Source organism: Henckelia pumila, chromosome 3, assembly GCF_033568475.1.
Source record: "Henckelia pumila isolate YLH828 chromosome 3, ASM3356847v2, whole genome shotgun sequence".
NCBI lineage: Eukaryota > Viridiplantae > Streptophyta > Magnoliopsida > Lamiales > Gesneriaceae > Henckelia > Henckelia pumila.
The window spans coordinates 13,797,029-13,869,117 of NC_133122.1; the positions used below are offsets into that span (position 1 = coordinate 13,797,029).

At 38.6% G+C, this 72,089-nt stretch overlaps 2 protein-coding genes and 1 long non-coding RNA gene across 3 annotated transcripts in view; all 3 read left to right on the plus strand.

Annotated features, from left to right (window-relative positions):
* Nucleotides 1-1,066, plus strand: part of LOC140888107 (uncharacterized) — a 2,553-nt gene extending 1,487 nt beyond the window's left edge. The window contains exon 1 of the mRNA XM_073295788.1: nt 1-1,066. This exon is cut by the window's left edge and continues 1,487 nt beyond it. Coding sequence (XP_073151889.1) covers nt 1-1,066 — 1,066 coding nt within the window.
* A 40,607-nt stretch (nt 1,067-41,673) lies between these two features.
* LOC140888108 (uncharacterized) lies at nt 41,674-42,915 on the plus strand. Its single transcript, XM_073295790.1, has 2 exons — nt 41,674-42,259; nt 42,356-42,915. The coding sequence occupies exons 1-2, from the start codon at nt 41,674-41,676 to the stop codon at nt 42,913-42,915; spliced, it is 1,146 nt and encodes a 381-aa protein (XP_073151891.1).
* Nucleotides 42,916-54,647: 11,732 nt separating this feature from the next.
* On the plus strand, nt 54,648-55,197 carry LOC140886318 (uncharacterized). Its single transcript, XR_012151518.1, has 3 exons — nt 54,648-54,821; nt 54,912-55,039; nt 55,147-55,197. It is a non-coding gene; the product is annotated as an uncharacterized lncRNA (long non-coding RNA).
* The last annotated feature ends 16,892 nt before the right edge of the window (nt 55,198-72,089 follow it).

Consider the following 72,089-nt stretch of genomic DNA (forward strand, 5'->3'; position numbering starts at 1 on the left):
CTTTATTATAGTAGACGCTCCGTTTGCCTATAATGCCATACTGGGTAGACCTGCCATGACCACTTTCATGGCTGTCGCATCAGCTCTGCATCAGAAAATAAAGTTCCCAGTTGGTAATGAGGTCGGTGAAGTACAAGGTGATCAAGTTATTGCTCGCAAATGCTATGTGGAGGAGGTCAGAATAGAGCAAAAGGTGACCAGGACTGATAGAGTTGACAGACCTGGACTTTCTAGCATGGAAAAGGTCAACCTGATAGAAGACACATCTGTCACCGCTGAAGAAGAAATTGAGGAAATCATGATCTCCCCTCAATCGGGGAGGGTAAAAATTGCTCGCACCCTTGAAGCACAGTTGAAACAACCACTACTGGAATGCTTGAAAGAAAATAAAGATGTCTTTTCATGGTCAGTTTCAGACTTGGTAGGGGTGTGTCGGGAGGTCGCAGAGCATAAACTCAATATAACAAGGGATTATCGCCCTGTTATTCAAAAGAAACGCCACTTCGGTCCCGAAAAAGATGCGGTAATAAAGGAGCAAGTGGACGAGTTACTCACGGATGGACACATTGAGGAAATATATTTCCCGACCTGGTTGTCTAATATAGTCCTGGTTCCAAAGTCTACGGGAAAATGGCGTATGTGTGTAGATTTTCGAGATTTAAATAAAGCATGCCCTAAAGATTGCTACCCCCTACCTAGAATCGATCAGCTTGTTGATTCAATTGCAGGGCATGAATTACTCAGCTTTTTGGATGCTTACCAGGGATATCACCAAATTCCCTTAGCAAAAGAGGACAAAAACAAGGTGAGTTCTGTCACATCAACAAGAACTTATTGCTATGTGGTCATGCCGTTTGGGCTCAAAAATTCTGGGGCTACATACCTAAGGTTGATGGACAGAGTATTCGAGCAGCAAATTGGAAAAAATATCGAGGTCTATGTAGATGATATCCTGGTCAAGACCCGAACTGCGGACCAGTTCATTACCGACCTAACTCAAACTTTTCAGACTTTGAAGCACTATCAGCTTAAACTAAACCCCAGCAAGTGTACTTTCCGAGTTTGAGCTGGAAAGTTTCTTGGTTACATGGTTACAAGAAGGGGAATCGAAGCTAATCCCGAAAAGGTCCAAGCCATCATTTCTATGAGCTCCCCCAAGAATATACAGGAAGTACAGAGATTAACAGGAAGAATTACAGCACTGGTCCGGTTTATAAGCCGATCAGCAGATAAAAGCCTCCCTTTCTTCAAGGCACTACGAAAGACGAAAAATTTTCAATGGAATGAGGAAGTTGAGAAAGCCTTCCAGGACTTGAAGGCTTACTTAAAGCAATTGGCTGTGCTAAATAAGCCTACCCAAGGGGAAGTATTGTTCTTATATTTGGCGGTCACACCACGAGCAGCCAGTTCGGTCCTGGTCAGGAGGGACGGAACAAATCATCAGCCTGTTTATTTTGTGAGTCATGCCTTGAAGGGAGCCGAACTCAATTACTTAACCCAGGAAAATCTTGCCTTAGCTTTAGTCATCACTGCAAGAAAATTGCGTCCTTACTTTTTGTCACATCCCATCACTGTGCTCACCAACAACTTTCTGAGAAAAATTGCAACCAATCCAGATGCATCGGGGAGACTTATCAGATGGATTACAGAGTTGAGTGAGTATGACGTCAAATTTGAGCCTCGAACAGCCATAAAAGCTCAGGCCCTAGCTGATTTCTTGGCAGAGATAGTTCAACTAGAACAAGAAGAGCTATGGAAGATTTTTGTAGATGGGTCATCATGTCAGTCCGGGAGCGGAGCTGGAATTGTGATCATCTCACCTTGGGGTGAAGAAACTAATATTTCAATCAGATTAGACTTCAAAGCCTCAAACAATTAAGCAGAATATGAGGCATTATTACTTGGACTCAAAGCAGCACGAAACTTGGGTATCTCCCGAGCTATTCTGTATTCCGATTCCCAATTAACAATCCAACAGAGTAAAGGGAAATTTGAATGCAAAGATGGGAAGATGCTGAGGTATGTCAAAGCACTAGACAAAGCCAAAGAAGGTTTCACCGAGTTGAATTTGGAGCTCATCCCCCGAACTAAAAATATTAAAGCAGACCACTTAGCCCGCCTAGCCAGTGCCCTCAGCAACCGACCTGATCCCATTGTTCCAGGTCGGGAACTTGTTTCTCAGCTGGAAACTCTCGATGATATTATAGCCCAGGTACCAGAAGGAGATTGGAGATATGATATATATCAGTATCTGACCAAGAAAGAATTACCAAGCGATAATAAGAAAGCTAAGGAGGTAAAAAGAAGGGTTCTTCGCTTCGTCATGATCGATCAGATCCTGTTCAAACGATATTTCTCTCAGCCTTTGTTAAAATGTTTGGGTCCTGACAAGGCTAATTATGTACTACGATAAATTCATGAAGGGTCTTGTGGCAGACACCTGGGCAGTCTTGCCCTAGCTCGAAAAGCACTCCTGGCGGGATTCTTCTGGCCTACTATGCGGAAAGACTCATCAGATCTGGTTAATTCATGTTATAATTGCCAAAGGCATGCTAACCTATAGTGGAGACCTACAGAATACATGAAGGCAGTGGTGGCCGCTTTTCCTTTTGATCAGTGGGGAATGGACATTGTAGGACCATTCCCTGTTAGCACGGGGTAGAGAAAATTTTTGTTGGTCGCGGTCGACTATTTTTCTAAATGGGTGGAGGTCGAGCCCCTAGCTAAAATTACAGAAAACGAAGTGCTCAATTTTCTATGGAAAAATATAGTGTGCCGCTTCGAAATCCCTTGCAGGTTGGCATCAAATAATGGGAGACAGTTTTGTGGAGCCAAAGTTCGAGCATGGTGCCAGGAGATGAAGATCGAACAGGTTTTCACCTCTGTAGCATACCCGCAAGGGAATGGACAAGTTGAAGTTACCAACAGAACGATAGTCCAAGCTCTTAAGACACGACTGGATGCAGCCAAAGGCAAGTGGGCAGACAAACTCCCTTCCGTATTGTGGTCTTACCGAACTACAACTCGATCCGGTACGGGTGAAACTCCTTTCAGCATGGTGTATGGGACTGAAGCTGTTCTCCCAGAAGAAATTGGACAAGAGAGTGCTAGGATAATGGTATATGGGGTAAACAATCAAGAACTGCGAGCAATGGATTTGGACTTACTTGAAGAGCACAGGTCCCGAGCTAAAATTAGGCTCGTAGCCTATCACAAGCGAATGACCCAGGCCTACAACAAAAGAGTATACCCTAAGGTTTTCCAGGAGGGAGACCTGGTTATGCGAAAGATACAACATCCAGGGGAAAGAGGAAAGCTAGAGTCCAAGTATGAAGGCCTATTCAAAGTGGTAGGAAAAGCTGGAATAGCTGCATATTACTTAGAAGAAGCCCAAGGCAAAAAAGGTAAAAGGCCATGGAATACTCAGCACTTGAAAAAAATACTATCCCTAGTAGCTCAGCTCAGGTCTCGCCATATTATTTATATCTTACTAAGCTGGTTCTTAACCAGCCAAGTCTTTTTGCATTATTTATGTTTTGTACTAGTCAGTCCTGTTTTGTTTACATCAAGGGCCAGTCCTGTTTTAGGGTCAATTTTGTTTTTGAATGTCTCAGTCTGTTTTATGGAACACCCTGTGATTTTTGGTAACATTCCACTCAAAGTCCAACTCAGTGGCCCACATCAGTGGAACTCAAAACCCAGGCAGGTCTGGCACTCAAAGTTCACCTCAGTGGCCCACATCAGTGGAAATCAAAGCCTAGACAAGTCTGGAACTCAAAGTCCACCTCAATGGCCCACATCAGTGGAATTCAAAGCCTAGGCAGGTCTGACACCTAAAGTCCACCTCAGTGGCCCACATCAGTGAAATTCAAAGCCCAGGCAGGTCTAGCACTCAAAGTCTACATCAGTGGAATTCAAAGCCCAAGCAGGTATGGCACCTAAAGTCCACCTCAGTGGCCCACATCAGTGGAATTCAAAGCCCAGGCAGGTCTGGTACTCAAAGTCCACCTCAGTGGCCCACATCAGTGGAATTCAAAGCTCAGGCAGGTCTGGCACCTAAAGTCCACCTCAGTGGCCCACATCAGTGGAACTCAAAGCCCAGGCAGGTCTGGCACGCAAAGTCCACCTCAATGGCCCACATCAGTGGAATTCAAAGCCCAGGCAGGTCTGGCACCTAAAGTCCACCTCAGTGGCCCACATCAGTGGAATTCAAAGCCCAAGCAGGTCTGGCATGCAAAGTCCACCTCAGTGGCCCACATCAGTGGAAGTCAAAGCTCAGACAGGTCTGGCACTCAAAGTCCACCTCAGTGGCCCACATCAGTGGAACTCAAAGGCCAGGCAGGTCTGGCACTCAAAGTCCAGCTCAATGGCCCACACCAGTGGAATTCAAAGCCTAGACAGGTCTGGCACCTAAAGTCCACCTCAGTGGCCCACATCAGTGAAACTCAAAGCCCAGGCAGGTCGGCACGCAAAGTCCACCTCAGTGGCCCACATCGGTGGAATTCAAAGCCCAGATAGGTCTGGCACCTAAATTCCACCTCAGTGGCCCATATCAGTGGAATTCAAAGCCCAGTCAGGTCTGGCACTCAAAGTCCACCTCAGTGACCCACATCAGTGGAATTCAAAGCCCAGGCAGGTGTGGCACCTAAAGTCCACCTCAGTGGCCCACATCAGTGGAACTCAAAGCCCAAACAGTTCTGGCACGCAAAGTCCACCTCAGTGGCCCACATCAGTGGAATTCAAAGCCCAGGCAGGTCTGGCATCTAAAGTCCACCTCAGTGGCCCACATCAGTGGAATTCAAAGCCCAGGCAGGTCTGACACCTAAAGTCCACCTCAGTGGCCAACATCATTGGAATTCAAAGCCCAAGCAGGTCTGGCACGCAAAGTCCACCTCAGTGGCCCACATCAGTGGAATTCAAAGCTCAGGCAGGTCTGACACTCAAAGTCCACCTCAGTGGCCCACATCAGTGGAACTCAAAGCCCAGGAAGGTTTGACACTCAAAGTCCACCTCAGGGTCCCACATCAGTGGAACTCAAAACCCAGGCAGGTCTGGCACTCAAATTCACTAATAGGCAGGACTGATGTCAAAAAACCCACATTTTGGTTTGTAGTTAAAAATCCAAGTATGATTCGATCTCGAGGATTGCAATAGAGCTTAAAGAGCTTATAAAATGTGCTGGTTTCATTCAACCAGTCCAGGAACATGTAGCTCGGGCTTTAATGATATACAATGCATTTATTGTTCATTCATCAGTCCGGGTACATGTAGGTCGGTCTCTCAAATATTCAAATTGGCTTGATTCAATCAGTCCGGGTACATGTAGGTTGGGCTCTAAAATATTTCAATTGGCTTGATTCAATCAGTCCGGGTACATGTAGGTCGGGCTCTCAAATATTTAAATTTTCTTCATTCAATCAGTCCGGTTACATGTAGGTCGGGCTCTCAAATATTTAAATTTGCTTGATTCAATCAGTCCGGGTACATGTAGGTCGGGCTCTCAAATATTTAAATTGGCTTGATTCAATCAGTCCGGGTACATATAGGTCGGGCTCTCAAATATTGAAATTGGCTTGATTCAATCTGTCCGGGTACTTATAGGTCGGACCCTCAAATATTTAAATTGTCTTGATTCAATCAGTCCGGGTACATATAGGTCGGGCTCTCAAATATTTAAATTGGCTTGATTCAATCAGTCCGGGTACATATATAGGTCGGACCCTCAAATATTTAAATTGGCTTGATTCGGTCAATCCGGGTATATGAAGCTCGGGCTTTAATAAGTTGTCTTGACTAGCATTCAGCTAGTCCTGGTCGGTTACACTTGATAAATTTTGGTCAGACGACTTTAGCATACATAATAGTAAAAGCAAGTTAGAATACAAGTATCATTGGGGAAACCCGAATTGAACAAAAATATTCATTCATGAAAAACAGTAGTAATGTATCAGCCCGACCTGAAATCAATGACCACGCAAGGTCTGTAATACGAATCATTTTTTTTTGTTCATAAAGCAGAAATAAAGAAAAATCAAGGCGCGGAGGAATCTTGTGGCTTGGAGTTTGGGTCGGGATCTGTTGTTTTTTCTGCCTCGGCCTCCTCCGAATCTTCATCGGGCATGTCATCAAGAGCCTTAGTGCAGTCCAGGAAAAGGGCAGGGTGTTCGGTCTCTGAATACCCATTAGCCCTGAACTGGGCTAAGCACCCCTTAAAGCCCTCATCAAAAAAGGTAGCCGCCGTTGGCAAAATATGCGGAGTTCAGGAACTCCTTTTTCCCGACCTCCTTCGCAGCCTCAAGTTCTTGGGTCAGGGCCCGTACTCGGTTCTCTAGTTCAATCTTATCCACCTCCGGCTCGGCAGTCTTTTTGTGGGCAGCCTCAAGAGCATCTCGCCCGGACACAATCTCCACCCTCATCTCGGTCACCTCCTCGTCATGCTCCTTCTTCATCTCACGAGATTTCCGTGTGAGGTCAGAAATCCGAGCTACGAAGGCTTCCTGGTTCATGGTGTGTTCTTCCCGGTCTTTAAAATCTCGGCTGGTGATCTCCCCTCCCCAAGCTAGAGCCTGTGAAAATATAAAGGGTAAATGACAACTCGTTAAATGCCAGCTTGGTATACAAGGTAAGATTGAAAAATTGCAACATACCTGCAGGAATGCCAGAGCAAAGTTCTGTTCAGCCTCCAAGTTTGGCACCGCTTGTAGGATTTTTAAGTCAGATCGGGAAATCAAGTTCTGCATTATGACCAGGCAGCCTTGGGGGTCGGGCTTTGAGAAAAAAGACATATCTGGAACCCTAGGCTGATCAGGCATTCCTTGAGGCTCAGCATCAGTTAGGGATTCGAACTCCACTACGGGTTCCTTGCCACGAGATCGGGATGAGGAAACAGTGGGCGGCTACTGAACCTCGAGAAGACCAGTGCTGTGCTGGTCCTTGGCTTTGGAGTTTTTCTTTTTGGATGGCTTGGCAGGAGGGGGATCAGGATGAGCACCGGCCTTACCTTCTATTTTCTTCCTCTTCAGATTCTTTAAAGCAGCTTGGAAATTAGCAGGCATGGCTGCAGATCTGATCCTGTCTTCTAAATCAAACAATAAGCGATAAATAAAATGCACAGTTTTAAGTTAATCTAGATAAGGGTAGCACGGGTACAGGTGTACTACCTACATCCCCTTCGATCTCTACTCCCTTCCCACTGAAGCCGTAATGACAGAGCAGATCATCCTCAATCAGGCTTTCAATGTTAAAGGTTTTCGCGGACATTGTGTTGATAAAGTTGGTGAAATCATGAGTGGGTAGAGCTGGGGGTTCAGGGGTTGTGAAATTCATAGCCCAATTGGACCGACATTCCCAGGGCTGGTTGGGTTTAACAAAAAAATATCTGTTTGTCCAACCCTTGTGAGAGGTAGGCTTGCCCTTCAAAAAGAAGTATTGGGGTCGCATGGAAATATAAAAACGACCCGGGAAGATTTTCTTAATTTGTAGAAAATAGGTAAATTTTCCTAAGTCTAATGGAATTCTAAAAAAATAGAACAGGACAGCTAGGGATAAGATCGAACTAAAGGAGTTCGGGGACAACTTACTCGGACAGACGCAGAAATATTGGCAGAGTTGTGACACACAGCTCGGGAGGGGAAATCTCAAGCCCATTTTTATCTGATCTAGGCTAAAACTTAGAAAGTCAAGGGGAGGTTTATGAGCTCGGTCCTTCCGACCTGGGATTAGGAGGTCATAACCCTCAGACATGCCCGATCTCTCCCTAATGAGGTAACTCAGGTCTGGGCTTAAATGGGAGGCCAATACCTCAAACCATTGTTTGCCCTTAGCAGATAATCGGGCTTCGTCCGACCTAAGTCTGTGCAATCGCTTCAATTTTTCCTCTCGAGTTTTCGATAAATCCATATCTGAACTTGGATTTTCAGAGTAGGAATGCTCGTGGTTGCCCAGAGGAGAGTTAGGTGCATGAACAAATTCTTCTATCTCTCTAACGGAAGTCTCATCCGGAGATGACATATTAACTAGCCTAAGGAAAGAAATGTAAGACTTACAAATGGAGAGGCTGCAGTGGTATGGCTTGGGAACGACACAAGCAGGACGGGAATAGGCAGTTCGGGTCGGGTGAGCTCTCAAAATTTTGACAGCGTAACAGTACAAGAGGGAAAGGTAAAAAACGAAATTTTTTACTGACCTATTTATAGAGGTGGTGAATTGATCTAGACCGTTGACTGTTACCTCGATCTACGGATCGGGACGGGACAATTCAGAGCCATTTAGCTTTGGGAGGTGAATCGTCCGAGGACATCTAGGTCGTCCATTAAAAACACATCACGCGGATCCTGATCTGGACCGTCTAAAAGAAACACATCGCATGAATTCAATTTTGAGCTGTTCAAATGAAGCATGGGTAGTTCGGGGTCCGAAATGCATTTTTGGTCTAAATTCATTCTTCTTTTAGACCAGTTAGGGAGGTACTATTGATACCCCGGAAAATTATTTTAACCCGGACCCGTTCATTATGGATTTAAGAGGGTTGGCCCAATTATGGGATTATTATTATATATAAGGTCCAGCCCAGTTTTCTACCTGTTAGGGCGTGTCAAGACCTGGGCTGCTATTAATGGGCCGACCTGAGCTGGGGCCCAATGGGCTTGGTATGTTTTCTAGTTCAAGTGGAACTCGAATACATTGAACATAAGCTTGACCATTGCACAGATATGAATGAGATAGGGATAAACTCAAGGGCGGACCAATGAATGAAGAGTCCTACTCCAGGACATGTTATAATTTGACTAGGTAACTTACTCTATTTTTCCTATAAATACAGGTACTGTTATGGTTGTGTTCATTCATTACTCACTATTCATTATTCATCACACATTCACTCTCACTTTTACATTCACGCACTCATATCTCTTAGTTTTCGCATTAGTCATACCCTCTGCCTTCAAGACACTGACTTAGGCATCGGAGGGGTCACGCCGAAAACACCTTCGGTGCCCCTTGACGTAATTGTTGCCTGTGCAGAACTTGGTGGTATCCGACCTGACCTGCTCTACAAGGGAATTGGATGATCCATTCTACCAGACCGAACCCGAGATAAAAAATCGACATTATCAAAATTCGAACACACCTGAAAACGAGCTAGAAAGAGACTAATTAAAACAAAAAAAAAATACAATGAAATGGAATCTCTGAATTCGATTAGAAAAAACCTGCTATAAAGCAGCAAATCTGGAGCAAAAAAAAGGGAAAAAAATGAGGCCATTTAATCCCATGACTCCATTTGAAAATTCGAAAACTATCGTTTAATGTATTTTATACACCTGCACAATAGTCTCTCTGTGCCCCATACCATCAGCTATAATTTTCTCCCTCAAATTTGAGAAGTTAAGACCTGCTTTAAAGTATAAAATCTGGACAAAAAAGAGAGATAAGAAAAACCAAGGTCATTAAGTCCCATGACTCCATCTGAAAATAATAAAACAACTGTTTTATGTATTTTACACATTTGCACAACAGTCTCTCCGAGCCCCATACCATCACCTACAATTCTCCTCCCCAAATTCGAGTTGAAAAGACTTGTTATAAAACAACAAATCTGAAGAAAAAAGATGGAAAAAAAACTAAGGTCATTTAGTTCTATGACTCCATCTGAAAATAAAAAAATAGTTGTTTCAAATATTTTACACACCTGCACAATAGTCTCCACCCCCACGCCACCCCGACACTAAAGTGACAAGATTCACTCAAGTCCTATACAATTTTAGCAATTCTATGTGCAATCTAAATGGATTTGGTTGATTTTATATTTTGAAATAATCGATTTTCAATTATGAAATCATCATCCATTTCTTTCATTTTTCTTTTAATCACTGTATCATTGTGATATATAGATCGGCTGTGCTTGCATATAATCTTTCTTCATCCTGCATTATATTTATAAAAATTCCAGAAGAATGGTAAAAAAATGTTACAGCATAGTAATCCAACCTTCTAGGCACAAATGTGTTATGAGTCAAAAAATGAGAGTTTTTTTCGTAACCGATAATTCATTGGAATTATGAAGGATTGCCTTCTTTTTAATCATTTTCTTTAAACTCAAAATTCATTATTTTATACATGTTAAATTGACAAGAGCCACTCAAGTCCTATACAATTTTTAGTAATTTTATGTGCAACCTAATTGGATTTGGTTGCTTTCTATTTTGAAATCATCGATTTTCTATTATGAAATCATTATCCATTTCTTTCATTTCTCTTTTTATCACTGTATTATTGTGATCTATAGATCGATGGTGTTTGCCTATAATCTTTCTTCTTCCTGCAATATATTAATATAAATTCTAGAAAAATGGCAAAAAACTGTTAGATAATAGGAATCCAACCTTCTAGGCACAAATGTGTTATGATACAAAAAATGAGAAATTTTTTTTATTAACCAATAATTCATTGGGATTATGAAGGATTGTTTTCTTTTTAATTATTTTCTTTTTTCTCAAAATTCATTATTTTATTCATGTTAAAGTGACAAGTGCCACTCAAGTCCTATAAAATTTTTAGCAATTTTATGTGCAATCTAAATGGATTTGGTTGATTTTCTATTTTGAAATCATCGATTTTTTATTATTAAATCATCATCCATTTCTTTCATTTTTCTTTTAATCATTGTATAATTGTGATCCATAGATCGGCGGTGCTTGCCTATAATCTTTCTTCTTCCAGCATTATATTTATATAAATTCCAGAAAAATGGATAAAAAAATATTATAGAATAGGAATCCAACCTTCTAGGCATAAATGTGTTACGAGGTAAAAAATGAGGAAATTTTTTTTGTAACCAATAATTCATTAGAATTATGGAGGATTACCTTCTTTTTAATCGTTTTCTTTTTTCTCAAAATTCATTATTTTATACATGTTAAAAAAAATACACAATTAAGGAAATAAAATTGTTGAATGAAAATAACAGTGCAACAAGAAAATGTTTGATTGGATAGTTGTAACATTGTTTTTAAGGAAGAAGAAGAATCAAATTTGGTAGAGACAAAATCACATTTGACCAGAGCTCCATTTAGCTAGTCAAATCAGGCCTTTGGGTGCTTGTTTCAGACCCTAAAGAGATTTTTTAAGGTCGCATACTAATTGTGGACTAGTTGTGGATGGTTCGGTGGTTTGGTTATAAAAGTTTCATGTCCTCTTTCTTTTCTCAGTTATTTTTTTAAGATAAAAAGATGATTTACCTATCCATTTTATTAATTATTAGTTGGCAGAAATTTGATAATGAAATAAGTAACTAAGGCATGCTTAGTACAAGGGAATGAGCTAGGTGAGAATGGAATGAGCATTCTCATCTCATTCCCTATACCCATAATTGGTTTGGCATTGGAATGGGAATGCTCATTCCCATTGGAATGACTATTCACATGAACATGGGAATAGTCATTCCATCCATTTTTGGATGGAATTGTCATTTCCACCTCCCATTTTCATGTTTATATGCAATCTTTTCATATTTAAATTATTTAAACTAATATTTACTTATATAATTATAACAATATATTATAATATATATAAAATAATTATGTTATTATTTTATTATTATATTAATAATAATATTTTTGTAATATTATTTATTAGTATTATGATTTATTTATTATTATTATTCATGGAAGTTTTAATAAAAAAATATTATTATTTATTTATTACAAAAATATTATTATTATTTAATATTATTTTAAAAATAATAATTAATATTATTTATCTATTATAAAATTTTAAAATAATATTATAATTGTATCTTATTATTATAATAAAATAATTATTATTATTATAATAAAATAATTATTATTATTAAAAAATAAAAATTTAAATTAGTTAAACTATATAATGATAATTTTATAATAATTGATACATCTTCAATATTAATAATAATAAAAAAAAGCTTATGGATTATTATTTTGATATATGTAGTTAAAATATGATTTTTTTATTAAAAATTATTTCATTCCATTATTTTTTCATTTTAATAGTACCAATCGTTGGAATGGAATAAAACAACCGTTCCATTCCCAATCTCATTTCATTTCAAAATCGATTTCATTCCTACTTTATTCCTTTCCAATGTACCAATCATGCCCTTAGTGCATTCTGTGCAATACGTATGATTTGGCTGGAGAAGGGTTACAACATATTGACTGTGGTTGGTTGGTACCATTTAAATGATCTCTTGGGTTATTGATACTTTATGAACTCGGTATTTCATACCAAAGGGGAAAAAATCATTTAGATTTTTTTTTTGCTGTTTAGTTCCAAAAATATGGTCTTGAACTTTACATCATCATTATCTTTCTATATGTTTTGTTTTCATTTTTTATTCACAATATTAATAAGATCTTGCAAAGTTTGAATGCTCTTATCTCAAGAATGACAACAACTCTTTCAATTGACAGATCAATGAGTCCAATTTTAAGTTCTTGAATGTAAAATAAAATAAAAATTCTGAGAAGAACAAAACTATTTGGGACTAGTGATTTGATTCATTTGACAGAAAACGAAAGGGGTACATTCTTGCCAGTTCATAAACACATGTAAGCAAAGGCCAGAAATGGTCCCACACACGTGGCAGATAATATCAATTCTCTTGGAAGTATTTTGTCAATTCAGTTAGCTCATAGTCATAGACTAAAAACTCACACTATACTTTCAAATTAAAGATAGGAAAGACGCTTAAAAATAATAGATAAATATGTGCAAAATATCGCGAGCCGACCATCGAATAATCAAAAAATAAATAATCGTTGGGTGAATAAAAATACAAATATCATATTCATCTAACCGCTGCGAACCAGAAACTGAAAAAACAGAAGAGTGCGAGCATATATCATGCATGTTTTTATCAGAGATATCTGGGCAACAAACAAAAAAATGAGTTTGAAACATACCAGAAGAGGAGGGAACAAATTTGAACTTCAAGCGAAACAGAAATCACGTTTCTTTCCCTGCTCAAATCATTTATGGTTGGAGACAACGTTTTTTTAAAACAATGTGATGATCAATGAACATCTTCTAAATTCTATAATGAAATTCAAACACACCTGAAAACTAGATATAAAGATATTGTTGAAAATGAAAACAAAAAATACAATGAAACTGAATCTCTGAATTGTATGATGAAACGTTAGCCTACCTGAAGACGATATGGTGCCATGGGAGGAAGAGGAGGAGACTGTCGAAAACAAAAAAATGTGAATACATAAAGCATCAATGAAACCGAATTTACGATATGATGAACGTGAGGACGATTCCAAGTGATTGAATTGCTTCTTCTAAAAGCGTTTGTTGTTGGAGTCTGCTTGAAAAATGTGAGATTAACGAAACAAAGAAGAGAAAACATATGACAGGGATAGTTCTGTAAATTGGTTCATAATCATTTCTACTGTTCATATTGGGATGCCTAATCTTTGGGGGTAGGGCAGGACTCGCTTTCCTTGTTGAACAGTATGTTTTTGTAATATCATGATTCTCGAACCTTGAAAAAATATGAGACAAACAAAAGTTGAAGAGACAATCCTTACCTAATCACCACTGTCAACTTTTGAGGCAATGATGGGTTCGAATGATGCAATGCTTGGTTCGAATGATGGGATTAAATGATTAGTAAATAAATGATATAAAATGATTGATAAGGAAATGTAATGTATGGTGATAAAATAATATCATGTTTTGTCGGATTTTTGTGGGTGGGATAAATTTAAATATTTCCACTTTATACCATAATTACCCTTTTAACTATTGGAATATTTCTTTAAATATATTGTGCATATCTCTCGTATATTTTTGTATATTTGTTTTCCTTTATCTTGATCTCTTTAATTTGTATATAAATATACATTGTATCATTATTTCATAGATATATGAAATTATATTCTCTCCTTACATTTCTACATGGTATCTAGAGCTCAAGGCTTACGTCCCTAACTATACCCTAGACCTAGGAGACGCCGCCCACCTCCCAAAATTTTTTTCGGCCACTTCTATGGCTGCCACTACCACCACGACCTCCGCTCCCACCACTCCGATCTCCTTCAATGTTGCTGCTCATGCGCCATTGAAGCTGACTTCATCCAATTATCTCTCTTGGCGTCTCCAATTCGTGACCCTCCTCATCGGTCATGATCTGCTTGGTTTTATTGATGGCTTTCATCCATGTCCAGATTGGCTCCATATTGTCGCCGCTGCTCAGGTTTATAATCCTGCCTATCCCTCCTGGATACGTCAGGATCAACTCATTCTGAATATCATTATTGGATCTCTTTCTCCATATCTGATCCCATTTATTGTCACTGCTCGCACATCTAGCGATGTCTGAAACATTCTTTCTCTCATCTATGGCAAACCCTCCCGTGGTCGCATCACCCAACTCAAAACACAACTTTTCAATCCGGTGAAATCTATCACTAAGTTTATGCAGTTTATGAAATCAAAGGCTGATGAACTGGAACTCAAGAATGCTCCACCTGACATTGAAGATATCACCATCAAAGTACGTCATAGACTTAATGATGATTACAAGGAACTTGCTCATGTCATCCAAACTTGGGACACTGCAATCTCATTTGAGAAACTCCATGAAAAGCTCCTCAATCATGAGGCTCATCTCGTTGCTCGAAGGGTGATATGTCGACATTTTCCTATGTTTACTTGGATTAAATTGTGAGGATTAAGTGCGTTTTGATTGATTAAATTTATTTTATATTTTCTAATCATTGTATGTGATTTTATGAAGGTAAAAAGAATAAATGGAGCAAAGGATGGAAGAAAAGGGCAAAACAAGGAAGATTTTGGAGTAGGAGAAGAGCCGCAAAAATGAATTACGGAGCAGCAATGGTCAAAAGTTAATTTTTAATGTTAGAGAATCCAAATCCGATCTCTATTGTTCACATTAAAGTTCAAGATGTTTTAAAGCTGCTGTCCAAATTTTGGCTCGATCCGACGGTTAAAACTCCAGATATAAATTTTTTAAAAACGCTGCGTGCTAGACAAAAACTTGCTCGCTCGATCGATCCATAATGTTTTACCGATCGAGCGAGATCTGGGCTAGAAAATTATTTTTTTTGGACAGAAAGTTTCTCGCTCGATCCGCAACATTTTACCGATTGAGCGAGGCATCGCACAAACTCGGAAATAGAAATTTTTGGGAATTAAAATCCTTGACTTTTTGGGCTTTATTTCGTGGGCTTTTCAAGCCATTTAAATAGAAGATAAAACATCAGATGAGGGAATCTTTGGACGGCAAAAGACGTGAGAAGACATTTGGCGGCTAGGTTTTATCTTCCTTGTTCTTAGATTCAATCTCTTCTTCAATTTTTCTAAGTTTTAATCATTGGTAGAGGAAGACAAACCCTTTGAAGTTTATTCATCTTGTGAGATTCAGATTTTCATTGTTTGATTTTTATTTGAATATCAAAAGTTGTTTTGGAATTATTTCATGCTTGTATGTGAGATTATTGGCTTGATCACCCTTTGATTTTATCATACAATCTAAAGCTAAATTAGATATCAAATTCGTAATTGTTTGATCCCTCTAATTTGTGAAGCAACTGCAATTAATAATTTTCCGCTTGTGAATTTTTTAATTCTTAGGAACAACAATTGACTAGATTAAATGCAACCGTTTGTGCTTGTGTTGTTTAGATTCGTCAGTTTTACTAGTTTGAATGCTATCGTGGATTTAAATCTAATAGCTTGTATTAGGTTAATTCAATGGTAAGGGTTAACTTAGAATGCTTGTGTCTAGTTAACTAAGATTAAGGTGAAACAGGAATTTAATTTTCAATGATGAATATTTGATAGAATTAATTATTTCTAGGTAATCGATGATCGAATGAATAATGTCAAGGGTGTAGTTGACCGATACCAAGGCTTGTTTTCATTGATTTTTTTGTTATAATTTAATCTTTCATGATAGTTGATAGAATTTCATTAAATATTTCTTTTAAATATTTAGTAGTTAATTTCCAAATCTCAAACCCCCCCTTTATTTTATTTTAGAACGCATTAGATTTCACTTTTCTCGTGGGAAAGATCCCTACTCGCACTACTGCATATTTTGTTATTTGATTTGAGTTGGGTAATTTGGACGTGACACGACTTAGCGCTACCAAGGGGGTTCTCAATTAACTCTTCCGAAAACCGACCATCCCACCCACCGATCTGCTGCCACCAGCCTCCGCCTGCCGCCCACATCTGCCATTAGCAATCCCCCTCCTCCTGTCTGCCATGGCAACTCGTGGTACTCACGGCCACAGTTCCAGCCGTACCACCAGGCATAGGGCCAGCATCCCTCGCACCCATATCTGGGACGTTGCCAGCTTTGTACCCGCCAGTATCACTCTACTCGGCGCAGTCCAAAATTCCAGTTCATGCCTGCCCAAAATATTGTGCTACCCCGCAAGACAGCCCCGTGCCGCCTCTAGACCACTTGCTTTGTCGGCCGCTGTCTACTCCGCCGCCTCGCCCGCTTCATCTGACTGGATCCTAGACTCTGGCGCCACTCATCATGTGACTTCTGATCTCTCCAATATCTCTCTGCACACCCTGTTGGAACACGGTCTTTCTTCGGATCGAAAAAGAAAGTGATACCCGTTGCAGCGAAAGTTTTAAAATTTTATATGGAACAATTCCATATCATGGGTATCAAATTCCTACGATTAAAATTGATAACATAAAATTTAAACAATGTAAATTTTACCTTAAAATCTCGAAGCGAGATTATGGACACCAACAGATTAATCTGCTCTTGTTGTATATCCCAAGAACTGATTAACGAACTTTTCTTCAATCAGGTCCACGAACAGAAGTTTAATCCCTCTGATATACTGCACTAGAAAGTCTATCAGAAGTTTCTACGAAGAGAAATAACAGATTTGATCTGCTAATTCAGACTGCAAATTCGAAATTTGCAGACTGAAATTCTCGAACATAGTAGAGGAGGGGGCGGCCGAATTCTCTAGAGAGAGAGCTCTAGGGTTTCGAATTTTTTATGCCTTGATTGTGTCAATTTTTGTACTGCAATAACTTATTTATAATGTGGGCTGCTAACAGCTTAGGGCCCATTAGTCATAAGTTCAAGCCTGACAAGCAAAGCCCGCATGTTCAGAAATTAATATAAAATTCATCGTGACTCAGATTGATAAACCAATTTCACCAATGTGCACAGAAACCATTTCTGCATCTTTTAAAGTCAAGACAAATTTTCTGAATCCGAATTCAGTGGTTTCCAAAAATGTCCATCAATATGTCATTTTAGGAAATCTTACTCCCTCTACTTTTAAATAAGAAGTCCTACTTCTTTATCCACTAAATTTAACTCTTTAAATTTAATTATCTCAACGGGGATTAGAAATCCATTACTTGTGTGACCCTCAATGGTTCAGGGATACAGCTAGCTGTGGGCTCACAACTCCTTGTGACTCAGAACAAAAATTTCCGACTTGCCCATCGAATCATGGAAAGAGCGTCTAGCAACATCGCCCCATGATTTCCTAGGTATCACTGATAGTGCCTGCAAGAACCAGTAGATTTTGGTTAGCGTACAGTACGGTCCCTTCATCCATATATCCCAATCGAATCAACAACCATTGGTACAATGAGAGTCATTCGAGATTCGATAACTATGCAATGCATCTCGAAGATCAAATAGTGACATCGCATGTGCTACTAAGAAACCATTTCTTAAAGCACATCATGTACTCTGTCCAGAGATTTGTCACACTAATATCTCCTCAAATCGCATAGGATATCCACGCTCGCAAGCATGTGGTGAATCCTTGACAACAAAGCATCGAATCCTATATGTGTCGTAACTGTACCCAATCCCGACACCTGATGACCCCAATAGAGTCGGTAAACGAGTCAAAGTACAGTACTAGCTTATAGAGTCTCCATGATGTTTCAAGTAGTAAGGACTAATGGTGTACAACCAAAACCGCGGACTATATCTACTCGATAAGTGATAACCACTTGGAAAGTCCGAATATGGTAGTTGGATCATTCATCATATGAATATCCATTTGCATGCTTCGAACATCTCTATGTTCCATACCAATGAAACATGGTACTCGGCATCGCAAATGCTAGTCTCAATCTCGAGCGATCCTTATCCTTATTTGTGGACGGCTCAATTGACTAGGAACTGTTTAGAATATATAGTGAACATAAGATGTGTTTCATGACAGTGATCTCTCTATATTCACTATCTCATCTTACTTTAGTATATTCAAGGTCTTTATCAAAATAGCAATAGTATATCATTATATAATAATAAGATAAAGTGAACGCCATTTAAAGAATGTATATTATATTAAACAAAGATTGTTTACAAAAAGAGACTCTCAAAGCCCTTAGCCACAAGTTGGCTAACGGGGCATCAACTCTTTCAATCTCCCACTTGCCCTAAAGCCAACTAGTCATACTACGTAGTCCCATTGCTTCGCGATGTTTGTCAAATAATGGTCCTGGCAAGGGCTTAGTAAGTGGATCAGCGATATTGTCTGCAGAGGCCACTCTCTCGACAGTGATGTCTCCTCTTTCCATGATCTCCCGGATGATGTGGTATTTCCTGAGTACGTGTTTGGATCTTTGATGAGAACTTGGTTCCTTTGCCTGAGCAACGGCACTCGTGTTGTCACAGTACACCGGGACTGGACCAACAGCTTCAGGAATAACGCCCAACTCTTGGACGAAATTCCTCATCCAAACGGCCTCTTTAGCAGCATCTGATGCCGCAATGTATTCTGCCTCAGTGGTGAAATCCGCTGTGGTGTCCTGCTTGGAACTCTTCCAAGAGACAGCACCGCCATTGAGCATGAACACAAATCCAGAGGTTGACTTCGAGTCATCCACGTCACTTTGGAAGCTAGAGTCGGTATAGCCTTCCAATTTCAGTTCTCTTCCTCCATAAACCATGAATACATTCTTAGTTCTTCTCAAGTACTTAAGAATATCCTTCACGGCTTTCCAATGCATTTGACCGGGATTGGCTTGATATCTGCTCGTGACACTCAGAGCAAATGCCACATCCGGTCTGGCAGATATCATCCCATACATTATACTCCCTATGGCTGACGAATATGGTATGTGTGTCATTTTTTATATCTCTTCGTCAGTCTTGGGACACATAGACTTGGATAGAGAGACTCCATGACACATAGATAGATGTCCTCTCTTGGACTCATCCATTGAAAACCTTTTCAATATAGTGTCGATGTAGGTAGCTTCAGTAAGTCCTATCATTCTCTTAGATCTATCTCTATAGATCTGTATCCCTAGAATATAGGACGCCTCACCCAAATCCTTCATCGAGAATCTACCTGACAACCATATCTTTGTTGACTGCAACATCCCTACATCATTCCCAATGAGTAAGATGTCATCAACATATAGTACTAAGAATGTCACAGCATCCTTAACTACTTTATTGTACACGCACGGTTCCTCCGGGTTCTTGATGAAACCAAAGTTCTTTATTGTTTCATCAAATTTCTGGTTCCAACTTCTTGATGCCTGTTTGAGACCATAGATGGATCTCTGATGCTTACATACCTTATGCTTACTTCTCATGGATGTGAATCCCTCGGGCTGCATCATATAGATTTCTTCCTTAATGTTTCCATTAAGAAATGCAGTCTACACATTCATTTGTCATATCTCGTAGTCATACCAAGCTGCTATGGCAATAACGATTCTTATGGACTTGAACATTGCGACTGGTGAAAAGGTTTCATCATAGTCAACTCCTTGTCTTTGAGTATAACCTTTTGCAACCAATCGTTCCTTGTAGGTCAGTACCTTACCATCAGGCCCAAGCTTTCTCTTGTAGATCCATTTACACCCTATTGGAACTATTCCATCGGGAGGATCTACTAAAGACCAAACTTGGTTTGCATGCATCGAGTCTATTTCCGACTGCATAGCTTCAAGCAATAAGTTCGAATCAGCATCAAAAATTGCTTCCTTGAAGTTTCTCGGATCACATCCAATTTCGGGTTCACTTTGATCCCCTTCAAGAAGAAAACCATATCTAATAGGAGGCCTAGAAGTCCTCTCGGATCTTCTAGTAATAGGCGTGTCTTATGATGATTCTTGAGGTACATGATCGTTATTTTGTATCTCGGGTTATTCTCGAATTTCTTCGAGTTCCATCATCTTTCCTTTCTTATCCAATAAGAACTCCTTCTCCAAGAAGGTGGCATTCCTTGAAACAAACACTTTTGTTTCAGTAGGATGATAGAAATAATATCCGATTGAATTCTTCGGATACCCTACAAAATAACATAAGGTGGATTGATTATCCAACTTATCTCCCACTGTCTTCTTCACGTAAGCAGGACATCCCCAAATCCTCAAGTACGAATACTTAGGAGCTTTTCCATTCCATAACTCGTATGGTGTTTTGTCCACTGCTTTAGTGTGGACATTGTTCAACAACAATACCGCCGTTTCAAGAGCATAGCCCCAAAATGAAGGTGGGAGCTCAGTGAAGCTCATCATAGATCGAACCATGTCCAACAAGGTTCGATTGCGACGCTCCGAAACACCATTCAGCTGAGGTGTCATAGGAGGAGTCCACTGAGAGAGAATCCCATTCTCTTTTAGATAATCCAAGAACTCGGTACTTAAGTATTCTCCACCTCGATCTGATCGAAGTGCTTTAATACTCTTACCTAGTTTATTTTCTACTTCAGCCTTGAATTCTTTGAACTTTTCAAATGATTCAGACTTATATTTCATCAAATATAAGTACCCATACCTAGAATAATCATCAGTAAAGATAATGAAGTATGTGTGACCAAATTTTGTACTAATACTAAATGGTCCGCAAACATCTGTATGGATCAAATCCAATAGATTTTGACTACGCTCAGGTTTTCCTTTGAAAGGAGATTTAGTCATTTTTTCTTTCAGGCAGGACTCACAAGTAGGTAGAGAGTTAATATCAGACATATCAAACATGCCCTCTCCCACTAGCTTGTTCATCCTCCTTGAGGAAACATGACCTAGACTAGCATGCCAAAGGTTTGCCAGGTTTTGATTATCAATTTTCCTTTTATTTTTTGTTACCGGTTTATCAACATAATTAATTGGAACGTCTTTTAATTTTAAGTTATATAGATCGTTTTCAAGTTGTCCACATCCAATTAAACATTCATTCTTGTAAATATTGCAAATCACATTCACAAAATTGCAAGAAAAACCATCTCTATCAAGCATAGAAATAGAAATAATGTTTTTAACCAAATCTGGCACATATAAAACATCTCTCAAAAATAACTTAAAATCATTCTGCAAAATTAAACAAATGTCTCCCACAGCTTTGGCTTCAACTCGAGAACCATTTCCGAGCCTCAGCTGTGTCTCACTCATCCTAAGCTTGCGACTTCTTGTCATCACCTGCAAATCATTGCAAATGTGAGATCCACATCCGGTTTCCAATACCCAAGAAGTAGTATTAAGTGAAACATTTATTTCATTATAAAACATACCCTTCGCAGTTCGCAACTGCTCGAGATATTCCTTGCAGTTACGTTTCCAATGATCGGGTTTCTTGCAGTGATGGCAAACATCCTTGGATTTTTCCACGTTTGAAGCCTTTGTCTTGTTCTTCTTCTCGGGTCCGGTTTTCTTGGATGGGGCAGAACGTTTCTTACCCTTTGTACTTGGCCCCTTCTTAGCAGAAGAAGAGGAGCCCACCAAGAGAACCGGTTTATCCTTCTTTAAAGTGGCTTTATAAGTTACAAGCATATTGACCATCTTTTCAAGGGAGGCCTCTATCTTGTTCATATTGAAATTCACCACAAAACCGTCAAACGATGAAGGAAGAGAGAGAAGTAAAAGTCCACATTGAGTTCATGCTCCAATACCAATTCAAGAATTACCAAATTCTGAATGAGCCAAATCACGCGTACCCCATGATCACGGACCGAAGTCCCTTCACGCATGCGATACGTCATTAACTCTTTTACAGTAGCGAACCTTTCAGCTATCGATTGAGCCCCAAAAAGTTCCTTGAGTTGTACGTTGTCAGCAGCATTCACGGTATCCTCAAATCGCCTCTGGAGTTCATCAGACATCGAAACTTGCATATAGCATTTGGCCTTGATATCATGGTCCCACCATTTATCAAGTTTGGCCAACTCTTCCGGACTTATATCAGCTGGTGCTTCCTTCGGAGGAGATTTTTCTAACACGTAGAACATTTTCTCCGAGGTCAAGACAATCTTCAACTTACGGAACCATTCCGTATAGTTTGCGCCAGTCAGTTTGTTTTGTTCGAGAATAGAGAATAGTGGATTACGCGAATTCATCTTAATGAAATACTGAAAAGAAACAGACAATAATCAGTGATTGTTTAATTAATTTACTAAGACATAAATAAGGCGAGTTTAATTTTATGAATTACACTCCCACTATTTTGACGATTCCACCACCCTCTAGTGAAAACGAGAAAATTATTTTCTTTAGTGGGAACATGGAGCCCAATTGACAAAACATGGTCCCGAATAATATCAGCCAACCATGCTCTTCAAAAGGTAGAGCCCAATTGTTTCCAAAACAATCCCCATGTTATTTACCTCATGTCCAGTAAGGGCCCAATAATATGACGCCGTTTATTGTGACATGTCAAGATGATCCATCAATATTAAGTTGTGATGGACGGTCGCCATGTGGATCCCCAATAATATGAGCCAATCTCATGGGAGTTCCACCCAACTTACAACATGTGTCGATCCAATGTACAGCTTTCCGACGAACGAGCCCCCCCAATAATATGAGTCGGACCATGCCCGCGGGTAGCTTCTCATACATTGATCGTTGATGGAAGGTAGGAACATTTAAACAATATTTAAATTCCCTTTTGTTAATCTTGATATCAATTTTAAATAAAATTTAAAATGAGGGATTTTAATTTTGAAAAGGTTTGTCTCATCATTCAAAATTTTGTATGCTTGCGGGATTCATACAATTTAGTCTAAACATGCATACAACAATAATATCATATATTATATTTTAGGATGATCGATTCCATTACTAATCGACCCGTGGTTGCCAATCACGAGTCTAAGTCCAATCCTAGGTGATATGCAAGTATGCAATGCAATCCTATTACATTGTGTTTCTATTTTACATTTCTTTGGTCTTTATTGTCTGCTGGGCCACCTTTGTCTTCAAATCTTTATCTCCCACTGAGTCTTATAAATTTACAATAAATTTTGATGACAAGTGGGGGATACATATTTTAAGGGTGGGAACGGGCCATAAACCAGACCCACTTATATTACATATGACAATTCATATTGGGCCATAAACCAGACCCATTAATAAAACACAACAACAATAATAAAACCAAATGTAAACAACCTAACATACACCTATAATATTGGTCATGGCAATCGATCATCCTTATCCAATAATTTTAATTCCAAATTAATTCATTGGATAACATGCAATGACAATAAAATTTAAATAGATAAAATCATATTTCATACATAAAATCTTATTTTATATATAAAATCATTTTTTATCTAGTTTATCCATAAAATCATATTTTACATATAAAATCCAATTTTATACATAAAATCATATTTTATTATCAATTGTACCAAAATTAATAATTAAAGATTTAATTTATTGGATTAAATTTATAAATTTCCAAAATTCAAAATTTATCCTAAAATTAATTTTCTTAAAAATTTTGGGCTCAAACAATTTTGACCCATTGCCTCGTGGACCAACTGAAATAATTTTTAATCGGACCAAAAACTGGGCCCGATAACAATTAACGGGCTGAAATTCAAAATTTCAAAAAAAATAAAATTTTAATTTTTCTGGGCTGCCCGGGACGATCCCGGGCAGTCCCCGACAATCGGGCCGGCGGCCCAGCTGTGCGCAGGGCAGCGGGCAGCCCCCCGGAAACTTAAATTTTTTATTTATTTTTTTTCGTTTTATTTTTCTGAAAAATCGAGGCTTGTACAATTGAACAATATTTTAATCGTAAAATCCGAGAACAACCTGGCTCTGATACCACTGTTGGAACACGATCGTTCTCCGGATCGAAAAAGAAATTGATACCCGTTGCAGCGAAGTTTTAAAATTTTATATGGAACAATTCCATATCATGGGTATCAAATTCCTACGATTAAAATTGATAACATAAAATTTAAACAATGTAAATTTTACCTTAAAATCTCGAAGCGAGATTATGGACACCAACAGATTAATCTGCTCTTGTTGTATATCCCAGGAACTGATGAACGAACTTTTCTTCAATCAGGTCCACGAACAGAAGTTTAATCCCTCTGATAGACTGCACTAGAAAGTCTATCAGAAGTTTCTACGAAGAGAAATAACAGATTTGATCTGCTAATTCAGACTGCAAATTAGAAATTTGCTGACTGAAATTCTCGAACACAGTAGAGGAGGGGGGGCCGAATTCTCTAGAGAGAGAGCTCTAGGGTTTCGAATTTTTTATGCCTTGATTGTGTCAATTTCTGTACTGCAATAACTTATTTATAATGTGGGCTGCTAACAGCTTAGGGCCCATTAGTCATAAGTTCAAGCCTGACAAGCAAAGCCCGCATGTTCAGAAATTAATATAAAATTCATCATGACTCAGATTGATAAACCAATTTCACCAATGTGCACAAAAACCATTTCTGCATCTTTTAAAGTCAAGACAAATTTTCTGAATCCGAATTCAGTGGTTTCCAAAAATGTCCATCAATATGTCATTTTAGGAAATCTTACTCCCTCTACTTTTAAATAAGAAGTCCTACTTCTTTATCCACTAAATTTAACTCTTTAAATTTATTTATCTCAACGGGAATTAGAAATCCATTACTTATGTGACCCTCAATGGTTCAGGGATACAGCTAGCCGTGGGCTCACAACTCCTTGTGACTCGGAACAACAATTTTTGACTTGCCCATTGAATCATGGTAAGAGCGTCTAGCAACATCGCCTCATGATTTCCTAGGTATCACTGATAGTTCCTGCAAGAACCAGTAGATTTTGGTTAGCGTACAGTACGGTCCCTTCATCTATATATCCCGATCGAATCAACAACCATTGGTACAACGAGAGTCGTTCGAGATTCGATAACTATGCAATGCATCTCGAAGATCAAATAGTGACATCGCATGTGCTACTAAAAAACCATTTCTTAAAGCACATCATGTACTCTGGCCAGAGATTTGTCACACTAATATCTCCTCAGATCGCATAGGATATCCACGCTCGCAAGAATGTGGTGAATCCTTGACAACAAAGCATCGACTCCTATATGTGTTGTAACTGCACACAATCCCAACACCTGATGACCCCAATAGAGTCGGTAAACGAGTCAAAGTACAGTACTAGCATATAGAGTCTCCATGATGTTTCAAGTAGTAATGACTAATGGTGTACAACCAAAACCACGGACTATATCCACTCGATAAGTGATAACCACTTGGAAAGTCCGAATAGGGTAGTTCGATCATTCATCATATGAATATCCATTTGCATGCTTTGAACATCTCTATGTTCCATACCAATGAAACATGGTACTCGGCATCGCAAATGCTAGTCTCAATCTCGAGCGATCCTTATCCTTATTTGTGGACGGCTCAATTGACTAGGAACTGTTTAGAATATATAGTGAACATAAGATGTGTTTTATGACAGTGATCTCTCTATATTCACTATCTCATCTTACTTTAGTATATTCAAGGTCTTTATCAAAATAGCAATAGTATATCATTATATAATAATAAGATAAAGTGAACGCCATTTAAAGAACGTATATTATATTAAACAAAGATTGTTTACAAAAAGAGACTCTCAAAGCCCTTAGCCACAAGTTGGCTAACGGGGCATCAACTCTTTCACACCCCGTATGTTGGCTTTGATGGTTTTGTTGTTGGTGATGGCATTGGACTTCCCATCACTCACACAGGTTGTTTCTTACCATCCTCTAGCTCACCTACCCTGTTATTCCCACATGCTATCTGTGTTCCTTCAATTAATAAAAACCTCTTTTCTGTCACACAAATTTGTAAAACTAATGATGTCATTGTTGTTTTCTCCTATTCTGCTTTTTAGGTGAAGGATCCTCGCACGGGGGCTATTATCCATCAGGGCCCACTTAATAGCGGCGTCTACTCATGGTCTGCATCTCAGCCTTCTCCACCACTGGCTCTCTCTGCTTCTGTCAAGTCTCTCCCTATCTTGCATAGTCGTTTGGGTCTTCATCCGTCTACTTGAGTCTTACGTTATTTAGTAGTGTCTAAGTCATTGTCATGTCCTTCTTCAGTTTGTAATTTTTATTGTAATTCGTGTCTATGCAATAAAAGTCACATGCTTCCTTTTCATGATTCTTCGCTCACTTCGCAATTTTCTCTTGATTTAATATTCTCTGATGTCTGGACTTCTGCTGTACTCTCATGTGATGCATATAAATACTACGTTATATTTGTTGGTCACTATAGGAAATATATCTGGTTGTATCCCCTAAATCGTAAATCGGATGTCTTATCTGTCTTCCAATGCTTCAAGTCTCTTGTCGAGAAATGGTTTATTCGCCCCACCCTCACCCTGTATACTGACAATGGTGGGGGCATTTATTGCTCTCAAAGGGTTTCTTAGTTTGCATGGAATTCCTCACCTCACCATACCCACCCCCACACCCTTGAACATAATGGCTACTCTGAATATCGTCACATCAGATTATCGAAGCCGGTCTTGCCCTTCTCTAGCATGCGTCTATCTCTACCCGTTTCTGGCCCTTTGCCTTTGCCACTGCAACTTATCTGATCAATCTTCTACCCAAACACAATCTTTTGTATAAATCATCCTTCGAGTATCTATTCACCACCGCGCCGAATCTCTCCAAACTCAACATTTTTGGCTGCCTCTATTATCCTTGGCTCCGTCCCTACTCTCCTCACAAGCTTACACACTGGTCCTCCCCTTGTGTCTTCTTTGGCTACTGCCTTACACAGAGTGCATATCTCTACTATGATCTTTCTTCTGGTAAGTATTTGTTTCTCGTCATTTTGTTTTTGTTGAGTCTTAGTTTCCTTTTGCCAGTGGTGGTTCTTGTGTTGGCCTATGCCACGATGCGCTCTCTGGTTCTCCTATGGAGGACTCCTATGTTGTTGATCCTTCACCTATCTGCTCGTCTGGCCCATTCCCAGCCCCGGACGTCCAGCCCAACCCCAAGCCTCCAACCACTCAACCAACCCAAATTGTTGAACCACCCCCTCTCACTCCCCTCGCCCCTGATCCCAACACTCATCAAATGGTGACCCACTCCAAAAATAATATCTTCCAACCTAATCCCCGCTTCAGTCTCACTGCTATCACTGACACTGTCCTGTCTTATCCTACATCGCATACCCTTGCACTCAAGGATCCTCGTTGGCGTGCAACCATTTCTGATGAATTTGATGCATATTTTAGTGATGGTACATGGGATCTTGTACTGTCTAATATGTCTCAGAATGTTTTTGGTTGCAAATAGGTATTTCTGCTGAAGCAAAAGCCTGATGTCTTGTTGATCGCTACAAAGCCCATCTAGTTGTCAAGGGGTTTCATCAATGTCTGGGTCTTGACTTCACTGACACCTTTATTCATGTGGCAAAACACCCACCACTGTACGTATTCTCATGTCTCTTGTTGTCTCAAATGATTGGTCTCTTACGTCAGATGGATGTGAACAATACTTTTCTCCAGAGCCAGTTGGATGACTGTGTTTATATGGTTCAGCCACTTGGCTTTTTTTAACTCTGATTTTTCATCTCATGTCTGCAAGTTAAACAAAGCAATCTATGGTCTTAAGCAGGCACCCCGGGCATGGTACACGGCACCCCATCATTTTTTACTCAATATTGGTTTCACTGCCTCCCTGGCTGATACATACTTATTTATTTTCCGCTTTGACGGTGTCATCATGTATCTGTTTTTCTATGTCAATGATTTAATCCTCATAGGAAATTATGGTGGTGCTCTTCAGGGATTCATCAAATAGTTGGGTGCTCGATTCTCTATCAAGGATCTGGGTTCCTTAACTTACTTTTTGGGTGTTGAGGTTGTTTCTTATTCAGGAGGCCTTTGTCTTTCTCAGCAGAATTATCTTTTTGATATTCCCACCAAGACCAACATGGTTGACTCGAAACCTTTTTCCGCGCCCCTTGCCACCCTCGCCCCTTTGCAGCTCTCGGATGGCTCGTCCCCTACCGATTCTACTTTGTATCGCCAGACGATTGGTAGTCTGCAGTATCTCTCATTACTCTCCCAAAAATTTCCTTTCCTGTTAATAAACTGTCTCAGTTCATGCACGCTCCCTCATCTATCCACTGGGGATGGCCAAGCGTCTCTAGCGCTACCTTAATGGCACTCGCTCATAGAGTCTAATGCTTCGACGTCACAACTCGCCCTCTTTACACGCCTTTTGTAATGCTAACTGGGCTGGTGATATTGATGATCGAACCTCTACTGGTGCTTATATTATTTTCCTGTGTCCCAATCCCATTTCCTGGAGCTCCCGAAAGCAGGGCTCTGTTGCTCGCTCATCCACTGAGGCTGAATATCATGCTATTGCCTCCCCTGCTGCGTAACTTCAATGGATTCGTTCTCTTCTTGATGAATTTGGTGTCACTACTACCACTTCTCCTGCTTCTTCTACTGCGACAATGTTGGGGCCACTTATCCTAGTGTCAATCTAGAGTTTTCACTCTCGCATGAAGCACATTGCGCTGGATTATCATTTTGTTCGTGAACTGATTCAAATTCATAAAATTCGTGTATCTCATGTCTCCTCCTCTAACCAGCTAGCTGCTGCATTGACGAAGTCCATTCCCAGTACAAGTCTTCGTCTGTTGTGCTCCAAGATTGATGTATCTCCGAACCCACCATCTTGAGGGAGCCTATTGGAATATATTTTTAAATATATTGAGCATATCTCTTGTATATTTTTGTATATTTGTTTTTTTTATCTTGATCTCTTTAGGTTGTATATAAATATACATTGTGTCATTATTTCATAGATATATGAAATTATATTGTCTTCATACGTTAATTTCTACACTAAATCCTAGAATTACAAATCTTACCAACCTTTATTTTTCCCTTCTATATTCCTAGGACAAGGGATATTTATGAAAAAAAAAAATGAAAGGAGAAGGATTGTTAATACTAGGGGGATAGGTGGGTTTATTTTTCCTCCTCTAAACACACTTAATCATGCATATAGCATATTAACTGGGTTTTTTAAAAAATTACCGAACAAGAGTTAAACACCAAAAGTAACATGCAATCCTTCGTACCAAACAATCCATGAAAGGGATAAAAAGCATTTTATGGAATGAACGAGTTTCTGCCAAACAATCCATGAAAGGGATAAAAAGCATTTTATGGAATGAACGAGTTTCTGCAATATTATTATCTGGATGACTTGGGATATTTGATTCCACTCGACAAGTCTAAAATATTTTGTTATGCTTGATGTTTGGGAAAGTCATGGATATACATCCAAGTACCTCACTCATATCTACTGACAAGCCCTCCAAGATTTCTTACTTTGTGAGTATCTTGCTTCTTCGGTAATTATTTCAGCAAATGCGGGCATGCAACATTTATTCATAAGTTCAAACAATTAATTAAGTATGGAGATAATGTATTTCCAATGATCATAATGTTTGATGGGGAAAAACTCAAAACATGTTGTCGTGTAGAGATATAGAAGACTTTCTTCCAACTTACAATATTATATTATTGTATTGGATCATTTTAAATTAATGCAACGTCAATTTCAATATTATATGCAAAACATTTGATTGAATTAATATTCATCCACTCTGGACAATAATATAATATTGTAAGTTGGAAGAAAGTCTTCTATATCATGAGTACGTCAGCTAAAAAAATTCTCAAATTTTGTCATACTCCCTTCATGCATTAATGGATTCAATGAGGCCATCGAATTATTGGCAGAGATTCAAGCCATGATTAAAGCAAAGAGGGCCGTTCCTTGTAGGAGTCAAAAGAGTCCTTTGACTCAGTCCCAATAAATTTGGGGGCCCATAAATTTAAAAAAAAAATTAGTAGTATAAGGTTAATTATAGTATAGCCCACTCTCACAAAAAAAAAACTATAGTATAGCCCAATCAAAATTCATTGCCCAGCCTTTTTCCAACTATAAACGGAAGTTTACAGAAAACAATTAGATTTCAATTCAACATTACGGCATCACATTTGGTTTCTTTCGAAGGTTTTTTTCTCAATTCTCGTGTGCTGTATATTTTCCTAAATATTTGTTTATTTGATTATTTCATAACTAGATTGAGACATTGAGAATATTTTTTAATGGAGAAATGTATAAAAATGATTTGAATGAAACATTTGAATTATTGTACTTAAACTGTTTGATAAAATGTTCGAATTAGTTTTTTTGGTAACAATGATATATTGTTGATCAAAGAGATAATAATTGAAAATTGTGAATTTGATATCTAACACATAGTCAATCAGAAGAGGCAATTGGGAAGAATTGACATTAAATTGTTTTTTCTTTTTTTCTTGGTAGTACACGTAAGATGAAAGGAATTTGAGGAATAGTTGCAGGTTTTGTGAGTTCAACTTTTGATTAATTTTCTAATCACATAAATGATGGTTAGGACACAGTAAAATCTATCCCTTGAAAAAAGTTATTGGTAACTATATCCATTTATAAGCTGGGAATGATGGAGGTATTATCTGTGTGCTGTTTGCACTGACTAAGTTTATGTTTTTGTTTTTATGCTGACCCATCTGATTAAAAGCATTTGAATAACGATGTTATCTCCATTCATTAGAAGCACTAAGGTGTACTTATAATGCTATAATTTCATGATAATGCATGAGTTCCAATCAAGGCAGTTCCTTTTACAGATTTATATATGGTGTTTCGTGTTTGCAAGTTGTTTCATTGATCAATAAATTTGTATGCACTTAAATACTTAATCAGTGACAATAGGAAATCTGATCTGAATTGGAAATTATGATTTATTTATTATAAATTTTCAATGAAGAAGAGGAGTATATAATTTCTTTGTGTGGTTTATTTATTAAAATTTTCATTTAATTGTTAAATTCTAAGGTTTACCATGCCTCCTGGGTCTCAAAAAAGAAAAAGAAAGCAAAATGTTGAAGAACTAATTCGAAGTCAAGCTGGAGATATCAATAAGTACTTTGTTTCAAACAAAAAAACGCTTGTGGAGGTTGAAAACATGGTTGATAATTCAATTAGTAGATAACAAGATAATGAATTGGATGATAATGAGATTGATACTGAAGAATTCCTTGCATCTGTTAATGTCGATGAATTGAATGATAATGAAAAAGATGATGAGTATGTTCAACATGAGAACTTTAATGATCAAGATACTTGCTATGATGATCCGGGGAAGTGGGACAACATTGATCAGAAAGTTAGAGATTTTTTAGTAGAAAGAGGTCCAAAAAGAGATGTTCGTAATGTATTTCCCAAGGATAGTGCTAACAGACATTTCAATGCGTCACATTATAAGAGAATTCTGCCAAACGGGGAGGAAAGTGATAGAAGATGGCTATTATATTCATTTTCTAATCACAAGTTTTTTTGTTTTTGTTGCAAATTATTCAAGAAACAGGTAACAGTGGCTGGATATGGTCAGTTAGCTAATGAAGGATATAATGATTGGCACAATTTGAGTCGTTGTCTTGCAAATCATGAAGCGAGTAATGAGCATATGGAGTGTATGATGAATTGGCTTGAATTGGAAAGAAGGTTGAGAACAAATAAAGTGATTGATGCAGGCGTTCAAGTACAACTTAATAAAGAAAGAGAACATTGGAAACAAGTGTTACAGAGGATAATCGCAGTTGTTCAACTATCAGCGAAGAATAATTTAGCATTTCGAGGAAGTTGTGAAAAGCTTTATGCTGAAAACAATGGTTTATTCCTACAGGTAATTGAAATGATCGCAGTGTTTGATCCAGTAATGAAAGAGCACCTCTGGAGGATTAAAGACCATGAGACTTACACTACATATCTCGGTTGCAAAATTCAGAATGAGTTGATACAGATGTTGGCAAGTGAGGTAAGAAAAACAATACTTGCAAAGGTTAGAAGAGCAAAATATTTTTCAATCATATTAGATTGTACTCCTGATGTTAGTCATAAGGAGCAAATGTCCATTGTCATACGATGTTTAGATGATTCAGAAAGTTCCACAAAAGTAGAAGAATATTGGGTGCAATTTTTAGAGGTTGATGATACTTCGGGACTTGGGCTTTTTATGCATATTAAAAATGCTTTAGTCAATCTTGATCTTGACATTAATGATTGTTACGCCTTAAACGCATATAAATCTCGATTGTGAGATTAATGTTTTTAATGCATTAACAAGGCCATTTTCTCTATGTTTTGATGATTAACAAAACTAGGTTAAAATGTTACTAATGTTTACAATGAGCTTATTACAGAGTTAAAATTTTCAAGTTGAATTAAGGCTCAATTGCGAACAAGTTTATTCAAGATCAGAAACAAATTTCGAAGACTTATACTGCTACGAGTTCGGAAGCTCCGATTGGAGTTCGGAACCTCCGATTGGAGTTCGGAACCTCCGATCATGATCAGAAGGATCTTCGGAAGCTAAGGGACGATCGGACGTTCCGATATAGGTTCGGAAGCTCCGATCAATTTTCAAGGAATTTTATATTGTTCGGAAGCAGAACGAAAGCTACGAAGTGACGATATCGGAAGCACCGATCATAGATCGGAAGTTCCGATCTGCAACGGCGGCCTGATAATCTTGTGCGGAAGACTTTTGCCCGACAACATATTTAATGCGCCGATCGGAAGCTCCGAAGTGGGATCGGAAGTTCCGATCCTGTACAAACCGCGTGACTCAGAATTCAAATTTCGGAAGCTCCGATGCTGGGAACGGAAGTTCCGATCGATGCCGAATTTTCAGCTATAAATAGAGGCATTCCGAGACCATTTCAAGCATCCCAACATCTTCAAGTCTCTCAATCCTCTTAAGCATTATTTGAGCTATTTGTTGAGCAATTTGTAGCCCCTTTGAGCTTTCAAAATATATTCATATATCGAGTTGTATCCGGGGTTGTGAAAATCGTTGGTGTAAACACTTGAGTTTGAAGCCAAGTGTTGTGTGATTATTGAGGCTATCCTTGGAGCCCTTAAGGCCAAGTGTTGAGTTGTATCGGCGCGGTGATCGTGTTGAGTTGTACGGCTATCCTTGGAGCCATCAAGGCCAAGAGTTGAAGTGCTAGTGGATCCTTGGTTAATCGATCTTAACCAAAAAGGGGAGACGTAGACGATTTATCGTCAAACATCCATAAACATCTCTTATCCCTTTTTACTGCTTTATTTACATTACGCATTTATTTACTGCACTTATATTTAATTGCTTTAAGTCTTCCGCTTGCGTATTTGCATAATCGCTTTAAATTGCTAAAGTTGCCAATAGAACCTAAATCCCCCCCATTAGGTTCTAACAAGTGGTATCAGAGCCACCTTTTTACAAAATATTTTCAAAAAGGTTCTTATGGCAAATCTAGCGAGCGACTATGCTCAAGGGCAATCAACAAATCGTCTTCCTCTTTTCAATGGCATAAACTACGGATATTGGAAAAATTGAATGTCCCTATATATCCAATCCGTAGACTATGACCTTTGGAAGGTTACTGTGAAAGGTTCCTACATACTTATTAAAGAGGTTGAGAGTGTCAAAATTCCTAAAGGAATGGACGACTTTTCTAAGGAGGACATGAAACTTATATCTCAAAATACTAAAGCCATGAATATTCTTCATTGTTACTTAGATATGAACGAGTACAAACGGATCTCAATGTGCTCATCCGCTAAAGAGATATGGGACAAGTTGGAAATATGCCATGAAGGGACTAATCAAGTCAAAGAGACGAAGATCGATCTACTCCAACTCAAATACGAAACATTTGAGATGGAAGCCAATGAGGATATTGACACAATGTTCCGAAGGCTTACTCAAATTATCAATGAGCTAGCCCAATTTGGGGAACAATATCCAACCAAGCAAGTGTGGAGGAGAGCTCTACGCGCTTTACCCAAGGAGTGGGATGCCAAGAGGACGGCTATCATAGAATCCAACAAAGGCGACACCGCTTCCTATGACCTTGATCAACTCCATGGGACTCTAAAAACCCATGAGTTAGAATTGTCTATAAGAAAGGAAATAAAGAAAGAATATATCAAGGTAAAGGGGATTGCTCTATCTATCCAATCCAAAGAAGAAGATGAAGATGATGATATGGCACTCTTTGCAAGAAAATTCAAAAGATTTATGTGAGGAAACAACTTCAAAAAGAAGACCGAAAAAGAAGTAACATGCTATAACTGTCAAGAACAAGGCCACTATTCAAATGAGTGTTCTCTCAAGAAGAAAGTTGACAAGGGAAAGAAGAAAGCACTCATATCCACTTGGAGTGATAGCGACGATGACGAGGAGAAAGCTAACATCTGCCTCATGGCTAAAAGTGATAACATCGTCTCCGATGGCGATGACGAGGTACCTTCCTATGACGAACTACTACATGCATATAAACATATGTTTGATATGGCTAAATCTCTTAGAAAGAAAATTAGAAAGCTCAAACATGAATTAGAAACTAAGGAGCATGAAAACCTAAGATTAAAAGATGACATAGCTCACTTAGAAAAATCTTTTGATAAGTTCAATGTTAGCAGTAATAATTTCAATAATTTACTTAGCATGCAGAAATGAAGTTTTGATAAGGGCGGAATAGGGTATGGTAAGAAATCAATTGACTTTACTAGCCTAATTGCTAAGGCAAAAATGAGATTACCCCCTACATTCTCTTATTGTTGTAAAATAGGTCATGTTAGACATAAATGTAGATATTTAAGATTTCAACATGATCAAAAGAGCTATATGAAATGGAGTCCTAAGAGTACTTAACAACTCATTAGTCGGCATTATGAGATCATGATCCAAGAGAGTTCATCATAGACCGGTTTAAACTGCCTTGACTTGCGACTGGTCTTCCTGATGAACGCTGCTCTGTCCAAGGAAATAGGTTTTTAAAGAGGCCATAACCCTACCTACTACTGGGAGCACTCTTGGAAAGTGGCGATGATGTCGCTTTGAGAGACTGAACTCTTAGAAATCTATTTTGTATTTCTCTTTTCTAACACTGTGGACCCAAAAGAACTAAAGGGTACCAAAATCAATTCTTGCATGGAAATAGGAAAACTGTTCTCCCTAGCATATGGTATCTAAACAGTGGATGCTCTAGACATATGACCGGGAACAAGGAGCTACTCCAATCGGTCAAACCAAAGGAGAAAGGAACTGTCACCTTTGGAGACAACAGCAAAGGAGTTATCGAAGGAATAGGCTCAATAGATATATCTGAATCCTGTTTGATTGATGATGTACTCCTAGTGAAAGGGCTTAAGAATAACTTACTAAGCATAAGTCAATTGTGCAATAGAGATTATGAAGTCAAATTCACTCCCCAACACTGCACTATATCACTCACGACTAACAAATCCATAAATTTCAAAGGATATAGAAGTGAAAATGTATACAAGGTTTCTTTAAACAATTTATCTTTATCAAATATTAAAAGCCTTGTATCCTTGAATGTTGATGACAACATTCTTTGGCATAGACGACTAGATCATGTTGGTCCTAGTACCATAAAAAAACTTTTTAAACTTTATTTAGTTGTTGGTATGCCAAAACTCAATTTAAATTTAGATTCTGTTTGTGATCCGTGTCAACTTGGCAAACATACAAGAGAATCTTTTAAAAGAAAAAATTTTGTATCTACTTCTATGCCCCTTGAACTTCTTTACCTAGATCTATGTGGTCCCTCGAAGAACGCTAGCCTAGGAGGGAAGCTTTATGCATTTGTCATTGTAGATGATTTCTCACGTTACACGTGGACATTGTTTTTAGCCCACAAAAATAATGCCTTTGATTATTTTAAAACTTTTGTCAAACGTGTTGAGAATGAGAAAAATATTTCAATAAAACAGATTCATAGTGACCACGGAACTGAATTTCAAAATGAGAGTTTTACAATTTTTTGTGAAGAGAAAGGCATCGGTTACAATTTTTCTTGTATAAGGACTCCTCAACAAAACGGGGTCGTTGAGAGGAAAAATAGGACACTTGTGGAGATTGCGAGGACCATGATATGTGAGCATTCTCTACCAAAATATTTTTGGGCTGAAGAAATGAACACTGCTTGTTACATCATTAATCGTGTATCAATAAGGCCAATTCTCAAGAAAACTCCATATGAATTATGGAGAGGGAGAAAGCCTAACATTTCATACTTTCGGGCTTTCGGTTCCAAATGCTATATACATAATAACGGTAAGGACAACTTTGGAAAATTTGATGCCAAATCCGACAAATGTATTTTTCTTGGGTATTCCACAATAAGTAAGGCTTTTAGAGTTTTTAATAAATGTACTTTACTTGTTGAAGAATCTATGCATGTTGTATTTGATGAATCTATGTCAATAGTCTCTCGCACTAACAATGATGATGTAGAATTACTCGAAGAAGAGATGACTTCATCAAGTCTAAATGATTTAGATGTTTCTGTTGAGGAAATACCACTTCCAAAGGATTGGACGTTTCACAAAGATCATCCTATAGATCTTATCATTGGAAGTCCTTCGAATGGAGTAACTACTCGTTCTTCTCTTAATAATATTTGCAATCATCTTGCTTTTGTTTCACATGTTGAACCTAAGTGCATTGATGATGCTTTATTAGATGATTCTTGGATTATTGCTATGCAAGATGAATTGAATGAGTTTAAGCGCAATGAAGTTTGGAATCTTGTTCCTAGGCCGCATGATAGATCTATTATTGGTACTAAATGGGTCTTAAGGAATAAACTTGACGAGCATGGTACTATCACTAGAAATAAAGCTAGGCTTGTAGCTAAAGGACATAGTCAAGAAGAAGGCATTGATTATGATGAGACTTATGCTCCTGTTGCTAGACTAGAATCTATTCGCATGATACTTGCATTTTCTTGCTCTAGAAATTTTAAATTATTTCAAATGGATGTTAAGAGTGCTTTTCTGAATGGTGAATTAAAAGAAGAAGTTTATATTGAACAACCTGATGGCTTTGTTGATGCTTTACTGCCTGATCATGTGTATAGATTAAACAAAGCTTTGTATGGATTGAAACAAGCTCCTAGAGCTTGGTATGATAAACTGTCTACTTTCTTGCTTTCAAATGGTTTTTCAAGAGGAAAGATCGACATTACTTTATTCACCAAGAATGTCAAAAATGATCTTTTGATTGTGCAAATTTATGTTGATGATATAATATTTGGTTCTACTGACGAATCTCTTTGTCAAGATTTCTCCAAGCTTATGCAGGAACATTTTGAGATGAGCATGATGGGGGAACTTAACTATTTACTTGGATTGCAAGTCAAACAGTGCAAGGATGGGTTCTTTGTGAACCAAAGCAAATACATCAAGGAGATTCTAAAGAAGTTTGGGATGGAGAACACAAAATCATCATCCACACCGATGAGCATAGCAATCAGACTCGACAAGGATGAAAATGGTAAATCTGTAGATCAATCTTTCTTTCGTAGTATGATTGGCTCCTTACTTTATGCTACTGCTAGTAGACCGGACATTATGTTTAGTGTTTGCTTGTGTGCACGATTTCAATCATATCCAAAGGAATCACATTTGTTCGCCTTAAAACGCATTTTCAAATATCTTTCAAATACTCCAAATCTCGGCTTGTGGTATTCGAAAAATTCTTTCTTTGATTTAAAAGCTTACTGTGATGCCGACTTTGATGGATATAAGGTGGACAGGAAAAGAACTAGTGGAACCTGTTTCTTTTTAGGAAACTGTTTAGTTTCTTGGTTTTCCAAAAAGCAAAATTGTGTTGCGTTGTCAACGACCGAAGCCGAATATATGGCTGCTGGTAGTTGTTGTGCGCAAATTCTTTGGATGAAGCATCAATTGCTTGACTATGGTGTATCTTTTTCAAAAATCCCTATTTTCTGTGACAACACTAGCGCCATATGTCTTACAAAGAATCCAATTCAACATTCGCGCACCAAACATATTGACATTCGTCATTATTTTATTCGTGACCACATCGAACAAAATAAATTTGAACTTCAATATGTTGAAACGACAAATCAAATTGCCGATATTTTTACAAAACCACTAGATGAAAATACTTTTATTCGTTTGCGTGGTGAACTTGGCATGATTGAGTTGTAATCGCTTGTAGACATAAGTTAAATTTAATGTCATATTAAGGGAGAGCTTAATATTAAAATTTGAGCAAATTAATGTTGGATAATATAAATTAATTGTATTTATTCAATATTATAAAGCTCACATTTTTATATGGTTTATCTGTTTAAGAATTAATTTGCAAAATTTAAAATTAAAGAGTCAAAAATCGCAATTTTACCTCAGGTGGATCGGAACCACCGATTTCGGATCGGAAACACCGATTAAGAATCGGAACCTCTGATCCCTATCCCGCCATTTCCTATTCTGCGCGGTAATTTTTCCCTCCAAGACATAGATCGGAACCTCCGATCCACATCTTACCCGACTTTTTGGATTATTTTCACCGCCTTAAATTTAATTACCGCCTCAGGATCGGAACGTCCGAAGAACGTTCGGAGCTTCTGATCAACACGTGGCTTGATTTAAGTCGACCGCACGATCGGAACGTTCGATCGCAGATCGGAGCTTCCGATCGATTCTGTCCCTATAAATATCAGATCGCTCATTCCGATTTTTCACACCTAGAAATCATATTCTTTTCTCCCTTTAATCCGATCCAAACCTCTCTAAATGGCATCCAAACGCCGTCGTGATTTAGCCACTACAAGACAAGCCCAATCCCATGATCCGACCCAGCCTGCCATCTCTAGGCCCATTCCCGAAGACTATCAGGGCCGTACTATTCATCCTGGTCGTATCTTAGATTCCGCCTATTTAGCCCAGTCTCATCTCCTTCTGTTGGACCTTATCAAGGCTCAACAATGGGAATCTTTCTTTCTTCCATCTGTCCCTGACTCCATCTACATTTCTCTCATTCACGAGTTCTATGCCAATCTTGAACTCGAATTAGGTCAGGGTGAGATCACCATTGCCACGATTGTTCAAGGCAGGCATATTCGTTTTTCTTCTGCTGATTTGTCCTCCTGGTTTGATCTTCCCAGGAATGGACCCGGTGAATACTTCTCGCAAAACTGGCCTCAAAATGATCCTTCTTTTAATCGTGAGTTGTATATTTCTACCATTCTTGGTCGTCCAGCTACTGCTGCTGATGATCGTATCCACCTCATGAGTCTTTGTCCTGATTTTCAAATCATTCAAAAACTCATTACCACTTCTATAGTTCCTCGCAGTGGAGACCTCTCCACTTGCAAATATTTAGATTTATGCATTCTATTTCATATCATTTCATCTCGACCTTTTAACCTTCCGCGCCTTGTTATGCAGACTATGCATCACACGACAAAGACGGTGAAAAATGTTTCTTTTCCTTATGCCCGGTTTATCAACCGGATTTTGAGTCGTTTCGCTGTTGAATTTGAGGGGATACCTTCTATTGAAATCCCACCAAGTCACATCTTTAACCATCATTCTATCACCAGGATGGATTTATCCTGGAATCCTGTGTACTCTCGATGGGTTGAAGATCGAGGAAGAGTATTTTCTAGATTTTCACCTATTTTTGCCTTTCATTTACCATATTCCACTCTTCCCCACTCTATCCAAATCAAAGGTTTTCCGACTGTTCCTCCTAACACTGATATTCCATCATCTTCCGGTTTTGAGGCCTTTGCGGCCAACCTTGAAGATGTTCCTTTCCAAACTCCTGAGGTCCCTGCAACCCCAGCAAACCAATTCCCTAGCGACCGTCTATTCGAGACACTTCATCGTATGGAGACGAGCATGCACACTCACTTTTCCGAGTTGACTGCTAGAGTTGCTTCTTTGGAGACCCGATTTGATGAGTTCACCTCTCGCTATCCTCCGCCAACTCGCGATGATGACTCTTAGATTTTTATTTTACATTTTAAGTTGTATTTGGTCTTATGTAAAATTTAAATTCTATTGGAATAAAATAGTTTATATTCATTCTCTTTTATTCACTTATTATTACTTTTTTCTTATCACAAAAAGTGGGAGAATTAATTGGTTAATCAGTTAAATTGAGTAAAAAATATTTATTTGTTAAAAACTTTGTTGCTTATTTCAGGGGGAGTTTTTAAATACAATTTAAATACTTATATTCTTTTTACTGTCTATTTTTATTTTCTATTTTTAACCAAGTTTTGTGATCATAAAAAAGGGGGAGATTGTTACGCCTTAAACGCATATAAATCTCGATTGCGAGATTAATGTTTTTAATGCATTAACAAGACCCTTTTCTCTATGTTTTGATGATTAACAAAACTAGGTTAAAGTGTTACTAATGTTTACAATGAGCTTATTATAGAGTTAAAATTTTCAAGTTGAAAGGCTCAATTGCGAACAAGTTTATTTAAGATCAGAAACAAATTTCGAAGACTTATACTGCTACGAGTTCGGAAGCTCCGATTGGAGTTCGGAACCTCCAATCATGATCAGAAGGACCTTCGGAAGCTAAGGGACGATCGGACGTTCCGATATAGGTTCGGAAGCTCCGATCAATTTTCAAGGAATTTTATATTGTTCGAAAGCAGAACAGAAGCTACGAAGTGACGAGATCGGAAGCACCGATCATAGATCGGAAGTTCCGATCTGCAACGGCAGCCTGATAATCTTGTCCGGAAGACTTTTGCCCGACAACATATTTAATGCGCCGATCGGAAGCTCCGAAGTGGGATCGGAAGTTCCGATCCTGTACAAACCGCGTGACTCAGAATTCAAATTTCGGAAGCTCCGATGCTGGGAACGGAAGTTCCGATCGATGCCGAATTTTCAGCTATAAATAGAGGCATTCCGAGACCATTTCAAGCATCCCAACATCTTCAAGTCTCTCAATCCTCTTAAGCATTATTTGAGCAATTTGTTGAGCAATTTGTAGCCCCTTTGAGCTTTCAAAATATATTCATATATCGAGTTGTATTCGGGGTTGTGAAAATCGTTGGTGTAAACACTTGAGTGTGAAGCCAAGTGTTGTGTGATTGTTGAGGCTATCCTTGGAGCCCTTAAGGCCAAGTGTTGAGTTGTATCGGCGCGGTGATCGTGTTGAGTTGTACGGCTATCCTTGGAGCCATCAAGGCCAAGAGTTGAAGTGCTAGTGGATCCTTGGTTAATCGATCTTAACCAAGAAGGGGAGATGTAGACGATTTATTGTCGAACTTCCATAAACATCTCTTATCCCTTTTACTGCTTTATTTACATTACGCATTTATTTAACTGAACTTATATTTGATTGCTTTAAGTCTTCCGCTTGCGTATTTGCATAATCGTTTTAAATTGCTAAAGTTGCCAATATAACCTAAACCTACCCCCCCCCCCCCCCATTAGGTTCTAACAATGATATTAGAGGTCAAAGATATGATAATGGATCTAATATGAAAGGGAGGCATAAAGGTGTACAGAAAAGGTTACTTGAAATGAATCCCAGAGCTTTTTACACTCCTTGTGGCTGTCATAGACTTAATTTAGCTTTGTGTGATATGGCGAATTGTTGTCCTAAGGCTATGTCATTTTTTGGAGTTATACAACGGATCTATACATTGTTCTCCTCTTCTACCAAGCGATGGAAGATTTTTAAAGATCTTGTGAAGGGTTTGACAGTTAAACCATTGTCACAAACACGCTGGGAAAGTCATGTTGAGAGTGTTAAACCTATAAAGGAGCAAACTTCACAAATAAGAGATGCTTTGTATGAGTTGGCAAATAAAAGCGAAGATCCTAAGATGAAGAGCGAAGCTGAGTCCTTAGCATTACATGAACTTGAGAATTTTGAATTCTTGCTTGGTGTGGTAATTTGGTACAAGTTGTTGTATGCTATCAACACTGTGAGTAAATTTCTTCAATCTGAAAATATGGATATTGATGTTGCTGTCAAACTTTTAGAAGGAATTATTTTATTTCTAGAGGAATTTAGAGAAGATGGTTATGATAAAGCCATGGTTGAAGCTAAAGAAATGGCTTGTGAGATGGGCATTGAAGCTGCTTTTTAAGAGAAACGCGTTGTTCGAAGAAAAAAACAATTCGGTGAAAGTAACAGTGAAGAAGTGACACAGCCAGCTACAGAATATTTTCGAATCAACTATTTTCTATTTATAGTTGATCAAGCTCGTTTTTCTATGACAACTCGGTTTGAAAAATTCCAAAAGTACGAAGAATTATTTGGTTTTTTGTTTAATCTGGAGAGGTTACAACTTACAGATGATGAAGTATTGCTGAGATCTTGTAAGAATCTTGAAAGTTCTTTGACTCATAGGGGTTGTTCTGATATCAGTGGAGATGATTTATTCTCAGAGTTGACATTCCTGAAGTGTTCATTACCAAGAGAAGCCAAAACAACCATTGATGTAGTGAATTACTTAAAGAAAATGGATGGTTGTTTCCCAAATGCTCAAATTGCTTATAAAATTTTGTTGACTATCCCGGTTACAGTAGCGAGTGCAGAACGAAGTTTCTCAAAGTTAAAGCTCATCAAAACTTTTCTACGATCAACCATGTCACAAGAAATATTGAATGGACTGGCTATGTTGTCAATTGAGAAAGAAGTTACTGAACGACTTGATTATACAGACTTAATTAGTATTTTTAGCTCCAAAACTGTAAGGAGGGTTGCATTTTAGTGATAATTTTGGACATGTTTGATCTTATTGTTTAAATACATTAAAATTTTCTGAATGGTATTTTTTTTATAGTCTGAATAGTATTGTTTAGTTATTTATATTTTCTTTAATGTATTGATTTAATTCAAAAAGAGTATCATGGAACTAAAAAAATGCGAACACATATTACGCTTAGTTAAATCATTTTGGGGCCTTTTTTAGGAAAGTTTGACTCATGCCTAAAAATACTTAGGATCGGCCCTGAAAGCAAATTAGAATACTTGCACATCATCCGAGTTCGAACACTTGAATATTATAAAACCTGATTTAAAAAAATTTATTAATAAAACAAGTTAGAATAATTACACATTAATTAGTGAGTTGGGAACCACCAAAGTAAATTGTTTCAAATGTTCCTTGTTGAATATCTCGATTGCTGCAGCTGAATTCCACCACAATGGGGAGCAAATAAGGACTAGAATAAGACTGAAACTCTAACTTATCAAACCCCAAAGACTGCCTCCATTTTAATTTAAATTTGAGGCAAATGGTCAAAGGAAGCCAAGGTCATCATTTCATTTTTTTAGAAGGTGAAGCTGAGTCTATCAGACTTTCCCAATAATTGGGGCTTCAGAACGTAGATCCTTATGAAGCACATTTGCTATATGCCATAAACTTGATCACTTCAATCAAATTTCTACAATCTCATTCATATAAAAATCAATGCAAATAAATCTACATAGTTTATTCTCTAAAATTATTATTGAATATCAAAATTCTCTTTCATTGGAAGACTAACAGAAGGTTTAATCCGTGCAAAAGAAGTACTATAAATTAATTTCCCTACACGTTGCACCCAAAAGTTTAATCCATGCAACACTTGCCGAATGAAATGTGCTACAGCCGATAATCCTTGTTACTCAAAAATACTCGAATGAGCTACGGTTCACTGCCCGGAAGTTTAGTAGCATGTCTTTGATACCAAACGAGCTTCTTTTCGCCAAGTAAAGAAATGATGATTGATCGTATTTTATACTCTGCCATAAGTATGAGAGATGGTAGAATTCGGCGGAGAATTCAGAGCACATTATGTGGGCAATCAAACCTGAGAAACAACCGAAAGAGGATGGTCATCCTGAGATACAATCGAGAGAACATACCTCTAGCCAAAACAAGTTAATAAGTAACATTTAGAAACAAATAAAAATGTTAGTTGTTAAAGAATAAACAAAAAAAGTCTTTCTCTCCCCTGTTGAGAGTTTGTCTCTCTCTCTCTCCCTTGTTGAGAGTTTTGATTTTCATATGCTTATCTTGAAATCTTTATTTCAAAATTAAATCATGGAATCAAAAATGGCACACTTAGCCATATCTGCCGAAGAGGATGAAGAATTAGTTCTTGATCCACAACATCTTCAGACGAACTCAGGACTATCAGATCTGTGTTTGGTTGGGAGGTTTCTCACGGAACGAGCTGTTAATTTCATGGCTATGAAGCATAGGATGGCTAGTATATGGAGCCAGGTAAGGTGTTGCCATTCAAGAAATTGGAAATCATAGATATATTTTCCAATTCTTTCATGTGATAGATATGAACAGGGTCTATGAAGGAGGACCATGGGCATTTGATAATTGTTTGCTTATGCTACATCATTTGAAACAAGGGGAAATGCCAACTCAGGTCCCTTTGCATTTTGCAACATTCTGGACGCAAATTTATGATCTTCCGATAGGATATATGATAGAACCTATTGGAAATCAACTAGGTGAATTTATTGGGAACTTTCTACAATACGATACAGATAATAATAGTTGAATCTAGAGATCATACATAATACGGGTGGCTGTTGACGTCCGCAAACCATTGAAAATATCAAGAAGATTCGAAAGCAAGGAGGTGAATGGTTTATGGTGCATTTTAAATATGAACGACTGGGTTCTTTCTATTTTATCTGTGGATTTTTGGTAGCGCTTATCATGTACGCCCAAATTACCCGACTCAATCAGATAAATAATTAATGCCGTAGTGTGAGTAGGGATCGTTTCCACGAGAAAAGGTAAATTTTAATGTGTTCTAAATAAACAAAAATAATAAAAAGGGGTTTTTTTTTTTGTTTGAAACTTATCCACTAAAATTTAAAAACAATTATGAATGCAATTCTATCAATTACCAAGCACAATCAAATCACAACGGAAAATTCAATAAGAGACAAGCCTTGGTTTTGGTCAACTACACCCTTGATTTCATTCGTTCGATCATCGATTATCTAAAAATATTTAATCCTGTTGAATATTCATCATTGGAAATTAAATTCCTATTTCACCTTAATTGTAATTAACTAGACACAAGCGTTCTAAGATAACCCTTACCAATGAATTAACCTAATACAAGCGATTAGATTTAAACCCACGATAGCATGCAAACTAGTGAAACTGATAAATCTAGACAACTCATGCACAAGCGGATGAATTTAGCCTAGTCAATTATTATCCCTACAATTCCTAATCTCACAAGCGGACGATTATTAATTGTAGTTGCTTCGCAAATCAGATAGTTCAAACAATTATGGATTCAAACTCCAATTTAGCAGTAGATTTTATATAAGAATTATCAGGTGATCAAACTAATAATCAAACATACAATCATGAAATAAATCAGAATAATTATTGATACTCAACAATAATCAAGCTTTGTAAAACACAAATCTCACGAATAAATTAATCAAGGGCTTCGTCTTCCTTAACCAAGTATTAAAAAGTTAGCTACAATGATTCATAATTAAATTCATAAAAATTTAAAGAAAAGAAGAAAAACTAGAGAGTAATCTTCAAGAAGAAAACCTAGCCTCCAACGTAATCCCCCTAAAAAGTCTCATGATAATCCCTCAAAAACGGAATTAAGAGTCTAATAGAGGCTAGGAACTAAAATAACAAAGTTACCAAAATTAAAATAATGTTTTCGAAAAAGACGCCCGCTCGATCGGCAACATTCTGCGGATCGATCGGCGTAAAAATTATAAACTCTCTGCCTCGCATAAAACATGTGTCGCTCGATCTGCAAACTTCTGCGGATCGATCGGCAGAAAATGTCCAAGTCCACTGTCTTCAAAATATAAGCACCCGCTCGATCTGCAAACTCCTGCGGATCGATCAGCATTACTTCTCCAGAATTCTTCAGCATATTCCATTCCTCCGAGGTTCCATCTTAGTCCGCAAAATAAGCGACCTAACCACAAAAACAAGAATCCCATCATGCAAACACGAAAAATGCAATAAGAACAAAATGCTAGAATAAAAAATGTAAATTAATGCAAAACAACAACAAAATGACATTACAAATGCAATAAAAAATGCAACTATCAAACTCCCCCACACCTAATCCTTACTCTCCCTCGAGTAAGTATGAAAAACAAAAATGCAAACGAGAATCAAGAATTACTACGGGGTAAAGGCCTCAGTTCATTTTTCAAACTTTTCAAATCCATCCATCCAACTCACATTATTTTCAAAAAATTTTAAGACCAAACTGATTTCACCCCACAAACTCACAAACCCCGCAACTCATGTTCCAAACACTCGCCTCCAAATCCAATTCACACATTCATAGATCATAAGGACTTTTCATGGTTTCATAGGATTACAATGAATAGAAATCAAATCAACATACTCATCATCGGTTAAACACAAAGGAATCAAGTGTGTAAGTGTTTTGATAAAAATGCATACTCATCAATCGTGTCAATTGTCAGTCCATAGGCAAAATTCGCACAACCCATCTCCACTATTATATTGGGCGACTGTGACTCGGTCAAAAGGTCTTATTCGGTTTATAATGTAAGGCTGGCTTATGGCTACAAACGAAGGAAAGAATTCAAAGAGGGAGTAAAATCTGATTTTATCTCTTAAATCCACTCCTTTTCATTCACACGGCAAACTCTTTTCATTCCTTCAACTCCATTTTTTTTTCAATTTCATTTTCAACTCGCCTTTTGTTCACAGTCTCCTCTTTCCTCTTTTTTTTTTTTTTTTTTTTTTTTTTTTTTTCAGATTTCTTCCTTCCACCCAATCTATTTCTTTCTTTTATTTCTCATCCCCTCCACTACTACACTTCTTCTGATTTTTTTTTCATTTTCACTTCTCAACACACTATCCATTTATTAGCATTCAAATCAAGAGTATAAAAATCAAACATGCAATTACTCCCTAAAGGAAGGAAATAGTGTTTAAGCTGCAGATAGTAGTTGTAGGACCTTGAAAAAATGTCGAATGGGGGTTTATCACATGTTTTCACGCATGACATTCGTTTTCAATTAGGTTCAAAAGAGGTACTAGGGACATAATGTATTAAGGGTGGCTTGAAAGGCTCAATCTAATTCAGAACCTATCCCATTCCTAAGTCACAGTATACCCGTATTGCGCCTCGAGGGATGTTCGAACAAGTTCTAGACATGTCTCAATTCACAATCAACTCATACAAATTTTAGTCCGTGCAAAGAAGAGAAATCTCAACAGTAAACGATGATTTTCACACACAATTCAGAAATATGCACCTTATGTGCTCATATATATGTAAAGGCTCAAAGGGCATCTAAGGATAAAATATTCAAGAAAATTGAGGCCCAAATAATACAAAAAATGTGTAAGACCCAGAAGTTAATTATCTGGTAATTTGGCATAATTAGAATTATTATTGAGATGCTAAATTAAAATAATTATTCATGCCAAATAAATTAGTAAGTGTATTAAAAATATGTATTTTTGAATATCGAGATTTAAACGATATAAAATACATATTAGAGCTAAAATAATACACGAGCGTTAAAATATCTGGACTGTGTCAAGTTGCCCAAATAATAATTAAATAGAGGCAAACACACACCCTTACATATATACATATACACGCATAAATCAAAAGAAAGAAAGAGAAAAGAGAAGAGAAGCCCAACCCCCAAACCCGTTCATTCCCGTCACCAATTGCGCAGCTGTGGTATTTCGGCCATAACTTCTTCGTTCGGAGTCCAAAATTCGATTCGTTTGTTGGGTTTTCTTCCTTACATCCGTGGCTTCGATTCAAGCTAAGAATCTCTGAATTTGATGCCCATTTGAACCCAAATCGATTCCAGTTCGTGACCTGCTTCTGTGCAATGCCGAAGCTCTGTTCGTGATCTGTTCTTCGTGGGTTCTTCTCGGACTAATTCCTGGTAAGTTTCAGTCCTTTTAAGCTTAGTAACTGTAGGACTCGGAACCTAGTTCATGTCCAAATGCTAGCTCACCATTTCGACTCGTTTCAGTTGCGTTTTGGGTCCTCCGGCGAGCTGCCGCCGTGTCACCGCCGTGATACAATATTTGTTCGGTTCCAGATCAGTCTAGCTTCGAATATTGAAGCTTTTAAACCCAAATTCCAGCTGGTTTAGTCGAGGTATAACAGGCTGTCGACTTTGGGATTTTACCCTCTTGGATTTAATTTGAATTAGTTGGTTATATCGCATCGTTTTGATATATATTGGAATATTAATTGTGTTGTAGGCCGAAACTTTGGGAATTAGAGTTGAGGACCTTCGTTTGAATTGGTATAGGTATGTTACGGTTGGTAACATACAACGGTAAAAATATAAATATTGTTTTGCCGATATTATGTTGATTACGTGAACTATATGGATTATGTGAATTTAAATGCCTCATTGTTTATATGTTAAATTATTTGATATATTTTGTGGCATTTAGAATAGGGCATGATATTCACTACATCACACGTTGAGCCCTATCATTCTTGTTACCCGTTATCATATTGTATTGTACTCTGGGCACACATATTGTTATTTCGGGAATCAGCTGGTGGCTTTTTATGCCTAGTATCCCTGAGACCGAAATTATGATTGTCTATTCCTTGATGCATTTTCTGTGTGATATGCAATTGGAATCTTGACATCGTATGTTGTTCGTTATTGTGCCTATCTGTTGTATCGATATCAGCTGTATGGAGGCCGAGTCGTGGGTGTTTGATTTCACACAGCACGACATACCTCGCATACTTGGCAGGGCGTTTTAGTTACATGACGATGTAGCTCCCCTGTGTTCTAGCTCGAGCATTGTTCCAGTTGTTATCGTACTGTTTGTTGGCTCCTGTTATCCCGTTTACTTTGAGCCCAGTTCATGCATTGCATACTACATTTTATAATGTGTTTATGCATAGTTTATATGTTTTGTTGTTGTTGCCTAACTGTTTCATACCAGAATCCTAACCTCAGTTTATTCTGGGGGGGCTACTGTGGCTGCTGTTTGGCACCATGGTAGGCTACCCAAGTGACTTTCCAGCACCAGGCGGAGGGTCCGCTGGCGGAGCTCGTTGAGGAGGTTGGATCATGTCTTGTCTCCCAGTTATATTATGTATTATCGGAGTTATATTATGTATTATGTTAGAGTTTTTTTTTATATTCTCCGGGGAGATGCCCCGATGTATTTGTGTTGTATTTGAGAGTTCCTGCTATGTTTTAAATTGTTATCGAGCCTTGTCGGCTCATGTATGTGTTAACTGTTTTAATTTGTTTTCGTGCCTGGCCGGCACATGGTTGTATGATAATTAAATGTAATTAGAGTAACCGGGCCTCACAACATGGTATCAGAGCATAAACTGGGATATGCTCAAACTAAAGTCTAGGACACTCGAGTCTAGACACTAAAGTTGATTTTTGCGCTTGTTGTTGCTACTTTTCAACATGTTTACGTGCCTATGTGATATGTTTATTTTCATTCTAATTTTTTTGTTGTGATTTATATTTTATAGAATGGCTGAAAGTGGTAATAATGCTAGTCGTGGTCGTGGGCGTGGTCGTGGGAGACCTCGCATTGATGTTAATACCGAGGTTAATCAAGCTACTGGACGATTGGAACAACTTAGGATGGATGAGTTAGTTGCCCGTTTCCATACCATGCGTCCACCTCGTTATTTTGGTAATGAGGGACCTGAAAAAGCTGAAATCTGGATTACCGAGATTGAAGATCTCTTTGATTTGATTGAATATCCGTCGGCGCAACGTTTGAAGCTAGCACTCCATCAGTTGAAGGATCGTGCTAAGATGTGGTGGGCTACTACCTTGATGACTTTGGAATCTCAGAAAGTAACACCGTCTTGGGATGTATTCAAGCTGAAGTTCAGGGAAAGTTATTGTCCTCCATCATTCTATAGTGCCAAATCAACTGAATTCCATAACTTGAAACAAGGAAATATGTCGGTACAAGACTATGCTGATACTTTTTACGAACTGTTGAAGTATGCTCCTCATGTTGCTGCTAGTCAGGGAGCTATTGTTGAAAGCTTCACTGAAGGATTAGATGATCGCTTGCATCCATTTGTCTCGACTGGAAAGCCAATGAATTATCCCGAAGCTGTGGAATTGGCAAAAAGGGCTGAGGCAAGTTTTCGAAGGAGAAGTGGAAACAAGACTCCTATCCAGCACCAATCTGGCAAGCAATCTTCAAGTCATTTTAGTACTTCATCTTTACGTCCAAAAGGGAAACAATTCAAGAAATCTGGCTCTAGTTCTACTAGTTCTGAAGGTTCTGGAAAGCAGAGTGGACAACGCTACACTGGTCCTTATTGTGATAACTGCGGTGGGAAACATTTCAGCAATCAATGTGTGGGAGTTCAAGGACTTTGCAATGTTTGTGGTAGACCAGGACACTTTGCTCGAGTTTGCCCCAGTCAGACAGGAAAATCAGTGCAGGCAGGTAGTGGAACACCTGGTGGCAAATTTTCTGCACCATCCCACTCTTCTCAACAGTCGAGCAGGCCACATCAGCAATCAAGAGGACAAGGTGGTCAACAAAATCAGCCACCCGTTCGTGTATTTGCCTTGACAGAGGACGAGGCACAGGCAGCTCCAGGTACTGTAATTACTGGTAACTGCACTCTATGTGGTTTTACAGCACGAGTACTCTTTGATACTGGAGCATCACATTCGTTTATCTCTCATGCATTTGTCGCTTCGCATGATCTTTGCACCACTAGTATGAATGGAAATTTATCAGTTGCTACTCCAATGGGAAGAATGATCATAACTAATAATGCTGTGTTTAATGCGGTGTTGCTCTATGCTGATAATGTGTTGTACCTGAATCTTATAGTCCTACCTATGCATGATTTCGATTGTATTGTGGGTATGGATGTTCTAACTTCTAATAAAGCCACTGTCGATTGTTATAGAGGAATAGTTCGATTTAGACCTAGTTTTGCTCCTAAATGGAATTTCTATGGTCGAGGTTCACGAGCTAAGATTCCTTTAGTCTCTTCTATCGAAATGACTCGTCTGTTGGACTCAGGAAATGAAGGTTTTCTTGTTTATGCTGTCGATCTGTCTCAAGGTGAGCGGTCAATATCTGACATTCCTGTTGTCTGTGAATTTTCTGATGTATTTCCTGAGGAAATTCCTGGATTTCCACCAGAACGAGAAGTTGAGTTCAGTATAGAACTTATGCCAGGAACTGAACCTATATCTCGAGCACCGTATCGATTAGCTCCTGTTGAGTTAAAAGAATTGAAAGAACAGTTACAGGAATTGTTGAGTAAAGGTTATATTCGCCCAAGTTCTTCACCTTGGGGTGCTCCTGTTCTTTTTGTTAAAAAGAAAGATGGCACGATGAGAATGTGTATTGATTACAGACAATTGAATAAGTCAACCATCAAGAATAAATATCCACTTCCAAGAATTGATGACTTGTTTGATCAGTTACAAGGTACGGCGGTGTATTCCAAGATTGATCTTCGCTCTGGATATCACCAAGTACGAGTTAGACAACAAGATATTACAAAAACAGCATTTCGCACTAGATATGGACACTTTGAATTTTTAGTTATGCCTTTTGGTTTGACTAATGCTCCTGCTATTTTCATGGACTTGATGAATCGTGTATTCAGAAAATATCTCGATAAGTTTGTCATTGTTTTCATCGACGATATTCTTATTTATTCTAAGTCCGAAGAAGAACACGCCAAGCACTTGAGGTTAATTCTTCGCATTCTTCAAAAGAAACAATTATATGCAAAGTTGTCCAAGTGTGAATTCTGGCTAGACAGAGTTGTCTTTCTAGGCCATGTTATCTCTGAACATGGTATTTCTGTTGATCCAAGTAAAGTAGAAGCAGTATTGAATTAGCCAAGACCGACGAATGTGCCAGAGATTCGGAGTTTTATGGGTTTAGCTGGTTATTATCGTAGATTCATTGAAGGATTCTCAAAGATTGCTAAACCTATTACTTTGTTGACTCAGAAAAATCAGAAATTCATTTGGTCTGATGAATGTGAGTCAAGTTTTGTTGAGTTGAAGAAGAGATTGACTTCTGCACCAGTACTTACAATTCCAAGTGGTTCTGGAGGATTTGTTGTTTGCACCGATGCTTCGTCTCGAGGTTTAGGTTGTGTCTTGATGCAACATGGCAGAGTAGTGGCTTATGGTTCTCGTCAGTTGAAGACACATGAATCTAGATATCCTGTTCATGATTTGGAATTGGCTGCTATTGTCTTTGCTCTAAAAGTCTGGAGACATTATCTATTTGGAGAACAATTTGTAATTTATTCAGATCATAAGAGTCTCAAATATTTATTTTCTCAATCTGATTTGAATATGAGACAAAGACGTTGGATGGATCTATTGAAAGATTATGATTGTGAGATCCAATATCAGCCGGGAAAAGTGAATGTCATTGCTGACGCTTTGAGTCGTAAAGTCGATAATGATGCTCAACTCTCCTCAATCTATATTTCTAAGTTGCACGAGGATATCTGCACTTCTGGTTTGAATTTTCAGATTCAAGGGAATGCTATCTGTGTTTCTCAGATTTCTGTTGAACCTGAGTTAATTCAGATTATTAAAGCTGCCCAAAAGTCAGATGATCAGATCCAGAAGTCTTATGATTTAGTGACTCAAGGACATCAATCTGGATTTTCAATTTATTTAGATGACTCTCTTCGATTGAATGGAAGATTAGTTGTCCCAGATATTCCTGACTTGCGCACAGCCATCCTTAATGAAGCTCATTGCACTCGTTATAGCATTCACCCAGGAGGCAAGAAAATGTATCATATTCTCAGACCTCAATTTTGGTGGAAGAACATGAAGAAGGATGTAGCTGAGTTTGTATCTCGTTGTATGGTCTGTCAACAAGTTAAGGCAGAACGTATGAGACCAGGAGGATTACTACACAGTCTTGAAGTTCCTCAGTGGAACTGGGAACATGTGGCTATGGATTTTGTCACTCATTTGCCACGTACTTCTCGTCACTTCAATGCCATTTGGGTAGTGGTCGATAGATTGTCCAAGTCAGCTCACTTTATTCCGTATGAAAGGACTTACTCGTACAAGAAAATGGCTCGTTTGTTTATTGAGAATATAGTGAGACTGCATGGAGTTCCAGTTGCAATAGTCTCGGATCGTGACCCTAGATTTACTTCAAAGTTTTGGACTAGCTTCCAAAAAGAAATGGGTACACGACTTGCGATGAGTACTGCATACCATCCTCAGACCGATGGTCAAACTGAGCGTACAATCCAAACTCTTGAGGATTTGCTTAGAGCTGTAGTTATGGATTTTAAAGAGAGTTGGCAAGAAGCTTTACCATTAGCGGAATTTTCTTACAATAACAGTTTCCAAGTGACTATAGGCATGGCTCCTTTTGAAGCTTTGTATGGTCGCAGATGTAGATCACCGCTCTGTTGGGATGAGTTCGGTGAAAAGCAATTGACTGGACCCGAGATTGTTCAGGAAATGCATGACAAAGTTCAGTTGATACGTCAAAGAATGAAAGCTGCCCAAGATCGACAAACAAGCTATGCGAATAAACGTCGTCGACCTTTGGAATTTCAAGTTGATGATTTTGTATTTCTAAAAATATCACCGTTTAGAGGCGTTGTTCGTTTTGGTATGAGAGGTAAGTTGTCACCTCGATACATTGGTCCTTATAGAATTGTTGAACGTATTGGGTCTTGTGCTTATCGGTTGGAGTTGCCACAATCTTTGGATGGCATCCACGATGTGTTTCATGTATCTATGTTGCGTAAGTATGAGCCCGATCCGTCTCATGTCATTCAGCCTGATGAGGTTGAACTGGATCCAGCATTGTCTTATATAGAGTATCCTATGTGTATCTTGGATCGCAAGGAGAAAGTTCTTCGCAACAAAGTTGTACCACTAGTTCGAGTTCAGTGGTCGAGGCATGGGGTAGAGGAATCTACTTGGGAGACAGAGGAGAAGATAAGAACTTCTTATCCATATTTGTTTGATTCCTAGCATGGAATTGTGGTGTATTGCATTTCAGATGTATGTGTGTAAACTGAAATTTCGAGGACGAAATTTGTTTTTAGTGGTGGAGAAATGTAAGACCCAGAAGTTAATTATCTGGTAATTTGGCATAATTAGAATTATTATTGAGATGCTAAATTAAAATAATTATTCATGCCAAATAAATTAGTAAGTGTATTAAAAATATGTATTTTTGAATATCGAGATTTAAACGATATAAAATACATATTAGAGCTAAAATAATACACGAGCGTTAAAATATCTGGACTGTGTCAAGTTGCCCAAATAATAATTAAATAGAGGCAAACACACACCCTTACATATATACATATACACGCATAAATCAAAAGAAAGAAAGAGAAAAGAGAAGAGAAGCCCAACCCCCAAACCCGTTCATTCCCGTCACCAATTGCGCAGCTGTGGTATTTCGGCCATAACTTCTTCGTTCGGAGTCCAAAATTCGATTCGTTTGTTGGGTTTTCTTCCTTACATCCGTGGCTTCGATTCAAGCTAAGAATCTCTGAATTTGATGCCCATTTGAACCCAAATCGATTCCAGTTCGTGACCTGCTTCTGTGCAATGCCGAAGCTCTGTTCGTGATCTGTTCTTCGTGGGTTCTTCTCGGACTAATTCCTGGTAAGTTTCAGTCCTTTTAAGCTTAGTAACTGTAGGACTCGGAACCTAGTTCATGTCCAAATGCTAGCTCACCATTTCGACTCGTTTCAGTTGCGTTTTGGGTCCTCCGGCGAGCTGCCGCCGTGTCACCGCCGTGATACAATATTTGTTCGGTTCCAGATCAGTCTAGCTTCGAATATTGAAGCTTTTAAACCCAAATTCCAGCTGGTTTAGTCGAGGTATAACAGGCTGTCGACTTTGGGATTTTACCCTCTTGGATTTAATTTGAATTAGTTGGTTATATCGCATCGTTTTGATATATATTGGAATATTAATTGTGTTGTAGGCCGAAACTTTGGGAATTAGAGTTGAGGACCTTCGTTTGAATTGGTATAGGTATGTTACGGTTGGTAACATACAACGGTAAAAATATAAATATTGTTTTGCCGATATTATGTTGATTACGTGAACTATATGGATTATGTGAATTTAAATGCCTCATTGTTTATATGTTAAATTATTTGATATATTTTGTGGCATTTAGAATAGGGCATGATATTCACTACATCACACGTTGAGCCCTATCATTCTTGTTACCCGTTATCATATTGTATTGTACTCTGGGCACACATATTGTTATTTCGGGAATCAGCTGGTGGCTTTTTATGCCTAGTATCCCTGAGACCGAAATTATGATTGTCTATTCCTTGATGCATTTTCTGTGTGATATGCAATTGGAATCTTGACATCGTATGTTGTTCGTTATTGTGCCTATCTGTTGTATCGATATCAGCTGTATGGAGGCCGAGTCGTGGGTGTTTGATTTCACACAGCACGACATACCTCGCATACTTGGCAGGGCGTTTTAGTTACATGACGATGTAGCTCCCCTGTGTTCTAGCTCGAGCATTGTTCCAGTTGTTATCGTACTGTTTGTTGGCTCCTGTTATCCCGTTTACTTTGAGCCCAGTTCATGCATTGCATACTACATTTTATAATGTGTTTATGCATAGTTTATATGTTTTGTTGTTGTTGCCTAACTGTTTCATACCAGAATCCTAACCTCAGTTTATTCTGGGGGGGCTACTGTGGCTGCTGTTTGGCACCATGGTAGGCTACCCAAGTGACTTTCCAGCACCAGGCGGAGGGTCCGCTGGCGGAGCTCGTTGAGGAGGTTGGATCATGTCTTGTCTCCCAGTTATATTATGTATTATCGGAGTTATATTATGTATTATGTTAGAGTTTTTTTTTATATTCTCCGGGGAGATGCCCCGATGTATTTGTGTTGTATTTGAGAGTTCCTGCTATGTTTTAAATTGTTATCGAGCCTTGTCGGCTCATGTATGTGTTAACTGTTTTAATTTGTTTTCGTGCCTGGCCGGCACATGGTTGTATGATAATTAAATGTAATTAGAGTAACCGGGCCTCACAAAATGCCTCAATCCTATCCACGTTTGTATGTTTCAAAATCCAGATTTGAGTGTAATTCACAGAGTATGTAAGAGTTCACTCGTCTACGAAGTTCCATCAGTGCAAAAACTCGTCAGATGGGCATGTAATAAACAAACAAAGCATCATCATTGTCCATGCTTCCCGTTTCTTTCTCAACTCAATACAAAATGCAACAAAATGCTAAAACTCAAAAATGAACTAAATGCAATAATGCAACAAAATAACAATGCCAATGAAATGCATGCATGAATGCACCCCCCCACACTAGAACTAGACATTGTCCTCAATGCATGATAACAAAAACTTAACCAAACAACTAAACAGAATGAAATGCAAAAACTAAAAACGGGACTCCACTGGTTTACAGGTCTGCGGCGTCTTCCTCTTCAGCCTCCGGAGGAATGACAGGAGAGGCATATTGGAAAGGGAAGGGCGGTGGATACGGTAGAGCAGCCGGAACAACATTTTGATCTAGACCAAAGTGCAATGTGAGATTTCGCATCATAGCATCCAGAGCTTGAAAATTATGCGCCGACACCGTATTGTATGCATTCTGATGTTGAGAGAAGGCGGTGAGTTCACGGATTGCATCGGCTTGGGAACGACGAGGAGGTGGAGGCGGCCTTTGAGGGGCTGGCGGTTGTTGGAAGTGGCCGTCCCTCATAAAATGCTTGACACGATGTACCCTCTTTGCTTCGATAAAGGCGAAGTCGAGTGGGAGCTGAGGCTGCAACCACTCTTCATCATTCCGAACAACCACCCCAGCACGTATGCATAGACAGGTGATAATCATAGGAAAATAGAGACTCACCGTGATATTATGGATGGACTTGTGGATCTCACTATGAAGAACACGGCCCACATTAATTGGTGCATCCACTTTAAGCGCATAAAGAATGGTGGCGCGCTCTAAACTGACATCACTGGAATGTAATATCGGCATCAGATGCTGAATCACAAAAGCATTCCACGATGCAGGAAGCACACGTAAGAACCGCTCCTTGAAGTTAACGATAGAAATTGGGTCAACCCATGTAGCGCCGGGGTATGCCAGTTGTTCAAGTAACTTGTCCAAGTCCGGGCCGGCTTGGAGGCTTTGGTAGAGTGAATCGTCTACCTCTAGTATTTCAAATAAAGCATTCAGCTCATGGGGTAAAAAGGAAATCATCTTCCCCCGAACAAATGCTTTGCTATCGGTTCTCTCCGCTGCATTGGCATAGAATTCGCGGACAAGCGGCACTACAGCGGGGGGACGTGACTCACAGAATTTTGCCCAACCACGCTCATGAATCGTCCGAATGATATCTGGATAGGCCAAGTCTTCCTCAAAGCCACGTTCAGGAATGGGTGAACGACTAACCTTGGCTTCTATGTACCGATCACGAGCGGTGTCATTGACAAAAAGCCCGGTGAACTCGGCATAATAATGCTCAGAAGCTCGAAAAGAGGATTCGCCTTGGCGTCGGACGCGTTTAGGCCCCATTGATAGTAGGAAGATGATAGCGAAAGGGAAAGATGCAATTTGTCGAACACCTTGCGTGCGAAGAATAAACCGGCAACTCTTTGAAGAGTACAAGAGCAACAACGAAACACAACGTCCGAGAGATGCCGAAGAGCAGAAAAGCCCGATGAAAATAACCCTCGACAAGAAAAATCGAGAACATCGACCGGAGGCTGAGCAAAGTTCCGACGAGAGAGAGGCCGGAGAAGATGATCGATGATGATTGCGTCCGATAAGTTGTTGCGTTGCTTCCGAGAGATCCCTGTGGATTGAAAAAGCCAACAAGGAATTAAAAAGAGACGAAATTTGTAAGCAAGAATTTGGGGGTTAGGGATTTAGAACGAGAGGGAGAGAAATAGGGGAAGAAAAGAAAGAAAAAGAAGGCAGTCTGCGTTTTATTTAAGGGAAAAGTGTTGTTGCTCGATCTGCAAGATGTTGCGGATCGAGCGATACAAAAATATGAATATCACTGCCCAAGCAAAAGTGCTCCCGCTCGATCGGTAAGAAGTGGCCGATCGAGCGAGAGAAAATATAAAACCTACTATCTCGAAGAAAAGAGCTCTCGCTCGATCTGCAAGATGTTGCGGATCGAGCGAGGAAAAATGGCCAACTTACTGACTTGAATGAAAAGAGCTCTTGCTTGATCGACAAGAATTTGCGGATCGAGCGGGATTACGGAAAAACAAGAAAAACTGTGAAGCAAAAGCATAAAAAAAAAAAGCAAAAGCAGAAGGAAAGAAACATTGGGTTGCCTCCCAGTCAGCGCTAAATTTGCAGTCAGTCTATAGCTCGACTGCATGCCGTGATTTAGTCGACATTTGGCGGGTCATCTAGAGTGAGATCATGCGCATCCTCTTCCGCAGCCGCTTGGACCCCTTCGAAATAATGCTTCAATCGTTGGCCATTCACCTTGAATGTTTTCGCAGTTTCCAAGCTTTTTATTTCCACTGCACCATGAGGAAAGACATCAGTAATAACAAACGGGCCAATCCATCTAGAACGCAATTTACCTGGGAATAATCGAAGTCGTGAGTAATAGAGCAAAACTTTTTGACCGACTTCAAACGCCCTTCTAGAGATCATCTTGTCGTGGAAGGCCTTTGTCTTTTCCTTGTAAATCTTTGAGCTCGCATATGCATCATTGCGTATCTCTTCTAGTTCTTGTAACTGCAACTTTCGATGCGCTCCACTCTCATCCGTCTGCATGTTGAAATTTTTAATAGCCCAGTAGGCTCGATGCTCCAATTCGACAGGCAGATGACATGGTTTCCCAAAAATCAATCGATATGGGGACATCCCAATCGGTGTCTTGAACGCGGTTCTGTATGCCCACAGTGCATCATCCAAGCGCAAACTCCAGTCTTTCCTAGTAGGATTCACTGTTTTCTCCAAAATGGATTTGATTTCTCGATTTGAGACCTCGGCTTGGCCATTCGATTGCGGGTGATACGCAGTGGAGAGTTTGTGCGTCACATGATATTTCTTCAATAAACTAGCCACAGTCCGGTTGCAGAAGTGCGTTCCTCTATCACTAATGAGGGCTCTTGGGATTCCAAACCTAGAGAAAATATTATGCTGAATGAATTCTGCAACCACATCAGAATCGTCAGTGCGGGTGGCCTTGGCTTCCACCCATTTCGAGACATAATCCACAGCAAGTAATATATAAATAAATCCATATGAACTAGAAAAAGGCCCCATGAAGTCGATGCCCCATACATCAAAGATTTCACATATTAAAATGGGTTGCTGAGGCATCTCCTTACGCTGGGATATATTACCTGTCTTTTGGCATTGAGCGCATGACTTACAAAACATGTAAGCGTCTCGAAATATGGATGGCCAGAAAAATCCACAGTCCAATACCTTCCTAGCTGTCCTTTTTGCTCCAAAATGGCCACCACAAGCATATGAGTGACAAAATGTGAGAATTGGGATTACCTCGCTTGCAGATACACATCGTCGTATGACTTGATCAGCGCAGTGCTTCCACAAGTTGAAAGAGTGGGTGCCCGGTGAGCCAACTTGTGGCTAAGGGTTTTGATGACTCTTTGTATAAACAATCTTTTGTTTAATATAATTTACACTTTTATTAATGGCAATGAATTTATCTTTCTTCATATTGTTATATTGTGATATACTATTGTTGTTTTGATAAAGACCTTGAATATACTATAGTGTATGTAAGATGTGGTAGCACATGGGGATGTCTATCATGAAACACATCTTATAGTCACTGTATATTCTAAACAGTTCCTAGTCGATTGAGCCGTCCGTTATTAAAGATAAGGATCGCTCGAGATTGAGACTAGCATTTGCGATGCCGAGTACCACGTTTCATTGGTATGGAACATAGAGATATTCAAAGCATGCAAATGGATATTCATACGATGAATGATCGAACTACCCTATCCGGACTTTCCAAGTGGTTATCACTTATCGAGTGGATAAAGTCCGCGGTTTTGGTTGTACACCATTAGTCCTTACTACTTGAAACATCATTGAGACTCTATATGCTAGTACTGTGCTTTGACTCGTTTAACGACTCTATTGGGGTCATCAGGTGTCGGGATTGGGTACAGTTACGACACATATAGGAGTCGATGCTTTGTTGTCAAGGATTCACCACATACTTGCTAGTGTGGATATCCTATGCAATCTGAGGAGATATTAGTGTGACGAATCTCTGGCCAGAGTACATGATGTGTTTTAAGAAATGGTTTCTTAGTAGCACATGCGATGTCACTATTTGATCTTCAAGATGTATTGCATAGTTATCGAATCTCGAACGACTCTTGATTTACCAATGGTTGTTGATTCGATCGGGATATATGGATGAAGGAACCGTACTGTACGCTAACCAAAATCTATTGGTTCTTGCAGGCACTATCAGTGATACCTAGGGAATCATGGGGCGATGTTGCTAGGCGCTCTTACCATGATTCGATGGGCAAGTCGAAAATTGTTGTTCCGAGTCACAAAGAGTTGTGAGCCCACGGCTAGCTGTATCCCTGAACCATTGAGGGTCATACAGAGTAATGGATTTTTAATCCCCTTTGAGATAGTTAAATTTAAAGAGTTAAATTTAATGAACAAAGAAGTGGGACTTCTTATTTAAGAGTAGAGGAGTAAGATTTCCTAAAATGACATAGGGATGGGCATTTTTGGAAATCACTGAATTCGGATTCAGAAAAATTTATCTTGACTTTAAAGATGCAGAAATGGTTTCTGTGCACATTGGTGAAATTGGTTTATCAATCTGAGTCACGATGAATTTTATATTAATTTCTGAACATGCGGGCTTTGCTTGTCAGGCTTGAACTTATGACTAATGGGCCCTAAGCTGTTAGCAGCCCACATTATAAATAAGTTATTGCAGTACAGAAATTACACAACAGAGGTCACAAAACATTTTCGAAAACCCTAGCTGTGTTTTCTTAAAAAGTGGCCGCCCCCTTCCCTCTCTGCTCGGGAAAATACAGCCTGTGAGTTTTGAATTTGCAGTCTGGTTTAACGGATCAAATTCGTTAATTCTCTTCGTAGAAACTTCTGATAGATTTTCTAGTGCAATCTATCAGAGGGATTAAATCTCTATTCGTGGACCTGATTGAAGAACAGTTCGTCCATCAGTTCTTGGGATATACAACAAGAGCAGAGTAATCTGTTGGTGTCCATAATCTCGATTCGATATTGGAGGTAAAAATTTATAATTGTTATTTAATTTTTACACGCACAATTTAATCGTAAAGTTTTGATACCCATTATGGAATCGTTTCATATAAAAATTTTTAAACTTCCGCTGCACCGGATATCAATTCTGATTGATCTGATCACCGTTCTCCAACACAAGTATGGATCATCGCACACATAATATTTAGCATCACTTCGGACCTTATCTTTCTGTGCCTTAGAGAATTCAGAAGGAAATCCATTAGTAACTAAATAATTTACAATATTTGCGTACCATGGTAGTTCCGTGCTGACTGAAAATAACTTCTCATCAGGAAATTCTTCTTGTAACTTCAGCTCTTCTTCAACATGAACTAAACGACTCAAGTGGTCAGCCACTCAATTTTCGGTCCCTCTCTTGTCCTTAATCTCAACATCAAATTCGCTCAGCAGTAGTATCCATCTTATCAGTCTTGGTTTTGCCTCCTTCTTCGCCATCGGAAAACGAAGAGCTGTATGATCAGAATAAACTATAACTTTAGCACCAAGTAAATATGAACGAAATTTCTCTAAAGCAAAAACTACTGCTAAAAGCTCCTTTTCAGTAGTGGAGTAGTTTCGTTGGGCATCGTTCAGAATGCCGAAGCGTAATAGATAGCGTGCGATGCCTTCCCAACTTTTTGTCCCAATACCGCTCCTACAGCATAATCACTGGCGTCACACATGATTTCAAATGGCTTGGTCCAGTTCGGTGGTTGGATGATTGGAACTGATGTCAATGAGTCCTTGAGTTTATCAAAAGCATTTTTTCATGGCTCATTGAATTCAAACGACACATCCTTCTGCAGCAGTTTTCACATAGGGGATGCAATCTTGGCAAAATCCTGAATATATCTCCTGTAAAAACCTGCATGGCCAAGAAAAGAGCGCACCTCTCGCACACTTACAAGGTAAGGTAGAGACTGAATAATATCAATTTTAGCTTTATCTACCTCCATCCCCTTAGATGAGACGACATGACCCAACACTATACCTTGTCCAACCATAAAATGACATTTTTCAGAATTAAGAACCAGGTTGGTTTCGACACACATTTTAAGAACTAGAGCAAGATTAGACAGACAGTCTTCGAAAGAGTTACCATAGACAGTAAAATCATCCATGAAGACTTCTAATATGTGCTTTACAAAATCAGAAAATATAATAACCATACACCATTGAAAAGTAGCCGGTGCATTGCATAGACCAAAGGGCATGCGTCGGTATGCAAAAGTTCCAAATGGGCATGTGAATGTCGTCTTCTCTTGATCTTCTGGTGCAATCGCAATCTGAAAATATCTAGAATAACCATCAAGAAAACAATAGTAAGGATGACATGCTAACCTTTCAATCATTTGGTCAATAAAGGGAAGAGGGAAGTGGTCCTTTCGGGTTCCTGCATTCAGCTTCCTATAATCAATACAAACTCTCCACCCATTTTGAATACGGGTGGGGACCAACTCGTCGTCCTTATTTTTCACCACTGTAATTCCACTTTTCTTGGGCACCACTTGTACCGGACTGACCCACTGACTGTCAGAAATTGGGTAGATGACCCCAACTTCAAGTAACTTCAGAATTTCCACTTTGACCACCTCCATCATTGGTGGATTTAATTTCCTTTGCGATTGACGTGAGGGATTCTCCCCATCCTCCATCAGAATTCGGTGCATGCATGTAGACGGGCTAATTCCTTTGATATCTGCTATGGTCCACCTAATAGCAGTTTTATTCTCCTTCAGAAACTTGACCAGTTGTTCTTCTTGTTCGGCTTCCAAGCTGCTGGAGATAATGACAGGTAGTGTTTCTCCTTCTCCAAGGAAAACATACTTAAGGTGGTTTGGAAGCGTCTTTAGCTCAATCACTGGTGCCTGCAAAACAGATGGAAGACGCCTAGTATTAGAGATTGGTAAGGATATGTAAGATACATTACCTGACTGAGGTAGCTCAGGTGAACTATTCAAAATTTTCTCAATCTCTTCCACTTCTTGACAGCATCGAATCCCATCTTCCGTCTGCATAATGGGTGCTGTAATAGCCACCTCTAGCTCATCGTTTCCTGTATGCTCACAAAAATCTTGTTCCAAGAAATCCACAATGTCAACAGAAAACACACAATCATCGCTATTAGGAAATTTCATGGCATCATAAATATTAAATTTCACAATCTCGCCATCAAATTCCATAGTGAGTGTGCCACTGTGAACATCAATTTTGTCATGGAAGTTTTCAAAAACGGCCTGCCTAACAAAATAGGACTATTATGATCACCGTTTTCCATGTCTAACACATAAAAGTCGGCAGGAAAAACTAACTCATTCACTTGCACTAATACATCTTCGACCACTCCCCTAGGATATGCATTAGACCTATCGGCTAATTGTATGACAATTCCAGTCTTATTCAATGGGCCAAGTTTCAAGGATGCATAAATAGAGTATGGCATAACATTAATTGATGCTCCTAGATCTAACATGGCTTTTTCAAGTCTAATATTTCCTATAGTGCATGGGATGGAGAACATACCTGGATCCTTGCATTTGGCGGGTAATTTTCTTTGGATCACTGCAGATACATTCTCACCTAATTCCACTTTCTGACAACCCTTCAATGTATGTTTCCTCTTTGCTGTGCACAACTCCTTCAAAAACTTTGCGTATCGAGGTACCTGTTTAATAGCATCTAGAAATGGAATATTAACCTCACATCTACGAAAAGTTTCATAGAGCTCCTTAATTCCCTCACCTTTCCTAGAGTCCTTAAGTGCTAAGGGAAAAGGGGCAACATGCTTATATTCAGATAAAGGAGGGAACTTACCTCTTGGCGCTGCATCCTTGGATGCTTTTTCTTTACTTACCTTTTGTTCTCCTTCTTCTTCTAGCTTCTCTTTGGGCTCAACCTCAACTTCTTTCTCCTTCACCTTCAATTCCTTCCCAGTTCTTAGAGTTATTGCACTTGCGTTCTCTCTTGGGTTCACCACAGTTTGAGATGGCAGACTGCTGGAATTTTGTGCTTCCAGCTTGTTGATTGCTGTAGCGAGCTGTCCCATTTGAGTAGTTAAGTTTTGGATACTTGCCCGGGTGTCCTGTTGGAAGGCCACAGTGTTAGTTGCAAGATCCTTAACTATCTTTTCAAGAAACTCACCTGGTGCAGGAATTTGAGGGCGCTGCTGTTGTGGTTGAAAGGTTGGATTGGCAGCCATATTTTCTATTAAGTTCCTTGCTTGCACCGGAGTTTTATCCACAAAAACTCCTCCACTAGCCTCATCCAACATACTCCTGTCATGAGATAGCAAACCTTCATAGCAATATTGAATTAAGAGGTTTTCACTTATCTGATGTTGCGGGCAACTAGCGCATAGCTTTTTGAACCGCTCCCAATACTCTTGAAGTGATTCCCCCGTCATCTGCTTGATTCCATATATTTCTTTCCTGATGTTTGCTGCTCTCGACACTGGGAAATATTTTTCAAGAAAAATTATTTTCATGTCAGTCCAGGCTGTAATCGATCCAGAGGGCAAGTAGTATTGCCAATCCTTAGCAGCACTCTTCAAAGAGAAAGGAAAGGCTCGAAGTTGGATCTGCTCCTCTGTTACTCCATGTGGCTTCATGCTAGTGCACACTACATGGAACTTCATCAAATGCTTATGAGGATCTTCACTTGGAATACCATGGAAAGAAGGCAACAAGTGAATTAATCCAGATTTCAATTCGAATGTAGCATTATTTTCTAAGGGGGAAAAAATAATGCATAAGGGTTGTTGATTCAAATTTGGAGTGCCCAATTGTCTAAGACTCAAGTTCGCATTTTCATCCATCTTTTCTTCTTTTTGAAAAGCAGCTCGAACAGCTGCCTCTTGTTGTTGCCTTCGAAGTTCTCTCCTTCGCCTATGCAAGTTTCTTTCAATTTCCGGATCGTAGAGAAAGTCTTCCTCCGTAAAATCACTTGAAAGCATGAACTAGAGAGAACTAGAAACAAAGAAAAGAGACGAAAATGAGATGAATCAAAACAAAATAAAATAAATAAAATAAAAAGAAAAAGAACACAAAAAAATTAACACCGTTCCCCGGCAACGACGCCAAAATTTGGTAGCGCTTATCGTGTACGTCCAAATTACCCGACTCAATCAGATAAACAATTAATGCAGTAGTGTGAGTAGGGATCGTTCCCACGAGTAAAGGTAAATTTTAATGTGTTCTAAATAAACAAAAATAATAAAAAAGGGTTTTTTTTTGGTTTGAAACTTATCCACTAAAATTTAAAAACAATTATGAATGCAATTCTATCAATTACCAAGCACAATCAAATCACAACGAAAAATTCAATAAGAGACAAGCCTTGGTTTTGGTCAACTACACCCTTGATTTCATTCGTTCGATTATCGATTATCTAAAAATATTTAATCCTGTTGAATATTCATCATTGGAAATTAAATTCCTGTTTCACCTTAATTGTAATTAAATAGACACAAGCATTCTAAGATAACCCTTACCAATGAATTAACCTAATACAAGCGATTAGATATAAACCCACGATAGCATGCAAACTAGTGAAACTGATAAATCTAGACAACCCATGCACAAGCGGATGAATTTAGCCTAGTCAATTATTATCCCTACAATTCCTAATCTCACAAGCGGACGATTATTAATTGTAGTTGCTTCGCAAATCAAATAGTTCAAACAATTACGGATTCAAACTCCAATTTAGCAGTAGATTTTATATAAGAATTATCAGGTGATCAAACTAATAATCAAACATACAATCATGAAATAAATCAGAATAATTATTGATACTCAACAATAATCAAGCTTTGTAAAACACAAATCTCACGAATAAATTAATCAAGGGTTTCGTCTTCCTTAACCAAGTATTAAAAAGTTAGCTACAAAGATTCATAATTAAATTCATAAAAATTTAAAGAAAAGAAGAAAAACTAGAGAGTAATCTTCAAGAAGAAAACCTAGCCTCCAACGTAATCCCCCTAAAAAGTCTCATGATAATCCCTAAAAAACGGAATTAAGAGTCTAATAGAGGCTAGGAACTAAAATAAAAAAGTTACCAAAATTAAAATAATGTTTTCGAAAAAAGACGCCCGCTCGATCGGCAACATTCTGCGGATCGATCGGCGTAAAAATTATAAACTCTCTGCCTCGCATAAAACATGTGTCGCTCGATCTGCAAACTTCTACGGATCGATCGGCAGAAAATGTCCAAGTCCAATGTCTTCAAAATATAAGCACCCGCTCAATCTGCAAACTCCTGCGGATCGATCGACATGACTTCTCCAGAATTCTTCAGCATATTCCATTCCTCCGAGGTTCCATCTTAGTCCGCAAAATAAGCGACTTAACCACAAAAACAAGAATCTCATCATGCAAACACGGAAAATGCAATACGAACAAAATGCTAAAATAAAACATGTAAAGTAATGCAAAACAACAACAAAATGACATTACAAATGCAATAAAAAATGCAACTATCAATTTTTAGGACACACAGAATGCTTTTGCGAGTCGGTCTTCACAAACACTGATGAACACTTGAAAAAGAAATGGGGAGATTGGTTGCGAGCACCAGATAAGAGATCCCAAAGCCTTACTGGATCAAAATGGCTAAAGGAGAATGATGGGAATCGGGGACACATTAGGGGATATGGTTCCTCTAGTAGCAGCGCCGGAGACCACAACTCGTCGGGAATACAGATGGCGGAGACATATTTGAAAATGACATTGAATCACGTGGCTTCAGGAGACAGCTTGCAGAATTTATGGGGTGGACCTCAGACAGGATTACAGATGGATATGATTATGCGTAATTCAAGGAATTCAGCTGATGGAGCTATAATGCAAGATAATATTTCTATAAACCCCGAAGGTATTGATGACAATGGGCTTGAACTACCTGAAGATAGGAAAAGACGGCGACAGGCCCAAGAACAAAAAGCCCATGTATTCCATATGGACTTGGATGGTAAGGCGAACATTTCTTTTATGACTATCGAAACTGAAACTCAAACCAATTCTTTTTTAATGGCAGGACCTGGGGCCCAGGCCTGCCAAGAGCCATGATAGGCCTTAGCTGGAGCTGCCGTGGGCTGGGCCATCCGCGCGCAGTTCCTGTTCTTTGTGAGTTGGTAAGAACTCACAGGCCAGATGTGATCTTTTTATTTGAAAATCTTACGCATAGTAATAAAATTGAAGAGATAAGAATACGTCTGAAATTTGAAGGAGCGTTTACAATAGATCGAGTAGGGAGAGGAGGAGGTATTTGTGTACTTTGGAGATTACAAAAACTGTCAAATTTTTGGTTACTCAAAAAATCATATAGATGTAGAAGTGATGGATGAAAAAGCGGGAAAATGGAGAATGACTGGTTTTTATGGTTACCCGGAACGATCAAAGCGTCGTGAGTCTTGGGATTTATCAAGACATCTATGTGGACAGTCTACATTGACGTGGTGTATTATTGGTGATTTCAAGGATCTTTTATCTCCGAAGGACAAGAAAGGAAGAGTAGAACATCCGGAGTGGCTGTTTAGAGGTTTTCGAGAAGGGTTTCATGATTGTAATCTGACTGATATACCAATAATAGGTTATCCTTTTACATGGGCAAGAGTCAAAGGTACTGACCATGCAGTGGAAGAGAGATTGGATAGAGCCATGGTCTCTCCGACATGGCTGGACTTGTTCCCAGTGTCTCGATTAATAAATTTGAATGCTTCCATCTCATCAGACCATTCACCGATTCTGTTGGACACTGAGTGCACTGTATTTTATCATAAACCAAGGAGGTTTTGTTTTGAGAATAAATGGCTATGTCAGCAAGGTTTTAAGGAAGCTGTTTAGGATTATTAAAAAGGATCTAGAGGATTGCAATTCCAACAGAGATTAACACTTTGTTCAGAGCTCTTAACATCTTGGAAAAGGAAAATGTCAACATATCACAAAAGAGATATAGAATTCATAAAAGATCGCTTGAATATTATTCGAAATAAGGATGATGCAGAATCAGAAATGTAAATGAAATGCTTGAAAGACAAACTAACAGGGCTATTGGTACAACAGGAGATATATTGGCAACCAAGAGCTAAAATGTTTTGGCTTCGTGATGGAGATTCAAATACAAAGTTCTTTCATGCTTCGGCATCAGCAAGGAAGCGAACAAATAAAATCCAAAAATTGAAAGATGAGAATGGTACCTGGTTGAGAAACATGTGGAAATCTGTACCGTTGCCAAATTGTACTTTGAGAATTTATTCTCGACAAGTGCAGGACATTAAGATCCTGTGATCTCTGGAAGTGATTAGTGTGTTACGAAAGAAGACAATGATCAAACTTCAAAGGCCCTTTAACAAAGATGAGTTTAAAGCAGCAATATTTCGAATGCATCCAGATAAATCCCCAGGCCCAGATGGTTTCAATCCAGCGTTCTTCAAAAAGTTTTGGAATATTTTGGAGGATCATGTGTTTAAAGCTTGCAATGGATGGATCAAAAATTTGGAATTCCCTTAGAAATTAAATGAGACGAATATTGTCCTTATACCTAAAAAAGAGACTTCAGAAACAATAAGAGATCTGAGACCGATTTCCCTGTGCAATGTCATCTACCGTCTTTTGGCGAAGGTACTAGAAAATTGACTCAAAGTGATTTTGCCACGCCTAATATCTCAAACACAATCAGCTTTTGTTGAAGGAAGAACTATTCTAGACAATGTTTGCATGGCTTTCGAGACAATACATTATATGAAGCAGAAGACAAAAGGCAAAAAAGGATATATGGCTTGGAAAATCGATATTAGAAAAGCCTTTGATCGTGTCGACTGGGGCTATCTTGAAGGTATCCTATTTGCTTTGGATTTTGATCATAAATGGATTAAGCTAATCATGTTATGTGTTACTACTGTTTCGTATAATGTGATTGTAAATGAAGCTCACATAGGCCCCATTACTCCATATCGAGGGCTTCGTCAGGGAGATCCTCTTTCTCCATATCGTCTTATTATATGTGCAGAAGGCCTATCAGGACTTATTCGGAGACCTGAGGCAAGGGGGCTGATTTATGGTAGTCGAATTTGTAAGCAAGCACCTCGAATCAGCCACCTACTATTTGCAGATGATAGCTTTTTCTTTTTTAGAGCAAAAAAAGAAGAATTCAGAATCATGAAGGAAATATTGAACACTTATGAGCAAGCCTCTGGACAAGCAGTAAATTTTTGAAAGTCATGCATATTTTTTAGTAAAAATGTGACAGAAGCTGATAGAATTACATTGTCACATATACTTGGAGTCTATGAACCACTTGATACTGAACAATACCTTGGTTTACCATCTTTGATCGGGAGAAAGAAGAAAGCTATTTTTAAATACCTCAAAGATCGGATGTGGAAGAAAATTCAATCTTGGCGAGGAAGGCCACTTTCACAAGCAGGTCGCGCAATGCTCATAAAATTCGCTGCTCAGGCAATTCCCTCATATTCTATGAGAATTTTTTTGCTTCCAATCTCACTTGCTGATGAATTACAAAGGATGTTAAACTCTTTCTCGTGGGGATCGAAGAAGGATGGAGGAAGTAGTATGCACTGGTTAGAATGGAGCAACATGTGCGCATCAAAGGACATGGGTGGTTTAGGATTCCGAGACTTCTCGAACTTTAACATAGCAATGCTCGGGAAACAAGGCTGGAGATTGATCTCAGATCCTGATGCTCTTGTTTTTAAGGTTTTCAAAGCTAGATATTATCCACAAGGAGATTTCATAAATGCTAAACTTGGACATAACCCAAGTTATATCTGGAGGAGCATCTGGAGTTCAAGAGTTTTGCTAGCAAAAGGAATTCGTTGGAACATCTAAGATCGATGAAATATTAGAGTCTGGAAAGATCCGAGGTTGACAGATCCAAACAATCACAAACTAGAATCATTGCCTATACCAGAAATGTTGGAAATGCGGGTCAAGGAGCTAATGATACCAGGGAACAAATAATAGGACGTTGAATTATTACATGAGCTCTTCAATACAAGAGATATTGTTCAGATTATAATCATACCTCTGAATTTTTCGAATCACGAAGATCGCATCATCTGTAATCCTTCAGATAATGGCTGCTATACGATTAAATCAGGGTACCATCTGCATGCTCAATTGGAACAAGCAAAGATATCCACGTGAGAAGAGACTGGAACATGTTATGGAAAATAAAACTTCCACCAAAAGTAAAGATATTCATGTGGAGGCTTGCAAGGAAATGCCTACCTATAATGGATAATCTACAGAGAAGAAATGTTCTAGTGCCAACAGCGTGTGCGTTATGTAACTCCGGAATCGAAAATAGATGGCATCTTTTTATCTCATGTCCTTTTGCACAAGAATGCTGGAGGTATGCAGGGTTACATGATAAAATAGAAGCTGGTATGCAAAAAGCAGAATCTTTTCATGAAATTATTTTTGAACTAGCAGCAGAAATGAGGGGATGTGAGAAAGTTAAATTTTGCATGCTTTTATGGAGATTTGGAGGCAAAGAAATAAAAAACTGTGGAACAATGCGATCCAAACAAAGATGATGGCACACGAGTACTTAAGCAACTGGATGGGTGCCAAAAAGCTATGTAATGAGCTGCAACCCTTGAAAATATAAGGCATTGTGTACTTTGTGGCATAAACCGGTACACTCAATTATTAAATGCAATGTGGATGCTGCTTTTTTTGGGGATGATCATCAGTATGGGATTGGATGTATATTGAGGGATGAGGATGGAAAGATAGCTAGCTGCAGAACCTGTATCATACATGGCTCAGTTGATGTGATGGAGGGAGATGCAATGGGACTTCTTGAGGCTCTAATATGGGTGCGAATTCTTGGCTTCAAGAAGGTATTTTTTGAACTTGATGCGAAGGGAGTCGTGGACGCAATCAATGCAGATTATTCTGGCGTTTCCGAGTTTGCCACTATTGTGCACAAATGTAAGGATATTATCAGAAGGGAGCAAGATTTCTTCATCGGTTTTGCTCGGCGACAAGCGAAAGAATGTGCTTATGCTTTAGCAAAAGCCTCTCGTTTTTATGCTAATCCCACAATCTGGAGTGAGCTTTCGAGTTTTATTTCATCCTATTTAAATCTGTCTTGTAATAATACTTATCATTATAAATAAATTGTTAAGTTTGTTTTCCAAAAAAAAAAAAGAAACAAATAAAAGATATTGGAAAAGGAAGAAGATGGAAGCCTTTTTTGGCATTTGATTTCACCTACAATAATAAATGTGAACAAGTCCACACAAACAATTCTACCAAACCATATGGGAATGGATCTATGTTGCATGGATAGGGGTACGAGTATCGTATCGGACACGACACGGTACGGCGATACGTAAAATTTTGAAAATATAAGACAGGATACGACTAGGATACAATGAATATTAAATACTATAAAGATATTATATATATATATATATGTATATATATAAATTTAGTATTAGAAATTAAAAATCCTAGAAACTGGAGGGCGGCGGCGAGCAGCGGAGAGTGGTGTTGGGAATTTGTGATGATCGATGGACGATGATGTAAGAACAAGAGCATCGAGCCAGAAATAATCAAGAGAAGAAGTACTAATTAAGAATTTTTAGGTCAAAT

Bases quoted from the DNA above. Each gene is read 5' to 3' on its own strand.
- LOC140888108 (XM_073295790.1), top strand. From the start codon at position 41,674: ATGAAAGGGAGGCATAAAGGTGTACAGAAAAGGTTACTTGAAATGAAT. The intron at 42,260-42,355 runs GTGAGATGGGCA...TGACACAGCCAG, and splicing joins TGAAGCTAAAGAAATGGCTT to CTACAGAATATTTTCGAATC.